This window comes from Cannabis sativa, chromosome X, assembly GCF_029168945.1.
Source record: "Cannabis sativa cultivar Pink pepper isolate KNU-18-1 chromosome X, ASM2916894v1, whole genome shotgun sequence".
NCBI lineage: Eukaryota > Viridiplantae > Streptophyta > Magnoliopsida > Rosales > Cannabaceae > Cannabis > Cannabis sativa.
In genome coordinates, this window is record NC_083610.1 from 34,019,378 (window position 1) to 34,091,466 (window position 72,089).

Here is a 72,089-nt window from a genome sequence, read left to right on the forward strand (position 1 = left end):
TTACTTTGCATTTGACTTCTAAATACCACCTAGGAATGTCAATGGGGCGGGTCGGATCTGATCCGACTATGATCTAACTTGATCCAGATTATGTACGGATCTGCCCCGCCCCGCCCCGCTAGATCAGATACTCGGATCGGATCAGATCCGACCCGCCTTATACAGATCGGATCTGATCCGACCCAACTTTTTTTAAAAAAAAAAATATATATTTTATATCTAAATTTATAATTATTTTTTTCAAAATTTATTTGTTTAAGAACTAATAATGCATCATTTTTTTGTTATATATTTTTATTTTATTTGTCAAAATCAATAAAAAAAACATCAAATTCTTATCACATAAAAATGTGATCATGTGTAACCTCAATTCTCGCATAACCTCTCTCTCCTTTACTCCCATATGTATACACTCATATTTCCCCATTCAATAACTACCCTCAATAACTAAAAAAAATAAGGAAAAAATGAATAATTATTGTAAAAAAAATTAGAACAACTACGAAATACAATGGTCCGAACCAAACTAATTCATTTTTGAGTGGTTTGATTTGGCTTGATCATTTTATTAGTCTGGTTTGGTTTTGAATTTTTAAAAAATCGTAATAGTGATTTGGTTTGAAAAAATTAAAAAACCCCGACCAAACCAATCCGTGAACACCACCTTAAATGTGAGGAATCCAAAATTATTATAATTAACATAAAGTAGTGTTCAGTATTATCTCCCAGAAATACAGTAAAAGAAACAAGTAAATAAATGAACAATTCAATATATAGGTATGTTTATTATATAATAAAAGCAATTATGTAGACATATTTTTTATCAGAAAAATATATATATACACATATTTGTATAAGCTATAAGCTCATTACTAGAAACCCAATATTTAATTAATTTAGATAAATAAATAACCGTACGTCTATTAAAAAATTCTTACAACAATAAAAATAGACTAATGTATATATGCGGTATTAATTATAAGATTTACCTTACAATTTATTTGTAAAATCATATAAGTAGCAAACATTTTTAAAACTTCAGAGTTTTTTTTTCTGTTGCCGTTAAAATTACTTTAACTAAAAACGGAGCCTGTAGCTATATATACGAATATATTAATTACATATAATCTTGTGTGAAACTATTAGTAAAAAAGAATAGTTTGATCCTATAGTATGGTAATAATAACAAAGAAAAATACTTTGATCCTAAATGTGATCATGAATGTTTAATGTGATGAATGTTTCCTTGTGCTTTAACTAATCTTTTTTTTTAAAAAAAAAAAAATATATTAAAAAGTAATTTCTTGTTTTAAAAAAAATATATATTTCAAACGGATCGGGTCAGATCCGATCCGTAAAAAAATTAAGCGGGGCGGGTCGGATTTGATCCAAGATCCAATAACTATCCGAATGTTTCAGATCAGTAATGATCCGTCGGATCGGATCACTGACCCGACCCGAATGAATGGATCTTTTTGCCATGCTTAATACCACCAAACATTGAACTCCCTTCGACTTTTGATATGTGTGTGCTTACTTCATCCCGAAGTAAGGCTTGGAGAAGTCTTCTCCCGAAGACCCTTCTCTTGTTCAATGAAGCTCTTCAACCTATTCTAAGAATAGTGTAAGAACAATAAACAAAGACTAAAACCAAGTAGAATACTCTAGGTTTTCACAAAATAAGCTCTCTCATCACAAAGATAAAAATAAAAAATTATATGACTAGAAGGGATGATAAGGTTTGGCTTCTCTCTAGGTTCTATTTATAACATATAGAAACTCTAGAGACAGTCAAAAATACGTTTTCACAGATGTACAAAAGTTTCCTAAAATAAGCCCTCATTTGCAACAACAAAATAGGACTCTGTAGTGGCAGATCAGGCTGAATCGAAAAACTTTCTAAATAAGTCCAAGATCACCAATAATTAGACTTTAATCCTACAATATAAAGATTATATGATCTGCTATTGCTATCCGTGTTTCCAGTAAGGGACACGTGGATTTGAAATAGAAGTTTAAAGCCCATCAGTGGGCCCAAAATAACGTAAAATGGGTCGAGCCCAATTATTATCTAGCCTTCTGAGAGAACAACTGCACGCCTCTCTAGATGAGCTTTCGTTAAGGCTATTTTGTATCCGGAAGGATCCTAACTCTGTGTATCTGGAAGAACCCTTTAGCATGTGCCTGGATGCTAGTTGTAGTTTCCCTTTTACTGTTTCGTGCATAATAAGGATATTACTTTCCTCGAATCTCAGACAGAGAAGAATATCAAGCTAAAATAGGAAACTACATAATTAAAGATCAAGTAATTAATGCATAATTAATTACCCCCAATTATAGGACATAGTAACAACAGGTATGACCGTGATCAACATGCCAGATCAACATACATTTACTGCTTAATACGCTGGGCTTCACCAGATAAGCCAAAATCTATGTATTATTTGTATACTCCCCATTAGCGAGAAAGAGTAACTAAGCATGACATCTATTACTCTATAAATACACACTAAATCTTTCATGCAAATGATTGGAAAATTCTTGACTGACTTCCTCAAGAAGATAATAGAATGCTCATACTCATTGTAATCCTTAGGCTTTTCTAGCTTATTTGATAATAATACTAACTCATGGACTAAGGCTTGTTAATGCCCCAACCACGTAAAAACTCCGAGTGCTTTTTTTTGTAATTGATTCTTTTAATTGTATTTTCTTTTTCTCGAATATTAAATAATTTGTTCTCCAAAAATCTCAGTAAATATTTAGTGCTTTCATTGAGAGATGAAGAAAGTAGTGATACTATTCAAGATAATGTTCAGTAGTTATGCTAAGTACTCAACTGAACCAAATCTGGTCTTCACTTCACCGATCCTAAAAAGGGTGATGTTGATTCCAATGCTAAGACAGGAGACATAGAAGATCAAACTAAGGTAACCAGTCGCCACAAGAAGGATCAAACTTACAAGGACTCCATTCTTGAAGATCCTATGAAAGAAGGCGATGAATCAGAAGAGACTAATTCTACTGAACCCGGAGATAATAATCAAGACATGCCTGTTGATGATGACGCTGAAAAGGAAGACGATCTAGATGAGTCAAATCCAATGGTCATTATGGCTAGAGAGTTGAAAGGAAATGGAAGATAAATTTTCGTTACAGGAACAATTCTTCTTGTTGATGCATGGAAAAATGGCGAGAATGGAAGTTATAATTAAAGCACTGACCACTGCCAGCAAAACTGATCATACTACTCCAAAAGATAATGCTACAGGGAAAGTTGATTTCTAAAATCCTAGAACCTAAAATTCTCATAAGGAAAAAGGTAAAGGAAAAGTAGGTAAAAGTTCAAACAAGGCTGCACCAACTGAACAGCAAAAGAAGTCTAAATCTGCCAGCCAACCTCAAAAGAAAAAGAAAGAAACACATGCCTCAGGGCAAAGAAATTAGACTAATTCTAGAGGTAGAGCTGCGCATAAAGACAAATCTAATGTTAAAGCTAAGAAGCCTACTACCCAAAAGGACACAAATCACAGTGGCAATTATGTTAGTGGAAGTGACAAAGTCAAAGAGGTGTATCCCCATCAGATGACAAAAGTAGAAGTGTTTCCACAAATGATCTTCGCACAAGACTGAACGCCAAAAGATAAAAGGTTAGAACTGAGAAATCATATCAATGAGCCTATTCACGGAAGGGAGTCGCTGGAGACACCACAACTCAACATCTAGAGCGTAAAATTGAAGAGTTAACAAAGCTCACAGAAATGATCTCTCGGAAGCAAAATGGAATTGTGTTCGACTCAGAAGAGGAGGACATGGAACCATGTGTTAAAAGGATTATAGATGCGCAGTTGTTGGAGAACTTTAAAATTCCTTACAGGGAATTGTATGAAGGAAGAAAAAATCATAGGGACCATCTATCCAAGTACAATAGAATGATGCAGGTAGCAAAAACTAGTGATGACATAAAGTGCCTCTACTTTTCTTTAACTCTGTCAAAATTCGCAGAAGAGTGGTGGAAAGGTTATCTCTCAAATCAATTCATAGCTAGAAGGATTTATAAAAAAAATTTCAAGAAACAATTCATAATAGTAAAGGATTTTAACCTTGATGTTAGTTCTTTGAGGAACATTAAGCAACAACAAAGAGAAAGCCTCAAGAAGTACATCCAGTGAATGATCGATATTACTGCAAAAATGAAGGTTATTGATGGTATGAAAATGGTGACTCTAACATCAGGAATAACCACTGGATCCTTGCTATGGGGAGAACTTTAAAGGAAGAGGACAGACTCTCTGTTTGACTTTTTATCTAGAGCCTAAGGATTCATAAACCTAGAAGATGCCTATGATCAGGCTTATGGAATACTTCTATCACCTACTGCTCAAACTTCATAGATGACTGCTCCGACTATCTTTCCTCTGGTTACCACGTTTACAACACCCATAGTTTATGGACCAAGTACATTCGCCCTATCAACTGCACAAACCAGTTTCTCCAGCTTTGGAACAACACAAATTGGATACAGTGCTATTCTCGAATAAACGAACCAACAAAAGGAAGTTTTGGAGTCGAACATGAGTCATTCCCGAAGCAAAAGAAGTTCCAAATCTCCAAGCCATAATGAGTCTACAAAGAAAGAAAAAACTCAAGAATCAAGATACTTTGAGTATACTAGATTGATTGACACTCGCGAGAATATTTATAAGGCCACGTGTAATATGGTCCATTACAAAAGACCTCCACCTATGTACAAAGGAGGAAAGCAAAAGAGGGACCCAAATAAAAGGTGTGAATACCACGGTGATATTGGGCATACAACAAATGAATGTGTCTACTTGAGCAATGAAATCGAAGGATGTCTGGAAAGGCCATTTATCCAATTGGGTGAGGATACCAGTTATCTATCCTGGATAAGCAGTAGCACCCAGACAACTCTTTATTCCTAGACAGCTTGGAGCCGTAAATCCTCCTTAGGGAGTAGTTCTCCTGCAAGCCCCTGGAATATAAGCTCCAGCTATACAGGTCCCTTACGGAGTACAAATGCCCTAGTGGGAAGACCTCTTGTTGTTCCTGAACCTAGAAACCCATACCTACTTGGAGTTGTTCCACCAACATTAGATGGCTACGTAGCAACCATATTTGGAGGCCTGTACATTGCAAGAAGCACTAGAAATGCACTAAAAAGATACTTGAATGAGCTGGAACCAGATGACACATGCAATCTTGTACAATCATTTGCACAACGTCCTCGGATGATGAATCTTCTAGTAACATTCATAGAAGATGATGTCAAGTATGTGTACTCTCCACACAATGATCCATTGGTGATAGAAACGTAGAGCGTCTTGAAAGCTTATGAGTAAATATTATCTAAGTCTTTATGAAGGATGACACGTGGCATTTAATGAGGGAAACTAATTTAATCCTTCCTTAATTAAGATCCTTGGATACCGCTCTACCACAAAAAGACTTCTTGGAAAGGAGGAATATCCAAGAAGGAAAGATACATGAAGGCCTATTCATGCTTGCCTCAACTTCCTAGATGGTAATGGCAGAATACCTCTCCCAAACGTAGAAGGGTCTAACAGAGAGGTTCGCACAGTTAATATCTAGATAGACATTCAAAAGGACCTAAAGCGGATGTCAAACCTCATGAAGTGTCGCGAACATTGACCTTTTTGTACATGCCGAATCACCAAGTGACAGTTACACTTTTATGACAAGATCAGACCCTGTCTCCGACATCCTAGCATAGAATGGTGCACACCTCCACCACCCTTTTACCAGGAAAATATCATGGACCACCACTTTTAAAGGTGAAAGCTTTACGCGACACGTGGCCTTTACTTTTAAAGGTTAAACCTTTGAAAGACACGTGTCCATTTCATGCGTATTGTCCGAAACTACCTAGCTGCAAGGCGCATGAGCGTGGTTTTTCCAAAAACTAAACAGTCAGTTCTAACATTTGCATGTAATTTACCCTAAAAGTGAAATTTGAGCAAAGACACCAGGCGGGTCATGGGTCTGTCCATACCCGCCACTTAGCCTATAAATATCCCACACTCCTCATAGGAAGGAGGATCGGATTCTACATAGCAAAAACTCTGTCGATATTGCTCTAGGTCTTCTTCTTCTTCTTCAAGTGAAACTTAGAGTACAGAGCTAGGATTTTCTGCAAAAATACTGTAAGCAAATCAATACCGCCCTTAGAGGCTAATAGACTCACTCGTGAACTAAGGTTTATTAACACTTGAACAACGTAAAAAATCTTCATCTCTGTATTTCTATAAATTATTATTTCTTTAGCTCCTAAATATTTATTTTTTTTTTAAAATCTCGGTAAACAATTTAACATTCTAGAGCCGATAATCTTCTTGCACAAATCGAGATTCCCAGGTATCTAAAGGGAAGCTCACTTCTAACAAACCATGAAGCTTCCACAATTCTTTGAACCTCCCTTTCTTTCCTACCACAACAATACAAAGTTTATTTTAATTCATTTGGTAATAATCCAGATGACTTTGAAAATAATTCAAGACCTTGTAAAAGATAATAAATAGATTTAAAATATCCATGACAGATGAGTAATACATTATCAATAAAGCATAGATGATTAGAGTTTCATTTTTGAGCACTTGTCATGAAATTGAAAATTTATTTTCCTCCCAACATTAGCTAGAATTCAAGATTGATAATCCATGCATAGAAAAAAAATTAAGGGGGGCATAGGGTCTCCTTGACAGAGACCCCTCTAAGCTTCAGAACAACCATGCATAGCTCCATTAAAAAGCAAAAAAAATTTTAGAGTTCAAATGCATACATTCTGAGGGAAAGTTCAAAGCAGCCAATATTTCTTCTACAAAGTCCCATTCTATAGAATCATAAGCCTTGCTGAGGTCCAACTTGATCATACAATTCAGTCTTGTATTTTTTCTACCATAATGTTTAACCAAGTCTTGGGAAACCATTATGTTATAGGCAATGAACCTTCCTTGAATGAACCCACTTTAATTTTGAGCAACAATCTCTGGTAGCACCTGACTTAATCTCATACAGATCATCTTATTGCCACCTTATATATAACTTTACAACAAGCTATTGGTTGAAAGTCAATGACATTTATTGGGCATTTCATTTTAGGAATGAGAGTTAGAGTCGTGGAGTTTAATTCTTTTAGAAACTTACCCGAGTGAAGAAAGGATAGGATTGTCTTAGTAACATCTTCCTTAACTAACTCCCAACTATCTTGAAAAAAATAACTACAAAAACCATCGGTCCCTAATGCTTTACAACTGGGAATGCTAAATACTGCCTTTTTAACTTTAGCTAGTGTGAAATTCTTTAACTGGAATTCCTATTTCTAGTTTGAAAGACAAGACCCCTATTTTACAACTTCCTGCTTAATCGACCTTCGATCAAGCATTGCAATCCCTAACAATTCATTATAGTAGTTTAAAAAAGCCCCACTGACCTGTTTTGGATCCTCCACCCATTCCCCCTCCATTGTGCAAATAGAGAAAATTATGTTTTCTACCCTTATTACTCTCAAACTAGCATGGAACACTGTCGTGTTATTGTCTCCTTCTTTCAACCATTGGACCTTTGCTTTCTGATGTAGAAAGGAAATGTAGGCTTTATGAGTGTTCATGTATTTTCTTATGTCTTCCATCTCTTCCCTGCACATTTTTTCATTTAACGATTGTGTTTGAGAGGCGAGCTGACTATCTAACATTGTTTGATTATCGGCTGTTGCTATGTCTCCCTCTCGCTTTTTATTCCATTCTCGAAGCTCTCTTTTCAAGACCTTTAGTTTACATACTAGTTGGTACAAAAGTGCCTTTATTCTTCTTTTTTAAACTCTTTTTAATCAGTTTTAAAAAACCTTCCATATGTTACCACATTTTGAAAAATCTAAACGGTCTATTCCCAATTTTAATCTCGGGATAGACGGTTAGCATGACAAGACAGTGATCAAAGAGATCTTCTGCCATAAAAACTACTTCTGTATTTTCAAACTTACCCAACCATTCTTGATCCGCCAAAACTCTATCAATTTTAGAGAAAATTCGAGAGGATACTCCTTATTTGTTATTCAATGTAAAAAATGAACATGAGTACTTAACATCTTCCCCTTTGCAGCTTTCCACACAATCCTTGAAGGTAGTAGATTTGCTCAATTTAACTTCTCCCTACTCTTTCTTCAGGATTCAATATATCATTGAAATCCTCTAAGATAAGCCACAAATCTTTTATATTTACTGGTAACAATTTTGAATCTTCCCATAAACAAGTTCTTCTTGCCTCCTCATTGAAAGCATAGATGAAAGTAACAACAAAAAATTCCTTATTACCTACCCTCTAAACTTTCAAATGCATGAGTTGACTCGAGCAATTCAGTATATCCACTGAATATATTGCTAGATTCTAGCTTATAATAATTCTACCTCCATGATGCCATGGATTATTCGAAGAGAAACACCATCCCGAAAACATCACCATAAAAACTTCTCCCAAATTTCGAGCCTTAACTTGAGTTTTTTGGAGCCCAACCAAACCCACTTAAAAATTAGAGATCATTTTCTTGACTTTTGATTGCTTATTGTGGTTGTTTAGCGCCCGTACATTCAAGCTCATAATTCTATCCATGACACCCAAGAGGTACTCCCCTTCCTCCTGTGTTGACCAGCTTTGAATCGTTTATCTCTTGTATTAGTACCATCGGCCATTGTTCTATTCCTTCCAAAATTTGAAAGGCATTAGATGTTGTCATTACAGCAGCCTCAAATACTTTAATTTTGACCTATTTCCCTTTGCTCAATACTTTTTGAAAGCTATCTTCATCCTGTACGTTTTTTGTCTTGTTTGCCTTGCCTTCATTCATCTTCATTGGAACCCAAATCGCTTTTTTCTCTTTTTTTTTTCTTGCAAATCGTTAAGGAGTGATTCTTGAGCAGTTGCTACAAATTATTGGTAACCATTTATATTTGACCTAAATCTCAATCACTTGTTGTAATTCATTCATATATGATACTTTCTCGAGAAAATCTTGAAACATTCCAACCTCAATCAAAACTCTTAGGAAGTTTAATCTCTCCTTATTCTTGGTAATCTCATCTAACATTATAGGTGTTTCAAGTTGTCCCGCTATCTTAAGGAGAGTCTTTTAACCCAATACCTTAATTCCAATTCATGAAGCTGAATCCAAATTGGAACCGAAGTAACATCCTCTTTATCGTAATCTGTATAAGGTTCCCATGGATTCATAATAATAGGTTTTTATCAAAAAATAGGTATCCCCCATCAAGGATTTCATCTCTTGTGTTGAGAGCCCGAAATTTAATAATAAAAACCCCGGGTTTAAGCATTCCAACCTTATCTACCCCTTTGTCCTTCCACATCTTTCTTACAAAGACTTCAAATGGTCCAATTGGGGGATTATCACCTAGTACATTATAGACCATTGCGAAATTCTAGTACAAAATTTCCTCCTCAACATCTTACATTTCAATTTGACCACTGAATTCTGTTTTGAACTCTCACCCTTCAAACTATTAAACTCCTCACAAATGCGAAATAGGAGGGGAAATGGAATTACCAATTTTGGCCTTAGCTTCACATCTTTTTTTTGCCCCCAAGAAGCTCACAAAATTGTTCTTAATATCTTGTTTGTCTGTTCCTTCTGCAGGTAAGAAATGGATGCTCTCGATGACAATACTTTAACAACTCCTTCAATGGTTATGGGAATCTTATGTTCTTGTAATTCTTCTTCCTCTGAGTCTGAAATATCCAGCTTGGAGACCCCAGGACCTCTGCTATTTATTTGGTCTTAATAACTAGATCTAAGGAGGTAGGTCCATGTTTCTTACCTTTGTTTCCAGCACTCGATCGATTTCCTCTAGTTATGGAATTCCCTCTATCTTTGTTACTCAACCCCAAAATAGCTCCATTCCTGGGTTGTCCTCGACCTGCCATGGCTTCGATGAGAATCAAAGTCAAAAAACTCTATCAGAGCTCAATTCGGTGTTCTGTTTTCCATTTCTTGTCGCCTTTAATTATCGTTAGGGACAAATTTGTGTGGTTTTAGGGGTTGTAGTGGTTCTACAGATAACCTCCATTTGTAAGGCTTTGTATTTATTATTCATAGCTTGCTATCTTCTCTTCCTCAAGCTACTACTAGTATTAGCTATGTTGCTTGAGAGGGCAACGCAACCACTCGTTAACTAGCTAAGTATGTTTTAGGCCTAGATCAAGAAGCTATTTGGATTGAGAATTTTAACTGCCACCTAGCTTGTATCCTAAACTCATGATGATGATTTTAATGGATACCTTTTTCTTTCAAAAAGAAAGTGCACAAATTATATTTGTGATAAACTGATCAAGATATAAGTTCAAAAAATAGGCATAGCATGTGTCCCATGTCTTTTCTCACGCCAGCAAATAAGAGGTTTTTCCTATTCCACCTTTGAAAACATCTTCTACCTACACACACTCATTAGTACATGCTACATGTCAACTTCCTATGTGAGGATTTCTACAAATTGCAAAAACTTTGTTGTTTGTTCAACTTTTATAGAGTTAGTTGTAAATTATAGTAAGGTTTTCAATTTGTGTTATTATGTCATGTTTGTATCGACATTAAGGTTGAACCGAGTTGGGTTTTTGGGTGGTTGAGTTCATAATTTTGGATTTGGAATTTTTAAATTAATGTACCGAACGCAATATTCAAATTTTAAATATAATCGTGTTTTAAATTTTGGTGAGCCAAATTCAAATTTTAATGGGCATTTTCGCAAGAATGCACTTTATTTTTATTAAATGTGATTTTTCGAACCAATCGAAAGAGAAATTTATTTATAATATGAACATATATAAATTTTATATATGTTTATCACTACATAAAAACTAAACAAATGTATAATCAATTCATAACCCTACAAAAAGCAAAGAGTACCCACCCATAGTAGGTTCACTTCTTCTTCTTCTTCTTCTTCTTAAGAGAAAACTATGGATGCAGTACTATTGTCGTCTAGTCCAAGGAGAATGAAGGAGAAAATATCGATGAATCCACTTCTTTGAGATGCTACCATTGTTATTTGGTTCGAAGAGAATGAACGAGAAGAGAGATATTTACAACTCTGCTTGGTTCAAACCTCTACCGCTGCCTGGTCCATCCACCTAGTTCATGGATAATATGAGAGAGAGAGAGAGAGAGAGAGAGAGAGAGAGAGAGAGAGAGAGAGAGAGAGAGAGAGAGAGAGAGAGAGATTTTATTTTTGTATCAGATCTGGTTTTAGTTTTAATTTTTTTTACTTTTTTTATTTTTGAAATTAGATCTAATTTTTAGTTTAAGTAATAAAGATTTCATTTATTTATTTTAATTTTGGGTTCTAGGTTCACACGGGATCCGAACAGGTTCAACATGTTCTACCAAACTCGATTCGATAGTGTATAGATCAAAAGACACCCGATTCGATGCTATACAAGTTCTCAAATTAAATAGGTTTTGGGGAACGAGTCAAGTTAGATGAGTGGATTTTTAAGATTTTTTTAGGTCTAAATGTTTAGCCCTAATCGACATGATTATAATATAATATGATTAAGATAAACACGAATATGATACATTTATTAAACCTATCGAAAATTTAATCACTAAAATGATACGATTAATTAGGGTCAAATTGACATGATTATCAAGATAAACACAAAAATTCTAAAGAAAATATAGAAACCTAGCTATGTTATTTAATTTATGCTATCGTGTCGATATGATTATTAGATAAACATAAACATGACATTATTATTAAAAATTAAATTCAAACACAGACATGATACCATTATAAAACATATCACCTAATTTTTTGTATTTTATGTTGAATCATGTCGTTATATCTTGACCTATATATATATATATATATATATATATAGCAAACAGCGACGTGCGAGACACGTATACTAAATTTTATGCTAGTTTTTTTTTATGTTATTTGAAAGTGATACAATTAAAAATTAAAGAAAAAATATTATTAGTTATTAGGTGAGATTATTATTATGTGTATAGGAAGAAATCACAAATTAATTAATCTTATAATCTTAACTTTAATCAAATAGGGTTCTAGATATATGAACAATAAATAATCACGTAAAAATCAAAAATAATTATTTGAATAAAGAATTCAATATACACGGTTATATATATATATGTATCCCATTAATCAAAAATAATTATTCAGTATATGAACAATAATTTGTCACGCTATATGTTTCCTAATAATAAAATCCACCTCCTCATAGTCAAAAATAAATAATACATGTAATACAGATTTTTGTAATAGAGTACCTAAAAGAAACAAAACTTCAGTTACTATAATCGGAAAAGGTTTAAGTGAACTAAATAATGACTAAGAAGATCTAAATTACAAAATGAAAATAACATGTCTATATGAGTATGATTTTTTTGCTATATGAGCATGATTGATCTAAGAGAAAATAGATAAACCTATAAACATATAAATATACTTAATATTAATTTTGACAAAGAAACAATTCAATTATAAACATTTCTAAATATCACCTTGACAATTTCAATACACTAATTACTCATTAAATAACCATAATGTATACATCATGATAATTTTATTTTATTTGATATCAAATGATAGAGATTATTGAGGTTTTCAGTCATAGAAAACACACTATGATCAAAACGTAATGCTCATTAATTGTATATTTCAAAGAAACTAAAATTTCCATGAATGTCCCTAATAAGATATAAACAATAAAGTTGTAAATTAAAAAAAAAGTAGCAAAATTTCAGTTAATATAAGAAATAGAACAAATTTCCTATTGATTGCAACTTTCTCCAGACCTTCGGGAAAAGCATGAAAATAAAGGCTCGAATGGTACGATCCCTCCGTCACCCCAGAATGAAAGGGGTGATCTCATAATTCTTGGTCTATGAAGATATGTTGTAAGGTACTCCGTTTTATTTTCCCATTGAAGTCGAACCTACACGAAAATATGAATAAATTAGCATCATCAACAAAAGGAAAATTAAAGGGAAAGACTTAATAATTACGTGACAAATAATTATTAATTGAATTAAAAAGTTAAGATTATAAGATTAATTTAAATTATTGTTCATATATTGATTAATCCCATTAATAAAAAATAATTCAATATATGAACCCTATTTGATTAAATCAAATAGGGTTAGAAATACGGTAATTAAAGAAAATCTAAAACCTTACTTTTTTTTTTTTTTTGGATTTAATGGAATTTATTTTATTTTTATTTTATTATATATAAATAAAAAGTGACCCATAAATTTCTCCTAAACTATTTTATTTTTAATAATAAATCATTTTATTTTTAATATAAATAAAAAGTCAACCATGAATTTCTCATAAATCAAGAATTCTGTTATATAGACACACTTTATATAGAATAGATATATATTTATATATATATATATATATACTAGATGAGAGTTACGTGACAAGCCACGTAAATATTAGTTTTACTTTAAGTTCTTGTGGTTTTTGTTTAAGAATTTAGTGACTAATTGTAAATAATGTTATAAACGATATGTTTTATAAAATTAATTGTTAAGAATGTCATAATTGTGTATATAAACCTATAATATACACATTGTTATTCAAATGTTTTATGTTATAAACGATTTTTTTTGTACAGAGTTTAAATTTTATATTGATGATTGTTATTTAGGGTGGGTATCGGTGTAGTTTTTTTTAATTTAAAAAAAAATTGTTTAATTTTTTGGGTTTAATTATTGGGTTTAAACGTTTAAATAAAGAGTGTTTAATTTTTTAGGTTTAAAAAAAAATCGTGTAAGCTAACAATATTAATATTAATATTTTTTGGATTTAATTATTGAGTTTAAACGTAAGATTGTTTAATTTTTTAGGTTTAATTTTTTATATATTTTTGAAAGTTAACGGTTATAAACTATTTTTCTTGTATAGAGTTTAAATTTTATATGATGATTGTTATTTAGGGTGGGTATAGGTGTAGTTTTTTTTTTTTTAATTTGAAAAAAAAAAGATTATTTAATTTTTTGGGTTTAATTATTGGGTTAAAACGTTTAAAAAAAGATTGTTTAATTTTTTGGGTTTAAAAAAAAAATTGTGTAAGTCTAATCTGTTAAGCTAATCGTGTAACAATATTAATATTAATATTTTTGGGGTTTAATTATTGGCTTTAAACGTTTAAAAAAAGATTATTTAATTTTTTGGGTTTAATTATTTATATATTTTTGAAAGTTAACGGGACGATCAAACCTACTAACATCGCTAAATTTAACAGAATATTCTTTTATTTTTAAAGTATATTCTGTTAAACCAAGAAATGCCGTTAGATAGGTACTTTTAATATATAAAGATATTACTACCATTTTAAATTAGTCCGACATATAAGATTAAGGGTAGTTTTATTTGTACAGCAAAAATTTATAAATACACCTTAAATTAATATTTTTTATTTTACATAAAATGTATATCTTGAATTATATTAATTTCTTTTTAATTTCTTTCATTCAATTCATATTTTTAGAAAGATACCTATCAAATAAAAATACATTTTTCTTAAATATTATAACAAAAAAAATTAAAATAAAAAATTATGTAAAATTTTATTAGAAAAAAATTATACATGATTTAAAAGAAAAATTTTAAAAATAAAATTAAAATAGGTATTAAAATTAATACAAATTAATGTGAGAGAAAAAAAAAATTAGAAAATATTAAAACTAATTTTTAAAAATTATTGTAAGTTTAATAATTTTAAATATTGGGGTATACTTATAAATTTTTTGGGTGCAAATAAAATTTTCTAAGATTAATTTTGTTAATATTTGCACACATAACAATTAAAAAAATGATAAAAAAGAATTCATGCTTTCATTTTCATCAATTTGTTCATGAAGTGACAATTTTTTAAAAAAATAAAAATGAGTAGTGTAATTATAACATTTTATTAAAATTTATTTCTCAACTTTTACGTTCGAAACACATGTCGAAAGATTTTTTTTTTTTCGTGACAGTACTTATTATAATTACAAAATCATCTTAATAAAATTTTAAAAAATTCTGAACTGTGTACAATATCGAAAATAAATTAAATTTTTTTGAATACGCGTAGTAAACTAAGATGGTAAGAACTCTGTTGTTGATATTATACACTATTCAAAATCTTTTATTTTTATTTTGAAAATTTAGAGATTTGATATTATAACTATATAAGAAACATTATCATGAAAAAAAAAAAAAAACAGAAAAAGAAACACTGAGGCGTAGCACTAAAATATAAGGAGGTTAATTGGGAAAGAAATAGAATAGGAAATTAGGAATTTAATGGTAGCACTAAAGAAGAATTTAGTAGTTAATTAAACAGAGGCTAGAAAATTATTTACCACTCTGATTTTTTAATTCCACACATGATTATATAAATTCTGTCAAACTTGTTCCAATTTATCACAATCCCCAAAGTACTAATAAGTTGAGTAATACAAGTACAAGTAATTGAAACATCAAAATAATAGCAAAAAAACCAAAAAGCAAAATTGAAAGGGAAATAAATTACACCAATTATATATATATATCTTTATATATTTATCCATATAGTCATTTTTGTATTTCTTTTTTTTTTTTAATCTTTTTGAAAGTTGAAAACTGTATGATCTTACAATAAAAATAACATGTATATTTAATTTATATATGTGTGTGACACATTTAAATTTCGAACATCAAAAAATTTTGTGGGAATGAAATAAAATGGACACTATTGTATATGATGATTGTTATCATTAGTATTAACAAGTAAGCCCAAATATTGATTGTAGTGAGTGGAGAAACAAGGGTAACGTTTCCATGAATTGGCATGCAACTTAAACATCTTCACAACCTTATCTTTGGTTGAGCTTCTCCCATCAATATGAAGCAGAGCCACAAGTTTCTTTACCGCTCCACACATAACCATCTCCTCCAAAACCTTCTCATTCCCATGAAAACTACACACCAAGCTCAGCACCTTCACACCCACCTTCGTTGCCGTCCTTGAAGCCTCCAACATCTTCTTCGACACTGCTGCTATTCCCATACCGTGCTCAACCAGTTCCGTCCTTCCCTCCGCGCATTCGCACAGTAGCTTTGTCAAGTAAAGCATTTTCTCGCATCTTGATCTGTTCGATTCGGGGAGAAGCTCGATGAGCACGCACACCGCGCCTGCTTCGATGGCTCGGAGCCTGCTCTTCTTTGATTTGCTTAGAATCTCTATCAAAACCTCTAAAGCTGATGAGCTAGCCTTGGTGCTGATTTGATCAGAGACTAACTCCAACAACGACTTGAAGAAATCTGTTCCTTGTGATGCGTGATCTGAGTTCCAATCGTAATTTGTCTTCTTTGCTATGTTTCTGAGAATTGAAAGAGTGTGGAGCCTCGTATCTGCGCTGGCTTTTTGAAGCATCGTTACCATAGATCTCATTGTGTCTGGTTGAGACAATAAATCAAACACTTGATGTTCTTCTTCTTTTTCTGATAACAAAACAACTACGGAAACCAACTGGTATAAAACTGCTATAGCTTCTTCACAAGCTCGAAACGTAACGAAATCAGATCCGTCCGAAAAGAGAATCTGTGTAAGAATTTTACAGAGGATTTGTACGCCGTTGGATTTGATAAAATCCGATTTGGCAGCTTCATCGCCGTCGATTTGAAGAAGAGAACGCATTTCTTTCAACGATCGGACCTTAAACGGAGAGGAATCGATTGCCTTTAGAAGCTCCACCATGTGTTCGTGTTTATAATTACTACTATTCGAAGAAGAAGGAGATGACGTCGTTGTGGTGGTATTGGGAGATTGCCAAGAGAGAATGAGGCGATTGAGAGTGTGATTTGGGGTTAAGGTGAAATCGGAGGCTTTTTGCATGGTGGTCGGACATGTCTTCTTCTTGTATGTAAAGAACCATTTTTCGATGCTTGTTCGATCGTAGGTGACGCCACTGAAAATGGTGACGGGTTCTTTCATTACCTCTCTTGAGATTGGGCACAAGAAATGGTGCGGTGGATACTCTTCCATGGCCGTTGATGTAATTATTATTATTAAGCAATTTGTTTTGTTTTGGGAGGAAGTTGAGAGTAACACATTCATGGAGTTTTTATATAGAAACGTAAATATAGTAGTTGAATAAACAACAAGATGGAAAGTCCAAAGTTTGAAGTTATTTATTTATTTTTTATTTGAAAAGAAAAACATTAAAATTAAAGTCAAATCATCAATTGGAATTGATGATCTACTAGTATATATATTCCTAGCTGTTAATTAAATACATGCAATCCATACATACAAGAAAGCTGGTGATCATGATATAATCTTAGTTGAACTCTTTTTAAATCTGACTCTATCTATTTGGATATATTCATATATCTGACCCCAACTATTTTATTTATTTAACATTTTAGTTAGATGGATTAGGTAGTATTGCAAGCATGTAAATATACCACGCCCATTCACTGGGTCCATACCCGACCAATCCACTGGGTCCATAAGGATTGACTTACCCGACCCATCCACCAAAAGATAGGTAAAATCAGACGTGTTGTCCGGTTTCCATTAACACTTAGCAGGTGAAATGGCGTGAACTTAAGGAATGTGTCCTCTTCATGTAATCACCCTATATTTAGACATAAAAAATTAACAGTTTATTAATAATTGTTATCAAATATTATTTATAGACGTCTAAATCACCATATTAATTATTACCATTATTTTTTGTATTTTTTTTTTACTACATATTAATTTAATTTCTCGTTCTCTTAATCAATACTTTTATATAAATAAGAGTTTATCCCATTAGAATAAACAACTGAGAAATTCTTATTCACTTTCTGTTGCTCTCTTCATCTTCTTCTTCTTTTTTCTCATCTATTTTATGTTATTTTATAATATTTGTTTATATGGGTTTAGACAAATATTGATTCATTGTGATATATTGAAATCCCTACAAGTGTATTAATATTATTACATATCACAATTTTTTAAAATTCTCTCGATCAAGGGGAGAGAAGCAGTTGGGATCGATGATAATTTTTAAAAAATGATCATTGCACAAAGTATATAACAACGATATAGTTCAAAATGATATATACCAACTGCGAATCAATATTATTCAAAGTTGAGTTAGAATTAGTTGAAAACGCCTAAAGCGTAAATGAACAATGTAAAAGTTATTAATAAATGTTCATTTGATTTATCCTGAAATTGTTAAATCTAGAGGTACTCAGGGAGATACCTTAATATTATAAAGTATTGATGATTCAAAAATGATAACCGTGATGAAAACGGTACTCTAAAAGAGACTCCCAAGAGAGTTAGACATAACATATTTGATCATAATTGAATCCCTGAAGTGATTCTATATAGGTACCGATATATGATAAACATATTTGAAAAATATATTATTTAAAGAGATTTCTTTAAGTTATGTCAATATGGGAGGAAATTATCATATAATGAAATTTTTGTCGACAATATAGAAGTTGAATACTTGCATATGCAATAAATTAACATGAGATAGCAAGGATCATGGTATTAGATTTATCGAGAATCATCGACATACATTCTGTTTTTGGCCAAAATATTATGATGCAGTCCAGGCAAGTTTACTCGCATAAAGTGAAGTAAGACATGTAGGGTGTGCAAATAAATATTTCTAATGAGAAATTTGCATATATGTATTTGTACATAATGAATTGTTGTACAAAGTTTGCATAGACATGAGATTGATTGAAATAAGGCTTTAATATTGAGAAAATATAATCATGGTTTGATTATAGTCTGGAATATATTTTATGAGGATTTATAAGTGTCACATAAATATTACAGTAAAAGGTTATTTATTTGGAGCTCCTAATATAGTGAGAATTTGAAATATGCCTTATTTAAAAATTCTAAAAGAATTTAATACATGTCTTAAGTGATATAAATTTAAAGTCGCGCGTACTATATGCCAAAGATCTTTCTATGAAATAATGACATGTAAGTAAATTATTATTTGAAAAACACGTATTGTCTATGCAATATAAATTCGTAAATTATACGTTGTGATAGACTCTTGAAGAGTTTTTAAATATATTATAAATGATTGAAGAGCAAACTTTTATTTCTTTTATATATATCGAGAAATATTAAATGTATAAAGTTTGTTCATTAGTAGAGAAGTCCTGAAGTCCTTCATATGCATCCAGAATTATAGATATATGATCATTTGATATAGAAATTAAGATCATACAACAATATAAAATAAATATATTGTCTTGGAGTACCATCATTGTCACAAATGAAAATTTATATTATCATTAATGTGTTATGTTCATATCTACTTAAAATTTTAAATTTTAGTATGAACAAAGTTGTGTACACACATGAATGATACAATTAGTTGAATAAATATGGATGTTGCAGAAACCCCTCATCTATTATTTAGAAGTCAATATATACTCTACAAGAGTTATAGAGAATATATGATCATATATACTATACGATGATATTTTAAAAGTGATAACAATAATCTTATGAGATATATTATCACCAAAATGATTGTTGATCATATGTACATGAGGGGGAGACATATTCATGTTGCACTCTTTTTCCCTTAGCTCAGGTTTTGTCCCACTGGGTTTTCCTGACAAGGTTTTTAACGAGGCAACTTGCAAATAGTTATGAATATTAAATATATATTGTGCTCTTTTCTTTAGCTCATGTTTTGTCCCACTGGGTTTTCCTAACGAGGTTTTTAACGAGGCAACTTTAAATCATGTTAACATATTTGCATTTTATGAAGCAAGTAGAGAATGTGTGGGAGTGAGATCATTGACATAGCATATTCGGAAAACTTATGGATTGCACTATACAAAGAAGTATCAACACAAGCAATTCTCTATGAAGATAATACTGCTTGCATCGCTCAACTAAAAGGAGGGTACATTTAAGGAGATAAAATTATAACACATTTCACAAAATTCTTCTTTATACATTTCAAGAAAATGCATATTGGTGTTCAAAAAATTCAATCAAGTGTCAATCTTGCGAACCTATTCACAAAGTTATCACCAACATCAACATTTGAGAAGACGGCAGACAAGATCAAAATTCGTTGATTAGAAGATCTCCACGAATGCCTAAATATAGGGGAGTTAGTTTACACTATACTCTTTTTTTTTTTGACCAAGTTTTTCAACAAGGTTTTTAATGAGATAGTTTTTATGGACATCCAAAGGGGAGTGTTATGAAATATTATTTATAGATGTCCAAATCACCATATTAATTATCACCATTAATGCTTGCTTGTATTTTCCTTTATTACATATTAATTTAGCTTCTCATTCCTTTAGTCAATACTTTTGTATAAATAGGTGTTCACCCCATTGGAATAAACAACTGAGAAATTCTCATTCACTTTCTCTTTCTCTCTTCATCTTCTTCTTCTTTCTTCTCATTTATTTTATATTATTTTATAATAGTAATTTAATTATTATTTTTAATTCTATGTATATTAGTAGAAATAAGACCTAGTGTTAGAAGTAGGCAATAGAAAAATAAATAACTTAATTACAGAAATTTTATTGAATTCTAGGTGTGTCATGCATGTTATATGTGTATTTTAATATTTTTATGTGTTGTGCTCGGTAATAATAGCACTCGACAATCTAACTATTAGAGTCACTTAAATATGGTTTAGTATCTTTAATTAGTGGGGCAAGATCTCTTTTAGAATGTTTGGGTAATTGTTTATGTCCATTTTTCCCATAGGATTTAAGGTTACTGAAAAGTGAAGAAAGAGAATTTTGGATATTTTGCCACAAGTTTGATATTTATTTCCATTTACTGAAATTTCTAGAATTAATTTACTTTTGTAAAGTCTTTAGTTGGCATATTTGGTATAGATGACAAAATTAATTATGTGTAAGTATGTTCAAAATAAGGTTGAGATCTTATTTTGCTATGAAAAGTTTTATAAAATGAGATTGTGTTATATTGGTTAAATAAATATAGAGTTTCCTTATTTAAATTATCATGATTGACTTTTTATGTTTAATGAAAGTAATTATATTTATTACTTTTTAAAAACGTTGATTTTTTATTCAGGAAATCGTGTAATGTTGTGTCTTTAATGTATCTTTCCTTATGTATATAAGGAAATTTTGCTAAAAAATCTATTCATGTTCCGTGAATCTGTTTGAATGGATTGACAGTATGTTTGAACAAATTTTTACATTCCATTTTAGGAATATTTTTCATTTATTGTTTGATTGTTTTTTTGCTTGTAAAGCATGACCTATGTTGTATTAATTGAGAATATATTGTTACTCATGTTGTGTTTTTATATGTTAAGAATAAAATACTTTATTATGTAATAAATACTATATCTATATATGATATTTCTTTGTAATTGATTTATTTTATTCCTTTTCTGATATGATCTCATTAATCTCTTCAGCTAGGTTGTGTAATGTCCAAGAAAAATTTCATGGGGATGAACTTGACTTTAATGGAATCTAGATTCACAATGTTGACTAGACAGATAAGGATTTCGTTTGTGCACTTTCTATTTCTGTTCAGACTGAATTTTGTCATTTAGTGAGTTTTTATAAGGAAACTAATTAATATTTTCTCTTTGTATTCAGACCTTTTGAGCTCGGTTTTGTGTGCCATTTATCATTATAAATATGACCTAGACCAATAGCAAAAGGTTTTAACTCTTCCACTTCTTAATTTCTTATATTTTTAGAAGAGAGTGTTTCTTTTGTAAGAGATAGTTGTTTTGCTATTCCTTGGCGAGTTTGTGTATCTTTGTGATTACTTTTATGTAAAGTAAATTTCAAAGTGAAGAACATAAAGAACAACCTTTGGGAGAAGGTTCATCCAAGTCTTGCTTCGAGAGAAAGTAAGCACCATTATCTTTGAGAGAAGATTTCTACAAGTCTTAATTCAGGAGGAAGCAAGCACTGTTGTCTTTGAGAGAAGATTTCTACAAGTCTTTCTTTGAGAGAAAGCAAGCACAGCTATCTTCGGGAGAAGATTTGTACAAGTCTTGCATCGGGAGGAAACAAGCACCACTATCTTCAGAAGAAGATTTCTACAAGTATTGCATCAGGAGGAAGCAAGCATTCATCAAGTAATTTGAACGGAGTTCAAACCTTTGTGTCTTAAGGAGATTCATTCAACAAATAGGAGTCAAGCTTGCAGTAAAATCATTAGAGGGAGTCTATGTTTTGTTTAAGTCTATTACTTTGTACTTGTTGAAATTTGACTAATATGAATCTTATCTCTGGGCGTGACCCCGTAGATTGGTAGCAATGTGTAAGGATTGCTGATACCACGTACAAAATATCGTGTGTCATTTTAATTTATGCAATTTTACTTTCTATAATATAATTTTGATCTATCGGGTTCATTTTCTAATATAACATGTTTCAATTTTGTTCAAATAATTTTATAACAGTTCCATATTAATTAAATTGTTTGTTAATTTTACTTGGTAATTATAAAAATAGAATTTCAATTAGTATCAAAAGAATTCACTATACTTTTAGTGTGATCTTGTAGTTATTTTTTGTTTAATTTCTTGTGTGAAATGTTTCCTTTTGCGAAAGGTAATTTGGAGTATCATCCTCCGCTTTTAAATGACTCAAAGTATCCCTATTAGAAAGTTAGGATGAGAGCTTTCATCAAAACTCAAGATGAGAAAGTATGTTAAGCGATTTTGTCTGGATGGTCACCTCCTACTTAAAAAGGTGAAAATGGAAACATGAAGTTAATATCTAATTTTTTTTTTTTTTTATACAGAAGAGAAAAACTTTCTAGCTCTAATAATAAAACTCCTCACACCATTTTTAATGGTGTTAGGGAAAGCTTCATTGAACTAGTTTCTACTTGTGTTTTTGCTAAAGATGCTGGATAATTCTTCAAACTCAATTTGAAGGAACTGCAGATGTTAAACGTTCACGATTCATTATGTTACAAATAAAATTTAATGATCTTAGGATGTATGATAATGAAACTTTATATGAATTTAATGAAAGGTTATCTAATATTTCTAATGAATATTTTACTCTTGGTGAGAAACTTGATGATTCTATTCTTGTTAGAAAAAGTATTCGAGTGCTTCCTAACAGGTTCAATATTAAGCTCACCGCTATGGAGGAGGTAAAGGATTTTAGCTCTATGAAAGTAGAAAAATTGATGGGGTCTCTTCGTACATTTGTATTGAATCAAAAGATTCATCAAAAAGGTAAATCGAGTGCTTCCAATGAAAAAACAGACCATAACTTTCAAAAGTATTGAAAATGAAGCAACAAATGATGAAGATGATGATGATAAAATGGCAACAGTTGTAATGAACTTTGAAAAATACATGAAGAAGATTGGAAGTAAAATATTCAATGGAAAGTCATCAAAAGGTAATTCTTCTCCTCTTAAATCTTTTCAATCTAATAAAGAAAGTATTCAGTGTAGGGACACTACTACAATTTGACCTTTTAGTGATACTATTTAGTGAACCGCACAAAAAGTGGAGGTCAATAAATAGTGAAGAGTGGTTTTTAGTGACATGTATAATTAGTCTCTAAACGTTCGATGTTAGTCTCCTATAATGTGTGTCACTAAAAATAAAGAGGATCACTAAAGAGTAAAACTCAAAATTTTCTAATTTTTATTATTTGAACAATACTCACTTATAGTGACGTGCCAAGTGTGACTGAGTAAAAATATCCCGACTCACCTGGCGCGTCACTATATCATAACTCTAATTCTTTTTAGAAAAATACAACTATAATAATATACATTTAATAAGTAAATAAAAAAAAATATCAAAGTTTAATATTTGTACACTTATCTAAGAGGCGCCTAAATCCATTTCAAAAGAATTAAAAAGATAAAAAGGAAAAGAAACATGCACCTAAACTTTCAACCAAAAAAAAAAAAAGATATGCCTAACAAAATTTTTCATTTTAAAATAAATAAATAAAATGGGCTTTTTCATTTTTACACTTCAAAACATTTTTTTTTTGTATTTTTACGAAATTCTATGTAGAAACTCCTATTGCAACTAGCGCTGCAACCTAAATTGCAACAAAAAATCGTATAGAAACTCCTATTGCAACTAGCGGTGCAACCACTTTAGAAACCCAAACCGTAAATTTGAAAAAAAAGTTCAAAAAAATAGTATATGGGATAATTCCCCTAAATAAAAAAGGAGCACCTAATTTATATAGCTGTAAATATAATTGTAACCCTAATACATTTTTTCCTTCTTCTTCTCTCCCCTTTATTTCTTCCCAGAGGTGTCGCACACATCTAAGAGACCGACGACTTCAACGGTGCAGGCGAGGGATGGTGGACGATGTAAACATTGGTATGGGGGAGCGACCGTCCTAGGTGAGGGCATGTTGTCAGCGATTGAAGACTTCACCGAAGCATGCATTTATTTTTGGCGACCGAAGCTTTAGGTACCCGCCTCTTCTTCTTCTGATAATAGCTGAGGAAGTTAAATGATAACAGTTGAAACTTATATCCAAATAGGTAACTTTGGAGAGATCCAAAGAATCATTTTCTATGGTTGAGTTCCTTATAGTGCTAAATGGCATCTTCAACGTCAGAAGAAATTGTGCCTGATAAAAAATTAAAAAACCATCATCAAAATTAAAAGAATAGCTTCGAATATCATAGTTGTACTGAACACTGCTTCTTCCAAAGCTCATTTTTGACTTTACCCTGAAAATCAGTTGGCTCAATCTAGCAGGAGCAGCATAAGATGGTCTTCTTTATTTTTTAAACTTTTAAATAAAAAAAAATAATTAAGTGTAATAATTTTAAATTATAAGATTATATGTGTAACAAAATTTTAATTGAAAAATTATGTGTTATAATTTTAAATTATAAAAAATTTTGTTATAAATATTTTAATAATTTAATAGCAAAAAATAACATTATTAAAATATCTTTGTTCAGTAATAAATTACAAAATAATTTATATATAATATATATTTATTATTTATTTTATTTAATTTTTAAATTAATTATCATAATTAAATAATAATCTAATGGTTAAAAAAATATAACCATAATGCTACATATTTGACATTTAAACTTCTTTCGTATATATGTATATATATATCACAACGAAAAATAGTGACAACCTTTTATCATAATTTTTTTTTTTGATTAAATATGACTTTTAATCACAATAAAAAATTATTTGTGACTAAAACATAGTATTTAGATTTACAAATTGTCACTAATTTAATTTTAGTCACAAGTATTGTAATTAAAAGTACATTTAGTCATAACAAAGTAAAATTTTGTGACTAATACATTTAGCCACGAACTTTTTAGTCACAACATAAGAATGATAATTTATAATTAATCACAACTTTTTTTACTTTTAGTGATAAGTTTTTTTCTGACTAAAAATAATTTTTTTTTTGTAGTGTGTAATTTAGGGGTGTGCAGAAAGTCATCCAATCCAATTCCAACCGACCGATCCAATCCCAACCGATTCAATAGAATCGGATATCCAATCATATAATTGGATTGGATCGGATGCAAATTTTAAAAATCCAATTGGATCGGATCGGATATTGGATGAGACATCCGATCCAATAGATAACCGATCCAATCCAATCCAATATCATCCAATGTCCATCCAATCATATTTAATATTTATAATTTTATATATTTAATTATTTTATTTAATATTTTATATATTATTTTATTATTTATTAAGTTTTAAATTATGTTTTTTCATATATATTTTTTTTAATGAAATTAGCCTAAATAGTGGTTAAAATGGATTGGATTCATCTATGGGATTCATTGGATGGATCCAATCCAATCTAATAAAAAACTAGTTAAAGCATCCAATGGATGGAACCGATCCAATCCAATATATCCATTGGATCGGATCGGATCGGATGACTCAATTTAATTGGATTGGATCGGATGAAAAAAATCCAATATCCAATAAATAATTGGATTGGATCGGATGGGTCCAAATTCATTGGATGTGATCCAATGAACACCCCTAGACTGTGTATATATAAAGAATTTATCAGATTTGCCTCTCTCATGGAAACATTTTTTTTTTATTACTGTACCAATTTATAATATCCCAATTTCTTGTATATAAAGTTGAAGGATGTTTGCATATATATCATATATATGTCTACAATTAATTAAAATGATAACTATTTAGTAAACTAAAATAATTGCTTTTTTATAATTTGTTTTTGTATAATAAATTAAGAGAGTAATTAATTGAAAGAGGGCAGTTTAAAATATGTCTAAAATAAAGGGGTAATTTTGCAAAATGGTATAAAATATGATGTAGTAATAGAGCCGACCATCTGAGGAGTTGACATTAAAAGAGGTTGATACTTGATTGTACTGTTGAAACTTCTAAAATAGATAGTTGAGATCTTAAGTTGCGCAACGCAGTTTATCCCATTTATTATTAGTTAATAAATTTCAACTAATTATTATAAATAACATATAATTCATATTTTATATATTCAACCATAAAAACCATTCACACTACGCACGGCGTAGACTTCGAGCTAGCTTAGTTTTAATAATAAGCTCTTTACATGTTCTCCATACATAAATAAACTAGAAATTAAATACTTAATTAATTTAATATATATCTAAATATATATATATATAAATATATATATATCTAGCTAGCTTATTCTGCGATCTGTTGAGCGGCTTTTTCCTGACTAGATCTATATCTCAGGTGAGTATTAATTTTTGATTAATTCAGCGATAATGACAGTATTATATGTCTGACTAATAATAATAATAATAATAATTATTTAACTTATTCTTTGTTCAAACCAAATTTAATTAACTATATATTGACCAAGGACCACATACTCATTCTTATGGTAAGTACTACCGCACACAATGCAAGAATGTGACAAACTACAACTTAAGTATCGTAATATAATTAATATATTTTTTTGAATACCAAGCATATATTTTTTCAAAATATTCTACAACTACACATATATTTACACATATATCTCTCTTATATCATCGTATAAATGTCTTCTCCCTCACAAATTATATTTATATTAATAAATATATAAAGCAAGACTATAGCGTATATATATAACAATATATATAGTAATTATATATATTGTTATTATTGGTATACAAGTAAGGTCTTGCTTTCAAATAAATTGAGAAACTGAGTTGCAAAATTTGACCTACATTTTTTCTTCTCATTGCCTAAAAGCGTAATGCATTCATACACACTAACATTTGTGTGTATATATATATATATATATATTATATATACATGCATACTCAGCCATATATATGTGTATTAATTATATTATTGTGTTCTATTATTTGTTTTATAATTAATATTATATTATTACACCAGTCACAGTCAGATGGAATCGCCCCATTAACAGCAATTAACCAATCAACTACTGTAATAATTTGTAGGGGATCAGTAACTGTAAAATTAAATAATACTATACTATATATTTATATATATATGAATTGAGATCAGTTATGCGTCCTTATCGAAACTTTGTAAAAACATATATATAAATGTAAAGTATATAATATATACAAATGAGGCATAGTAGGAAAAATGATATATAGTATTTTAGTTGATGAATGACGTTTAGGACATATGGATGATTGGTAGTAATTAATCATGATAATAATAAAAAAGGAATTAGTTAGAAATGTGCTGATGAGAAAATTCATTGGCTCGCAAATTGAGAACTAGACAAAAAGAAAATGTATGTAGGTTTTCGTTGATCATTTCATTATTAAGTAAATAGTATGTATGCCATCATGATAATCAGGATAAAGTTAATTAATTAGTTTAATTGCATCGAAATCAAATATATAGTAAATGGTCATCAAAATGATAGTTTATCCATTTATCTAATTCGAAATCTAGATTAGTGTAGTGTAATAATATTTGTATTAATTAATAAAGGAGTAATTCATCATCCATGTGAGAGAAAAGAGCAAGGTCAAATATAGAAGGAAATAGAATATACATATACATATAGTATATATAGCGATATATAGTTAATTTGGATTGGTGTGATGAATTATTTAAGTAACAAAAAGATATCTATATACATTGATTTTTTCATCCATAAACGTATATATATGCTGCCTATTTTTATCAAAAAGCATCCCTTTGAATATTTATTTGATCGTGCATTAATTTTATTTGTCTTTCTTGTTTGTTTATGGATTATAGCATGATTTGATCATGTTATTTAATTTAGCTATTATACATATACATTGTTTTGCTTTTGTGATAGAGAAAGAAATGTTTGCCATCATAATTAACCTGTGGCTCCCATATTCCTTCATGCAGCCAACTACTACTCATAAGAGTTAGACATAAACTTGTTATCATATGTCTTGGAATATATCAAAAAGGTAAAATAAAATTCTAATAATGATTTAAATTTCATCATCCATAATAGTGTCATTGATGTAATTAATTTGACTAAATTATTTTAAGGGTTCAGTAGAGAGATGTTCCATCATTCTTTAAGTATAGTCAACTCTTTCATACTTTATATGTTGTCTTGTTCTTCATTTAATTGAAGCTTTTTTTTCTTTTAATTTGACTCTGGAAAATGAGTTCTATGTTAATATATAAATAATAAAAATATTATTGGATGAGTTCCTAATTATAGGTTAGACGGAGGTGAAGTTATAAAGAGTAGGTGGCCTTTCACATGGGTTGTTTGAGTTGTGAGTTGTGACTACAAATTATATTGGTTACCAATAACATGCAACAAAAGTAAAACTAAATTCCTACTTAATAAAAAGGGAAAAAAACAGAAAAATATAAAAAAGAAAAAAAAATTACAAAAATACTATGGGTCGGCCCATTAAACATTTATACAGTCCACATACAAATATTTACAAAAATACCACATGCACTAAGCCTTCAGCTGTACAGAGCGAACGTTGAAGATGAACATACCTCGATCGTTTCAAAACCGCAAAACAACCAAAATGAAACCAAAACGAGAAAAATACAACCATTAATTCTGGCGAAATCAACTGGAAAAGAAGACCTGCAATGATCTAAACAGAAAATGACGAAAAAAAATCAAAAAAACTGTGAAGAAACTGAAATTACACATTTGTTTTCTGTTTTATTCGATCAAAACAACTCCCCCTAATATCGAAATCCAGATTCATGAAATGTAGATCTGTAACAAACAGATCTGGAGCTCCCACCAAATCCAAAACAATGTATGATGTGAAAATTTTTTAAAAAAAACTTCATGAATAATACATCTACGTTATATACAGTTGCATTTTGATTGATTACTGGTTTCCAATATAAATATATTTTTTTAAAAACACAATAAGAAGAGTAAAATCGAATTAAGGTACAACCAGTTACGTATAAGTCTGTTTATTTTTTGTTTTGGTTGCCTTATAGTTGCATTATTGTTTTATGATAGTTTATATTTTATGCATGAATTTAATTAATTTGACGGGGACTAAGAAATAGTAGTTATACATAGTAAGTTTTGTGCAAATAGTTGCATATTAGTTTTATAATGAAATAACATATGCAAGTAGCAAAACTATAATAAAACTACAAAACAACTGTATACAAACTAAAATACAGGAAAAACTCTTTGAACATCAACATCCATGATAAATCTCATTGTTACCCATTGATGATATAAAAATGGACAAGAAACAACTAGATAAAAAAATATATTAAAAAAAAATACATACAGAAGGTGTTTACACTATTAAAAAACTATGAAAAAACTATTAGAAAATGAAAAATCAATAAACACAAAACCCACAAAAGTTGAATATGAAAAAATTTCAAAAATTGGGGAAAACCAAAAAGAAACCGAAAACAAACCTCGGTTCGAACATCAGCGCCAACATTAGTTTTTTTTTCCAAAAACGTCTTCAGCCATTTTTTCTTGCACACCGAGCTTTGTTTTCTTCTTAGGATGAGGTCTCCCACGCTTCGTTAATGGAGGAGCAAAATCATAATCTTTGTTAAATAGAGATTGAAAACAAAAGGAAAGAGGGAAAACAGTTATAGGATTGGTTTAGTGGGAGTTGAAAAAATTTTGAAGAACAAAAATGAGAGGGAAAAAATTGTTGAGGAATCGTGGGGTGTTACGGTTCAACAATGAAGGTTATTTGATCTAATTAAAAAAAATGAATAGAAATAAAAAATCAAATGAAAAAGAAAAAAGAAAAAAAAAAAGGAAGTGATTGAGAGTTGATTGATGGTTGATAGGTGCATAGATTTAATTTACTTGATTCAAAAAAAAAATGAATAGAAATAAAAAATCAAATAAAAAAAAGAAAAAAAAAAAAGGAAGTGATTGAGAGTTGATTGATGTTGATAGGTGCATGGATTTGATGTGCAAGTGGTATATGTGTAATAAAATTAAGAGAGAAGGTGAAAATGTTGATGTGACCTGTGTTGTTGTATATATGTAATAAAATTGGTATTTTGTATTTTTTGTGTGAAAATTTCTAATAAAAACTAGAAGGCTCCCTTAGTATGAACATTATAACAAAAGTGCACTGAATGATGAGAGAGTATTAAGATTTTTGCAATAATTTTATATATAGAATATCCATATGGGGTGACTTTATAATAGTGGTTACATTCAATTTTCACAATAACTTTTGTTATATATATTTGAACTAAACGTGGTTACATTGAATTTCCATAAGAATATTTGTCATATATTTGAACTAAACTTAATTATTTTTTACTCTTTTTTTTTTTTTTGTTAAAAGAGAGTGTAAGAACTAGTATTTTATGAGTGACAAATTATGTCCACTTACGTCTGGTATTTGAGGTGTTTTGTCTGGAGTTTATATTGTTAGTGTTACTTTATGCCTGTAAAGATATTTTGACTTTTAATTATTCAGATGGTAACAACGCCTATTTCGGAATTCATGGTTTAGCAGGGTATAAATACAATTTTTTGGTATTATGTTGACAAACTTTTTTTTTATCGGACATTAGGGATTACGTTTTTTTCTTCTTATTTTGTCTTTATATTCCATGGCAGGTCCGAATCTTGAGCTTGGTGGTATTAATCCAAAGATGCAGATGAGAGCTTGATGATGTTGGGTTCAAACTGAAGGGATTTCAGTATCGTCTTCATCACCAGATTTGAAGGGAGTTCAGATTGAAGAAAAGTGTTGAAGAGAACTCATCATTCGCACAAGGGGATCTTGTGTCTCCAATCAAGGGTCTTGGTTGGTTTGGGTATAGATTCACTGTATTTTGTAAATGAGTGTATTGTTTACAATAGTGTTTATAGTTGGTATTTGTAAGATACATCTTTGAATATAGTGAAAGTTACTATCCTGGTTCGGGGCCTAGAATGAGTTTCTAGGGCAGGTAATGTTTGTAAATTTCTAGTGTTGAATCTTTGATTTATTTTTCACATTCAAGCATAAATCAATAAAATCAATACGAATATGAAAAAGATAAGTTAGACAAAAATTTGGGTTTACATTTTGTATCAGAGCGGTCTATTTCTGTTAGAAATATTGATCCTTAGGGTTCTTTCAAGATGTGTTATACTGAAATTCATTGTGTTGGAATTATTTTACCAGGATCTTAGATCTACTCACAAGTATGTTGATTAACACCCTAAATATGAACTTTCTAAAACGATGAAATAAACACATATAAAGTTTAGGAAATCTTACATTAGGTGCAGCGGAATTAAATGACTCATTCCGTTCAAATATCTAGCCCTTGATTCCTTTCTGTAGCAGAGCATTATCAATATCTGAACCTGGATCTCTTTCTCTGAATCCTTGATGCTGAAACCTCTTTCTTGCTGATGATCTTTCTTCACGATCTTCCTCACTATGATTGAGGTATTGCTTGCTGTGTGTGGGCACTACTCTCACACTAAGGATTTCAAAATATGAAGGAAGAAGAGAGAGAGAGGGTGGCGGCCAAGGTAGAGAGAGAAAGGCTTAGGTTTTCTGATTCAGAAGTGTAATTCTTCTGAAGCCTTCACTATCTATTTATAGCATTCCACTAGGGTTAGATTTGAATTATTTGGCATTAAAATAATGAAAATATCAGTTTAAATTCCCTACAAAAGTGGCCGGCCATGCTTAGTGGACTTGGGCCTCACTTTTTGCAATTTTGCAGTTTTATCTTTTCTGCATCTGATTTTCTCAAAAACGCCAATTTTCTAATTCAACCATTTAAATGCCAATTCTAACTATTTAATAACTATAAATAATTATTAAATAATATTGTCATTTATCATATTTATTAATTGAACCATACAAAGTATCATAATTAACAAATATGCCCCTAAAACTCTTTCTTTACAATTTCGCCCTTACTTAGTGAAAAATTCACAAATAGACATAGTCTAATTTGAGAATTATAATTGATTAATCAAAACCAATTATATGAGTCTTACAAGCAATATTATCTCAACTAGTGCGGGGACCATGGGTCTATATAACCGAGCTTCCAATAAGTAGATCAAGAATTTAGCACTAAAATTCACTAACTTATTAATTCTTCGTTGAATCCACGCATAGAACTTAGAATTACACTCTCAGTATACAGAATGCTCTATATGTTCCACCATATAGACGCATCATTAGTTATCCATTGTTATAATCCTAATTTGATCAATGATCCTCTATATGAATGATCTACACTGTAAAGGGATTAGATTACCGTAACACCCTACTATGTATTTTATCCTTAAAACACTTGACCCCGTATAAATGATATTTCAGCTTATGTGAAATGAGTACTCCACCATTTATGTTCGTTTGGTCAAGCTCGAAGGAGATCATCCTTTGCTTACTATTCGCCAGATAGAAGCTATAGGTTCCATGTTTATGTTAGCGCTCCCACTCAATTGCACTACCGTGTTCCCACAATGTACGTATCACCCTGACCTAAAAGTAGGCTTAACTAACAAATCAAAGAACACGAATAGCCTCTTGAGATTGAGCCTAATCATAACAGGATTAAGATCATTTGATCTAGGAGCAACTAGGCTATATTGACTTGAATAGATATTACGGTAAGTTTAATAAATCTAAGTCAAAGTTCAATATCGGTCCCTTCCGATGCATACTCCATGCATCCAACCTGAGCTTTACTTTAACCAATGCTCTGGAAAGAACATACCACTTCTCCAAATGCAAGTAAACTCTGTTGTAGATTATCATATCAGTAAAACCCTGTGTCTGATAAATCTAGGAAACTTTATTCACATAGTCATGTTTACTTTCCAATGTGTTGACGACACAATAAACAGGATCAAGTATGTGAAAAGGGTTTTAGATGAATTCATACATTATATACATATAATCATGAAATAAATCATGTGAACCATGCAACATTAAATGTTATTTCTGATCTATATTAATAAGTAAATCTGATTATATTGAAATGAGTTTTATTTAGGGCATAAAACCCAACACATTGTTACTGCAATTCTTGATTATTCTGCATTTTCTTTCCTTTTTACAACACCCAGTTGGAACTAACCCCCTCTCTAGACACGACTCTGGGAGTATACTGCTCTCTATCTTAGTTTTGTTTTTTTTTTGTTCGTCTAGGAATGGAGATGTTTAGAGAAGGAGGGTCCACATAACGAACCCCTGCGTTGGAAGGTGTCAATTACCCATAATGGAAAACCAATATGCGAGCATTTTTTAGGGCGGTGAATGAAAGAGTTTGGATGGCCATAGAAGATGATTTAACATGCCCAACGGTGATGGATAATGATGTCACCAAACCAAAACCTATGAGCTTATGGACTCTAGATGAGATGGAGAGGGCCAATTTTAATTCAAAGGTCATGCATGCTCTGTTCAATGCAGTGTCCACAAATCAATTGAAGGTCATTGCGAACTGTGAGATGGCTAAAGAGGCTTGGGAAAAACTGCGAAGTAAAAATGAAGGAACGAATGCAGTAAAGAAATCCTGTCTTCGTGCTTTGGCAAAAGCATTTGAGGATTTATCAATGGAGGAAGAAGAAACGGTGGTTGAGTTCCATGCTAAATTGTGTGACATATCAAATGAGTCTTATGCTTTGGGAAAGACTTACTCAAATGCAAAACTAAGATTTATGTCTAAAGTAACCTCAATTGAAGAAATGAAAAACATGGAGGAACTAGATATTGATGAACTGATTGGATCCTTGCAGAATTATGAAATGTCCTTAACAAGGTGGAAGAAAGAAAAAAAGAAGAAGGGTGTGGACAAAGAAAAAGGGGACAACTGACTTGTGTTCATTCAGAAAGATGAAAAGAAGTCTATCCTAGAGGTGTCTGTTGGCTTCTCAGATGAAACTGTAGATCTGCTAACCAGAAACTATGCAAAATTCTTGAAAAAGAAGTACAAGAAATTTTTTTTCTGGGGGTAAGGAAAATGTTCCCAAATGAAATCCTGTTGGAAACTTTAGGCATAGTCAGCAACCCAGTGATAATTAGAGCATGGGCATTCAGTGTAGAGAATGTGATGGTTTCAGACACATTCAAGTCGAGTGTGCCAACACTCTTAAAAAGAAGAAAGCCCTTATTGCCACCTGGAGAGATAGTGACGAAAAAAAAAGATTCTATTGCAAGCAAAAGTTCTGATGAGGATAAACAGGTAGCGGCTTTCATGGCTCAAAGTCATTATTCTGTTGAATCTGAGGATGATGGGGTTTCCACTTCTTCTAAAGCTGACTGTAATGGAAGAAAAAATACATATGAAGAGATGTTTGCTTAGTGGGAATATATGACCAAGCAGATTAGAGGTCTGAATAATGCCAAGAAGTAGATAAAGTCTGAAAAAGTCAAGCTAGAGGACACTATTAAGAATCTCAACACTACTACAAAAATAGTTTTTCTCGACGTTTTTAAACAGTCGTTTAAAGTACTCTCGTCAATTTCTATAACTGTCGCCTATACGATCGTCGTAAAATGGGCAAAATAGGCAACTGTTAAAAACTGTCGCTAATGTGGACTTCCTGACGGTTTAAAACCGCCGAGAATGTAAAAAAAAGAGAAAAAAATCTGTATTTTCTTCCATTTTTTTCCTACATTAGTTTTATAATTTTACCTAAATTAAACTAAAATACCTAATTAATTTTATTACAATAACAACTAACTTTAAAATACATTAAATTTATACAATAACAAAATAAATATATATAATAAATAAAAATGTATATACATAAATATATTTATACCGAGCTCAGAGAGAGAGAAAGAGAGAGAGGGAGACGGACGGGAGGTGGTTGTGGTCCGACTTATGAGATGGAGATGAGAGGGACACCGACGGAAGGTGGTAGTAGTCCGACGTATGCGACGGAGAGTAGAAGGAGACCGACAAGAGAAGGGGTGGGTGGAGATCAATGGATGAGAGCGACGAGAAGAAAGGGAGATCGAGAGAGGTAGGAAGACGACGAGAGAGGAGGGCGATGGTGCAGAGGCGTGGGTGGGGTTTTGGAGAGTTAAGATTTTTGTTTTAGGGTGTGGAAATGGAGAAGAAATAGGTGGGCATGTGGAAAATAGAAAAAAATGTAGGTGGGCACGTGAGAAATGTTGCGAGAAGTAGGTGACGATTTTTTAATGGACCCTTATAGGCGATGTTTTAAAACCCTCGCCTATATACTATAGGCGATGGCTTTAAACCATCGCCTATACTATACCCGACTATTTTAAATCGTCGCGTATAAGGGTCCATTAAAAAATTGCATTTTATTAAAAAACTTCACCTATTTTTTTTACTACGATTTTAAACCATCGGAAATACTAAATTTTTCCCGACGGTTTTAAATAGTCGCTTAATTTTTTTAGCGACGGTTCCCGAAAAAAATCTTTTTAGGACCATTGCAAATTCTAATATTTGTAGCAGTGCAGCAAACTTCTTGATGAGAAGGACAATGAGATCTACAAGCTTTCAGCTGAACTCATAAGAGCTAAACAGGCTTTAGAGTTTATCCCTCCAGGAACGGCTGCCATCAATCAAACTCTTCAACTTCAAAAATCTTATGGTAATTGAACCTCTATCGGATAAAAGATGTTATATAAGCGAGGAGATAACTTTGGGGTAGAAGAGTCCACTACACCAGTGATCAACCTGGACAAAAAGGCTTACAAGTAATCATCACTTCCCTTGACATTTGAGTCCTCGTATCCAATTGGAAGATTCCATGTTCCATCTAAACCTACCAAGGTGAAGTTAGAAAGACGAAGAATTGCCCCGGAAGATATATCTCAAATGGAGAGATTCATCCTAGCGTGTCACTTCTGTAACAGGAGGGGTCATATATGACCCAGATGCAATAAGCTACAAAACTACTTGAAAGATATGATTAATTGACTTAATAGTTTTTAAAAACCCAATAGAACACAAGGGGAGGATCTCGATCAAAGTGAGTGGAGATCGAGGTCTAATTGTGAATCGAATTTGGTTGGTGACTCAAGTTTCACTGTCTACATTTCTAGAAGGATAATGGTACTTTGATTGTAGTTGCTCTCGACACATGACTAGCAACAAGAAATTGTTAATCAATTACAAAGAAGAAAAGGAGGGAGTTGTCACTTTTGGTGATGAAAACAAGGACTGGATTATTGAGAAAGGAGACTTGGTGATGAGTAGAGTTACACCTCTTACAGAAATCCAGTATGTATAAGGGCTCAAGAAAAACCTTATAAGCATCAGTTAACTTTGTGATGCAAATTACATTTAATTTTCAAACTTTCTTACAGCCCATGAATATTACGAGTCGAGACATACATATATATTTATATATATATGTCTTCTAGTATGAAAATAGAATTCTAACGTTGGTATTGATTATTGGTAACACCCCTATTGATTTGGGGAACGTAACCAATGGTTCACAAGTTATTTTACAAAAAACCTACAGGCGACATGTCGTCTTGTCACGTGGTACTCTTTCAGCATACTAAAAAAATAAAGTTTTGTAAATCTTCTCACAATTAATTCATACGTACCCCAACCACGTCCCAATAGTTATTTTTTTTATATATAAATAAGCTTAATATTAGTTTCTAATTACTAGAAACATAACTCTTTGAATCCATAACTCATTTGTGTAATAACTCATTTATTTAATTACATAAATTAATCCAATGTGGTTCATGAACTACAAATTATTTTTAAATTTCTAACCTCTTTATGTATTAAAGTTTGTTGTATATATATTTAAACTATATGACATAATTTAATCACCAAATATTTTTTATATATATATTAATCCTACATTAATACATATATATATTTGTCACACTTTAATATTTTTATTTATATTATATTATACCAAATAGTATAAAAAATTAATCCATCTCATTAGAAATGCTGATTTGTCAATTTTATTGTAAACAAATATCACTCCACATTTTTCTCACACATAAAATGATAATAAAACATATATTATTTATGAAATAAATGATATATATAATTCTAAGAAGATCGATGCGCAAAAATATAGAGAGATACTTGAATATTTTACAACACACCACTACATTAATAATATTTTAAGCTCACAAACAATGATAAAATTAAGCAGAAAATATTATTATTATTGGACATATTAAATATTAGGTGATCTATATATATATATATATATATATATATTTATATATAAATATATTTAAGTTTTTAATTCAACTTAGAATTTTAGATGAGAGATTGGCAGTGGGTGAAATCCATGACGAAGAGTGGCTTCCCAAACTTTGTGAATATCAGTAATGGTATGGAAGCCACACTCATGCTCATTCCAACCTTCTAACCCATGTACTATTCCCGCTATACGCCATGCACTCATCACTCTTCTTGGCAACCAATTCTGTCCATAACATATATATATATAATTAAAGTACTATATATCTTGCATGCATGATCATATATACTTAATTATTTAATAGATTATTATTATTATTATTATTATTATTACCTCACATGAATGAAGATTCTGGAGAGTTGAAGGAGTGTGCATTGCTGGTGTGTAATGGTAAAAGCAGTCTTTGCGAAATGGTTTAGGTGGGAATTGAGAGAAAGGAATGAAGATTGTTCCCTTTCGAGCTTTTACTTGTTCTTCTTTACTCAATCCATCTCCCACTAACCAAATCTGCATTATTACGTAAATCATGTTATTATGACTATTATTATTATTGATCATACTATTAGATATATCATTATACCTTTTCAGAATAACTTTGGGAGAACACCAAACATTCATTAGTGGTAGAATTATTGGACATATTGATTGATGATTTCTTCAGTTTCTTGTACTCCTCCTCCTTAGAAGAAGCTACCTACAGCACAAAGAAAAAAGGGTTTCTAATTCTCTTATATAAATACTTATTTTTATGTTATTTTCACATTATTACTATTTTTACTTTTTTTTTTATCACACTTGTTTTCAAATCCATTTTGGTATTAGTGTGTATGCTCATCATAATGAATTTATGTCAACATAAAATATATATATATATTCTTTTGAAAAAAAGTAAAATTTAATTACCTGAATACCCTTCTGGCAGAGAGTCAAAGCAACAGCATAAGCAACCTTTGTAAGATTTCCAGTAAGCAAGACTTGAGTTGTTCCTTTTGGTATGGAGTTTAGTACAACACTCACTGCTAGGCTACTGCCATCTACAACTTTCACCTTCAACTCAGGGTATCTTTTCACGTAAATCTCACCATGTGCATTCAAATCTTCTTTCTGCATCCACATACATCACATTTTATTAATTTAATTAATGAAAAGTGATCAGTTAGAGGGTAACATATATATATATATATATATATATATATATTATATACATGCCTGATTCAAGAGACCTAGACTCAATACTTTTACACCCTTTATCTCAGCGTCAAGTATGGCTTTCTCAATCAAATTGTTAACGGATGATTTTGGCCATGGTAGAAAATACTGAAATATAAAAATATAGGCATTATTATACTAATTTAATAGTATAGATCATGATTAAATTATATATTAAAGTAAAGTTTGCGTACTTGTATCTTGTACTTGGGTATAGCCCAAGTTTGCAGTGTGAGTTTATGAAAACGGTGGCTCTCAACCACAAAAGTACGACCATAGATCCCAATCATTAGTGTTGACAATGTAGTGAGAGGCCACATCAGCCAAAGGTACCATTTTGAATTTGAGGAAGAGTGAGGCTTAGATGCCAACCCTGCAAACCCTATTTGCATATAATATATGGAGTCGGGTGTAGTCATATGTGTTAGATACACCACATTTGGTAATTCTTCTTTTCTTTTCAGTGATACTTGATACAAATCCTCCAACGATTTGTCAACTGTTCCATAGATGTAGTCGTACATTGGCATGAACAAGCTATAATTGGTTCGAAACTGAGTGTGGTGCAACGAATGAAACCTGCACATACAATATGTACAATATATAATATCATTCAAATATAGGAATTTTTTATTTCAAAAAAAAAAAAATAAAAATAGGAACTTTGTTTGGTAGGGGGCATCACTTTTTCAGCTCTACTGTAGAAGTATTTCTCAAATTATATCATATTTATTTGATATGACTAAGGAGAAGTGTGTATAGATTGCATATAGGGAAATTATAGCAAGATCTCAAATCATAGTACTATATATATAAGTAAATGTCGTTTATTTTAAAGAAATACTTTTTTTTTACACTACCTATTATTTATATTATGTTTTAGTACATAAAAGAATTAATAATTTTTTTTCTCATATATTTTTTTAGAATTATAAGTAAACTACTTAAAATAAGATTATGATATATCTATATTAGTTTTGTTAATTTTTTTTTTATTTTCATCTTATGTCGATTTTTTTAATTATTTTATGGATTGTTAGTATATAGATTTTATTTATTGTACAGTATATTTCTGTTTTGTTGTATCGTATATTATTGTTTATAGATGATATTTATTTTTTTATTTTACTTTGTATAATAGTGGTTGAAAATTTTGTTAGTATAATACAAACATTTAATGTATGTATATAATTTTATTAACATGATATATATATTTAATTATTATTTTTATGTATTTTAATTGTATGACATACTATTTATTTTAAATAATATTTTATTAGATTCTATTTTATTATATATAATGGTGGTATATATACAATTTTGTTGTCATGGCATATATTTTTAATTATGGTATATAATTTGGTTAGTATAGTATACATATATATATTAGTAATATATATATTTTATTATTATTGTTAGTATATATGTTTTGATGAGTATATGTATTTTTTGTTATACTTATATCATTTTTTTTAAATAATATTTAAGTCCTATTTCTTATTATACTTTTATTGACATGACATAATTTTATTAGCTCTATATTTTTATTTTTATTTATTGTTATTATATATATTTGTATTGTAAAGTATAAATTTTTTGTTATAAGGTATATATATATAAGTTTTATTCTATAGTATATCATTTTATTTATTTTATTTTAGATACATGTTTAGTTTTCATTTTATTATATATAAAAGTGATTTATAATTTTGTAAGTATGATATAACTATTTTATGGTTGTATATAATTTTGTTAATATGCATGTATATATAATTTTTTAAATAATATTATTTTATTTTTATAGTAGGTATATATATTTTATTGTATGATATATGATTTTTGCTATGCATAGTGTATTATTTATTTTCTATTTTATTATATATAAATTTTTTGGTATGTATACATATTTTAATAGTGGTATGTATAATTTTGTCAGCATAATATCTATATTTTTGAGTATTAATTTAGTATTGTTATAAATTATTTGTAGTATATAATTTTATTACTACGGTATATTAACTTTTAGTGATACGATATATTAAATACTGTTGTAGAAATTCAATGATCTAATATATTTATTCGTTTTTGTTACAAGATAATATTATGCAATATTAAAATAATGATATAACTTAATTTACTTATTATATATATATATTTTTAAAAAATTAATATGTCCTAAATCTATTTTAATAATTTTTATTAGCTAATTTATTACATTTGGTCATTTTGTTATTTTTTTTTTAAAATAAAATTTGCTAACTTAATTTTCAAATTTAGAATCATTTTACATCTCAACCCTTACACAAATTGACCCAATCCAATTATAATCTATCAATCATGTCAAAAATTGAGCAAGATTGGATCAGATTTGATGGCATGGTATTTTTTAAAATCTAATACTTGATCGGTGGGTTGCAGAGCTGGCCCTAGCTAGGCTAAGGCGAACCCATACTTAGGGTCCATCCATCTTATACGCCCAAATAAAAAAAATATTTTAAAATATTTTTAATGATTTTTAAAAATATCATTTATTCTTATATTAAGGGCCCAATTTCTTTTTCTAAGATCATTTTGACTCAAGAGAGGCCTTGGTGGGTTGTTAGATGAGATATATTCAATGAATCCAATTCCTTCAATATACAATAATCATCCAATTATATTTAAGGATTATTTCATAAATACACAAAAATTACAAAAATACAGTTTCATAGAATTTTAAATATTTTTACAATTTTTTTGATTTTATTTACAGAAAATACGGTCTTTTTTCGTTGTACATTTGTTAATTTATTGTTGATTTCATGTTATCTGTATGTTATTTTTTATTGTTGTTTTGATGTTATTTAGATGTTATTTTCATGATACTTTTATGTAGTTTTTTTTGTTATTTTCGTGTTGTGTCTATGGAAAACCGTAAAAATGTAAAAAAAATTCCGTAAACGTAAAAATATAATTTTTTTTTTTAAATAATGGTGTCTTATGTAATTATTTCTTCTATTTATATGATTTCAAATATATATTTTTTATTTTACTATCATTAATATTTTGGACAACCATACACATGGAAATATTAAGAATTCCTAAATCAAATAAGATACTAATTATTTGACTTTTTTTGTGACAACGACTTATCTCTTTCTACATCTCTATTGTGTCTAGTTTGGATTTTGTGTTATATTGAAATATTTTGAAATAATTGGTATTTTCATTTTGGACAGTAATTAATATTTTTATAATTGAAATATACATATAATGAAAATAATGTTTGATTTTTTTTATAAGGAATGGATTGAATTTAAAATATTAAATAGATCTCATCCAATGAAAAACATTACGAGAGAAGAATACTAGAAATTTTTTCTATTGTGTGTCCTTACAATGAAAAGGATGACTCTATATATAGCCATTTACAGTTGGCAAAATCCAACCTCCAATGTATAATTAGATTAAAAAAAAAATTTGATAGATAATTGGATTAGATTTGAATAGCCTCATGATTTTAAAATAGTTACAAATAATTATGATATCTTTATCCCAACAATATCAGAAATAAAACTTAAAATAATAAGTTCCACGCCTATAAAAAAAAACAGTTAGAATATTATTTTTAATAGTGTATGTGATGCCTTTAGAATTTTTGTTTATATATATACTCTATAACAAATAAAATATTTGTAAATTAATGCATATAGTTTATACGTACGAGGGCGTATACATCAGATACTTGAGAGGAGGGAAGACTGAGAAGAACCATTTGGGAATGAACTCAAAGTTGCAGTGCCCCAAATTGTTCATGAAGTCAATATAAATCATGTAACCAAATATCGCTGCTTGGGAGCCAATTCCAGTGACTGTAGTTGTAGCCGGTGGGATTGAAAATAGAAAGATATATGCCAAAAGCTCTGCAAATGGGTGAGTTACAGCTGCAATAATATAGAACCAAAATTAATTTATATATGCTCTGCTTGTTTAACAAGAGATTTTCTCCTAATCCCAAGTGCTTACAAGTAATGGGCTCGGTGACAATGGAGGAATGGTGATGAGAGTGATAACGAGAGTAGAGGTAATGGTGGTGTAGAGCTCTGTGAAGCCAATAGTATAAGAATTCCACAACAAAAGCATGAAGCACAATTGTTATAATTACTCCATCTGTCCTCCATATAGCTATGTTTCTACCATTTGGAAGTATATAGGCCGCCAAATAATGCAGTATTGCAGTGAACAATATTTGGTCATCCCTTAAAAAAAAAATTAAATGTTAAATTAAAAAAATAGACAATTATATCCCAAATAAATAAGGTATATGTATAAACCAATTTGTTTCTCTATCGACTTGATCAAAGTCAAGGCTCTTGTCAACGATTCGGTTGTTTCCTTTGGCTGTTCGATAACGAGAGAGAGAGAGATACAAATCTGATTGTGAGCCATTCTTAACAGCAAAAATGGGAAAATGAGAAACGTTGAAAAGTCTCTCTCCATTGGATCCTTCTTTGTTACAAACATGTACGTGCTCTTCATCGCCCATGGTGCCAATAATAAATACTGCAAAAAGAAAATGAAGAAAAGAAACGTACAGTTAAATTATTACGCTCTAGTACAAAAATATGCATACATTCATATTATAACAAGTGATTCCATTTTATAATAAGAAGATAAATATTACTTATTTAATTTGTCATAAGATGTATATATACATATAATATGCTACGATAGTATTTAATTAACCTTGAAGTTCCCAAGTGGCTTCCAAGGCCAATCTGAAAGTATCCCAACCCCAGAAGCCATACATATAGCACGGCAATAATAAATGTTTTTTTTTCTTTATTCGTTAAAAACTAAGAAGTATAAAATTTGATGAAAACAGAGGAGAGCTCGTGCACTATATATAGGTACATTTTCACCACAATTTAATTCAAATCGCATTCAATAATTAAACTACCCTAAAGTAATTGTTCGGACTCTTGAATTTGTTTTTGCCAACTTTCCAAAAGATGTCGTAACAATGGAGATATTTTTCATACATATGGAGTAGACAGAGTTGGTCTTGAGTTGAAATGGGTTATAGGCAAAAAAAAAAAAAAAAAAAAAAAAAATTTAAGCCTTTATTATAAAGATAAATGATATTTTTAAAAATTATTAAAAAAATATGTATATTTTTTAAAATGTATTTTTTTTATTTGGGCCCCTAAAATGAGTGGGCCCTAGGCGCGGGCTCCATGCCTAGGGCCGACGCTGAAAGTAGAACCTCTGTTTAAGAATACTCTATTTAAGAATAACTTTTAATTTGTTTTAAAAAATTAAGTTCCAAATTACAATACATCTATAAATATTATATTGTAATTAGTTATACATTTTTTAAGTCTCGTATTGACAAAATATACCTCTATATAAGAATAATTACATCTTGATAAAATATATACATATATCTTATAAATTTATTTACAAAAAATTAATAATTTTATTCCAAATTACAATACATCTATAAATATTATATTTACTCTAAAACAATTCTATTATGATATAGTATTAATGATTGTTTATTCTTATTATTGTTACATTGATATTTTTTGGTTTTTTTAATTTTTTTTCTAGTATAACTCTATTTAGTTATAACATTTCAATTAGAATATAATTTGTCTGTCCCGAGTATATTCTTAAATAGAGGTTCTATCCCATTTCCTATCCCATTTATGTCCCCAATTTCCTATCCCATTTATGTCCCTCCAATAATTAACTGCCACCTATTTTTTTTTCACATCATTTGCTTACTTTTTTTCTAAACGTTTGCTCTGTTAGTTAGTTCTGTTTATTTCTTAATTTTCCCACTCACAACCTTTTCTACATTAATTACAATATTTCTTGGTTTTAAAAAAAATATTTACAATATATCTCCACAAAATTCAAAATCGTTTCAACTTCCTTTATTTATATCCTACACTATTAAGAAACCATCAATACATAACAACTAATATTAAACACATAATTATATAATTATGCAAAACTAAGTTGTTTGAGCTACCTAGATTAATATGCAACATTCTTAAAAAAAAAAAAAACTATCAACATAATTATATAAGAACTAATATTAAAAATATTAATAATTTTGTATCTAAAGTTAAATATATATATATATATATATATATATATATATTATGTTTTGGTTTTATTTTAAAACATACCAGGAGTATACATAAATTTTTGTAAACCGCATAACCCAAATAAAACTACAAAACAAAAAACCCGACAAAAATGTAACCTGCCCAATCTTTATATTGGGTTAGTTAAAAATAATAACAACCTGTCGAATCAACCCGAACTAACCTGAACAACCCGATTAAGAGGGTTCTTATATATTTATATATCATATAAGTTATATGACTATTTAAAAAATATAAAGCTCAAACTAATATGTTTTTTTTTATGGTAGTTGATTTGAACTTTGAATTCAATCTATATATATATATATATATATATATATTTGTTTCATTATTACAATTAACTAAAATATAACAATTCATGAATGTAAAAATTTACAAAAAAATTAAAAAGAAAATATTAATGGTCGGTTTAAACGAGTTAATCCGACCAAACCACTAATTTCATTAGGCGGGTTAGTACTATTTTCTTTTTTCTTAATTGGATGGGTTGCATATAAATTTTTGTAACCCGATCTTTACATTTGGTTGAATGAAATATAACATAAACTGATCAAACCAACTAACGTACACCCCTACATATAAATTATTCAAAATAATAAAAATAAAAATTTTGATTTGAGAAGTAATACTTTTTTTAAAACGAAAAAATAATTAACATAATGGCAAATTAATTATTGTTGGATTATATTATTCAAGAAATATAGAAAACTATAGCACACATTTTTATGTAAGCCATTTTCATTTAATTTTTTTTTAGTACAATCATTTTCATTTAATCGAATGAGAATAAATTTAAGGAGCTTTTTAATTTTTACACTTCATAACAGTTTTTTTTTGTATTTTTACGAAATTCTACATAGAAACCCCCATTGCAACTAGCGTTGCAACCTAAATTGTAACAAAAAATCGTATAGAAACCCTTATTGCAACTAGCGCTGCAACCACTTTAGAAACTCAAACCGTAAATTTGAAAAAAAAAAGTTAAAAAAATAGTATATGGGGTAATTTCCCTAAATTTAATGAGGTAAAAGTCTTTATTTTTTTATTTATTTATTTATTTGATGTAAAGGTGAAAGTATTAATAGTGGGAAGTGATTTTGGGGAATAAAGATAGGTAAAGAACGTGACGGAGAGTTTAAAAAGTTAACAAATGAGTGAGAGAGCAGAAAGTTAACATCTGACATCTATTTATTGGAGGGACAGGGAAGGGACAGGAAAAATTGGGACAGACGGTTTCTTTTTCATATATATATATATATATAGGTGCATTAAGAAGTGTTTCATTTTAATTAATCATTAATGAAAATTTACTTGATTAAAGTTGATCTAAAATTAATTAAAATATTTAATTTCTAACTTTAATGTATTTTTTAAAATTTCAAAATATCTGCATTTAAATAATGCATTTCAAAACTTAATGGGAAATTATTAATAAAATAAAATAAAAACATATTTTGAAAATTATTCAAATTTAAGTTGTCCTCAAAATAGAATTTCCAACTTAAATATAATTTTCTATCTAAATAAATTTTTTGAAAACAACTAATATTTAAGTGTCTTGAATAAAATTATTAACTTAAATATTTAATTTTCTATTTAATTAAATGTATACGAATTAGAAAGAAATAATTAAGTATCTTGAATAAAATCAACTTAATTATTAATTCTATTTTAATATCTAAGAAAAATATTATAATTTAAGTTGATCTAAAATTAAATATATTTTTCTAATTAATTAAATATTAGAAAATAAAATTTATTTACTAGAAATAACTTTCTAAAATATATTTTATTAAACAAGTGTATTTTTTTTTTTAAATTGGTTTTAAAATAATCCAATGAAAAATTAATTTCATTTATTTTAAAGTTAATTATATGTTGCTAATCAATTTAATTAGGGTAAACTAATATAATTACCGTAATACAATTATTTAAATAAGGTAAATGGATCTCCACAATTGGGGTGATTCATGTAAGGGAGGGCTGAGTTCAGTATGTCGTACCCACTACTATGGCTCCCTAACTCTCACACAAGGCCCAAATGAGAGGAATTTAACCTTGAATTAATTATAATTATTCATTGAGTAAGCCCAATACTAATTGGGCCTAAATAAAACTATCAAGGTGATATTTTTATTTTAGCAACCTAGTCCATTTAAATATTAAACTTAAATGGGCTTCCTATGTGCATTTAAGCCCAAAAGTGAATATATAGGCTCACACAAGTCAAATAATTTGTACGAGCCCTATCATGTTACTAGGTTTATCACAGATGAAAGAAATTATAAAATTTACCTGTTACAAATTATTTATAAGATCTATTGACAATTGGACTATGATTAAAATCAGATTATTGGATTTGTCAACAAGTTAATCATAGCAATTTAGATCAAATAAATAACAGGTTTGAAAAAAATAAATTGAATAAATAAATAATTAATCAAACATTCAAACATATAACAAATATCTGGAAAGTAGATTAAGATATTTCTATTTTAAAATAAAATATTTAAAAATATCTTAACTAGAATTTAAATTTTAGTTGTTAGAAAATATTTAAAAAATATTTAAAATCTAACAAATCCTATAATATCTTAAATTCAAATATCCAATTAATTTTCAAATATTCTAATAAGATAATATAATATAATATCTTAAATTCAAATATCCAATTAATTTTCAAATATTCTAATAAGATAATATAATATAATATCTTAATTTTAAAAATTGAGATATTTCTAATACTATATTTCAAATCTTATAATTTAATAAATTAAATTTAACAAAATAAATAAATTTGAAAATAGGAGATTTGATGGTTAGGATATTATCAATTTTATTTAAAATAAAAAATATCCTAAGTTTGAAAATTTTATGTTTAGAAAACCCTAAAACATCTATTCAAACTAAAATTAACAACTTTTAAAAATTTCATGTTATTTTAATAAAAAAATATAAATTTTTAATTAAGATAAATATTTAATTGTTATCCCATTTTTCGATCTATGATGTGGCAACACATACTCGTGACACGTGACTCCTATTTCCTACATCTGGCTAAAGAGATATTTCGAACAGAGCTTAGTATACATCTGCACGGAAAGAGTCTGTCTGACCGAGCAAGGCAAGTGTAGATAATCCGAACAATGTATCAAGACTTAGCAGTTCCAAGACTCACATCGTGAAGCATAAAAGGAATCCCTACAATTCAGAGACCGTATCAAAGGGATCTGGCAAGCTGTCCGAATCCCTCAATCTATGTATTCTGAATATGTAATGTGTGTTCTTACCAACTGTAGATATTGTAAGCAAAAGGGAAACCTTCCCTCATGCATTTAGCCCTATAAATAGTGATCCATCCTCACTGTAAAAAGGGTCGAGAGAATTACTTCAGAGAGATCTAAGTGTAAACATTCAGAGATTTCATTGTGAGAGCTTCAAGAGAGGAAATACTGTATTTTCTTTGTTCTTGAGTTAATACAATCTAAGGGGAGTAGGCTATTACCGAACTAAAGGGGCCGAACTTCTTTAAAATCTTGTGTTCTTTACTGTTTATTGGTTCTTACCTTATCTTAATTACATTTCTTATCGCTTATTAATTGACTCATTATCATTGGCTAAAAGCGAGGTCAACACTAATAAGATAAAAATGTCAAAACTAACATTTATCTAATCTTATAATTTAAATTAATAAAATATATTTTAAAAATAACAAATTTTGAAAATTTGATATAGTTAGGTATTTGAAATTCTATCTAGATTATCTTTAAGTTTTATTAATATTTTAATGTCAAAATAAGATCATTTCAAATTTTATTAATAAAATAAGTAAATATCTAATCTTATAATTAAAATTAATAAAACAAACAAAAAATAATCAAATTTCAGAAATAACCATAAAGGCAAGTTTGTAGAAAAATTAAATTTTCAAATTCAAAGGCTACTAATATCTAAAATTAATTTTAATTAATTAAAAAATTAATACAAATTAATTTTATTTTGATAATTATATTTTTATTTGAAAATTTAAATTCTACACAAAATTTTAACAAAATTTGAATTTTGTTTCATTGAAAAATAATTTTTGAAACTCAAAATATCACAAAATGAAATTTGGCACAGGGGAGTATGCAATGCATACTACCCGCACGCGCATAAGGCTGAAAATGGCGGAAGAGGCTGCATTACAGCCTGTTGGGCCGAGCTAGCTTGGCATGAGCTTCCTTCGGACAATTAGCTGTTTGAGAAACCTCGGTCAAGAGGTTGTCTTAACCTCGATCATGACCGAGGTGTTCCCAGGCTCCGCGCACGCACATGTAGTGCATTAGGTTGAGATATTTTCATTCAAAATTCAAAAAACCATAACTAATTCAATAAAAATTCAAATTAAGTTCTGTAAAAGCCTAAATTCATTAATTTTTTGTCTACTTTCCAAAAAAAATACTTTCAAGACGAAAGTAAAAATATTTTTCATCAAAAGTTTATAATTCGCATACATTCATCAAATAAGCACATAAACCAACATGAATGCATCCAAATCATCACAATCATTGTTTTAAATCCATATTTCATGAAAGTAAATCATTACCATGGCTCTGAAGCCAGTTGTTGGGGATTATTTTACCAGGATCTATATTTACTACCATGTATGTGCTTAACATCCTAAATATGAACAATATAAAACAATGGAATTGAAATACATATAAAGTTAAAAAACTTTACATTGATTGCAGCAGAATAATATGTCTCATTTCACTCAAATCTCTAACCCTTGTTCCTTTCTGTCGTAAAGTATTATCAAGACCTGAGCCCGATTCTCTTTCAAGTGTTGGATTCTTCAGTCTTACACACTATGATTGAGTACTTGACTTGCTATGGGTGGGCATGTACTCTTTCACTATAAGGCTCAAAATTTATCAAGAAGAAGAGGAGGAGATATGAATTCTATAGAAGGAGGTTCTCAAGTCTCTAGTTGTCTGACAAAAAATGAAAACTAGAATTACTTAGGTTGGATAGAATGAAAACCATCTTATTCCTTTTATAGGATTTCTCCTAGGGTTAGATTTAAATTATATGACATTAAAAAATGATAAAAAAAAATTGGCTAAAATTACCCTTGTTGACCGAGGTTTTCGGCAACTAATAAAATAGGATTATACTATTGAGCTGTAAGAAAGTGAGAGAAGGATTTTTACGTGGTTGGGGCGTTAATGAGCCTTAGTCCACGAGTCTTTGTTATTTATGGATGCATTTAATACAGATTCTATACTTGGGAGAATGTCACCCTTATAAATACAGAGAATGTTCTTGGTGAGTATTTACTCTTCTTGCTCATATGCAGCCCAAGATTCTCGATCCCATTTAATGAGCTTTGAGGGCGTATTTATAGTGTTTTGGTGGGGTAATCCCTAGAATTGTTCTTACAAGTGTATCTGTAAGTATCCATAAAGTTGGGTATTCCCAATGAATATACCATGAGTAATGCATGGTCAAATCCCTAGGTGCTGTAGGGTTTTTATGAAGAATGTCCTTTTTGCCTTGTGATTGATGTGACTCTTCGCAGTGTAGCCGTCGCTAGACTTAAATGATCATTACTGTTGCGCTGCTGGTTGGAGGTTGTGCCGTCATACTTTATTGCGTGTTGCAGTCCCAACACGCTTCCTCCCATGCAGCATTAAATGCGACTTGATGGCTCAGGAGAAGCCTGACACCTCACGGAGAGGCTTTATGCTATGCGAGCTTCCGGGAGCACCTTGCACTCCGGGTGCCTCCTCCGGGACCTATGCCCAGGATGTTTCCTAGCGGCATACAAAGACTTAGCGAATATTTATAAATTATCTGATCCACGTGTCCCTGTCCAGTTGGTCCACGTATATTGGGCGAAATCAGGGGCAACATTTACCCCCCAAGCCTTGTTTACTTGAAAAATAAACCAAGGCTTGCTCAGGTGCCTCCGGTTGACTCCTCGGTTTCTCGGCACGAGCTTAGAGCACGTGAGGGTGTATTTAATGATGGCATTAAATGCAGCGATTTGCTTTTTGCAGAGGTCGATTCGTTTCATGCCCATTGATTGATGCGGCGCATTAATGGTGTCAGACGGATACTCAAATGTTTCCACCGCCTTTATTGCAAATCAATCTGGCCCGTTAATCTTTGGGTATTCGAATCGTGCATTTTCCCCACCGTTTGATTGGTAGGTGGTGACGCCTGTTCCTCATGCACTTTTGCCTATAAAAGCCACCATCTTTCCTTCATTTCGGTTACTTCCCATTTCTAGCCAACTTTGTTCGAATTTCCTAGAGAGAAAGTTCTCAAACCCAGCACGAAACCTTTGAACACTTTGCAATTTTCCCAGTTCTCCCTTGCTTGCTGCTACCAGTCCTTCTCGTCTTTACTCGACTCACATCAGGACCCCCAGTTCAACACTTCATTGTAAGTTTCTTGCATCCTTTGGTAGTGACATGCTTTTACTCGTTCTGTTTGTTCTTTTCTGGGTTCGCATTTGAGATTTCTGGGCATGCAAGTGTTTAAGTCCTTCATGTATTTTGTTTTGCATTTACTGCTTTAGTTGTAGGATTGCCATTATCATGCCTCTGTTATTATTGTGCATTTTCATTGTAGAAGACCATACGCTCTTCGTTCAATGGTTGTTTAGGGCATAGAATAGGGTCTTTTCTTTCTGTTCCTCTTATTGTGTAAAACCACCTTCTGCGATTTTACTGCACCCGACACTTGTTTAGGGAATCTTTCTAGGGTTTCCCGTATGACACGTGTCCAGAGGGGGCCTCTTTCCAGCGGTTAGGGGACCCCCATTCCCTTTTTCTTGACTTAGGGTTTGGTACGGGGCCTAACTGCTGGAATTTTCTCTTTCTTCTTTTTTTTTTCACAGAATAGAAAATGTCTGCCTCTGGTTCGAAGTCTTCGAAGAAAAGCGGGAAACGCATGGCTACTTTAGAGGACGTCTCCCTGGGACCCGTTGCCCAGGAGGGGTATAAGTCCCGAGCAACCGGATGGGAAGCGGCCGACCTCCATTCCACCTTAACCTGTCCCCATCAACTGGAGAATATTGTGGAAGTTGCTGGGATCAAGCCTTCCACATCAGGGACCTACCATCGGCCACCTCGCGATGTGGAGACGCCCAACCATAATTATGGCGGCTTCGGAGCCTGGAGCCAGACGCACCTGATGGCCGGTGCCATGCTTCCTCTTCAGGACTACTTTGTTAATTTTCTTATTTTTGTCGGCCTTGCGCCATACCAACTCATTCCCCAAGCTTATCGCCTGCTCTCAGGCTTATTTATTTTTTATGCCGCCCGCGGATGGGGATCTCCCCGCGCGGCGGAAATTTTGTATTTTTATGAACTTGTATCCGTCCCCAAGAAGGCGGACAAACTTAAGGACGGTTTTTATGGGTTCCGGATCCATCCTGCTAACGAAGGGGTGGTTCCGTATAATAGGCAGACTCACGTCAAGGAGTATCGCCATCGCTTTTTCTTTTCCTCCGGGTTCAGGGCAATGGACCACCCGGAGCTCCTTACCGAGTGGGTGAGGATCCCTCCCTATCAGCGGACGGCCCCTACACAGACCTTCCTCCGGAGGGCCCAGGCCTTTGCCTCCTATGACCGAGCGGACCTTGACGTCGGGGGTTTGGTCACTACGGAAAACTGCAGGAAGGCCAAACTTATCCTTCCACATCAATCCGTGGAGGACTCTAACCTCTCCCAGGTCATCTTTCCCAATGTAAGGGCGCCGGTCTCGGAGAAGACCTTCCGGGACGAGATTATCGCCACGGCGAAGAAGAAATACCAGGACTATCTCTACCGGAAGGCCCAGGAGAAGGCATACTCTCAGGCCCAGGCGGCCTCCGGGAGGGGACTTCGTGTGGGGAGTCCGGTGGTAAGAAGAAGCCAGGTGATTGCCGGGAAGTCCGAGGCTAAATTTTTTGACAAGATTCTTCAAGAAGAGATTGGAGATCGTCCCGCCGGGAGGCCCCTTCGCATTGAGGATTCTTCGGAGAGAAGGGCTCCCAGGCCACAGCCTTCGGTTCCAGAGCCAAACTCAGGGGCTCCTGGTGCCAGCACTTCCGGTGCCGGCGGTAAGTCTCCTTTGATAATTCATTATGTTCCTTCCGTGGGCGAATATGCCAGTCGTAGGCCCGTAGGGTTCGACGAGCGTCTATATAGGTTTAGGATGCCCTCGACCCGGTGGGGGGATCGTTTGAAGGAGTTTTACTTTTCAAACTTAGGAGATTTTCTAGGTCGGTCCCGGATGGGTTCTGGCCCTCCGGAACCTGTTCCCTTAGGTCCTTCAGCTTACATTACATCCAGCTGGTTCCGGCCTTCGGACAGCTATCTCGGAGATGATGCTGCCAGCATTAAAGTTCAGGACTTTGCTAGGGCCGAATTAGGAAGTCCGGGTAGGAGTAGCTTATTTGCCATATCTTGTGTAAGTGGTTTCCACGGATGTCTAACACTTGCCTATTTTTGTTAAACAGGTACCTCCATGGACGCCATCTTGGACCAGCTTGCCGGAGTTCATACTCCTGAGGCTCCTCCGGCCTTTACTTCTTGCCCAATAGCCCCTGCCCTAAAGGCCTCTTCCAGCGCTCCCCCTGACACTATTGACTTAGTGGATGACGAGGAGGTGCTGCCGGGAGAAGGTCAAGAAAAGCAATGGGGCTTTTCTGAGGAAGTCGCAGAAGGTGCGGGAGAGCTCCGGGCTCTTCCTGAGGAAGCTGAAGAAGGTGAAGAAGAGCCTGAGATTGCTCTAATTCGCAAGCGCAAGGGCAAGATGGTTGCCAAGGACGAGCCCAAGCGGCCTCGGAGAGCTGACACTCCTGCCCATGGTCTCGACGGTGGGGTCTCCCCCATGGAAGAACATCCTGCTCCTCCCAACATTGTGCTGACTCCAGTTCCTGGGGATGAGGTGGGGCAAGAGCTCCGGATAGCCAAGCATAACTATGCCATGGACGAATACTCCCCGGGGTTTGCCGAGGTGGAAGCCCTTAGGAGGGTTCTGCGGGTTGAGATGCACGAAACCATCAACAACCCGGAGTACCAGGATCCGTGGGACCTAAACTTGGACCCTCTGTCGGACTGGTTCCGTCGCTTCCTTGGGCCCACCTTGGCTCCCTTCGCCGCGGAGATGACTGGTGAGTTTGCTTCTCAGCTTACCCGGTGCGCGCCCAAGCGGTTTGCAACTTGTGCCTCCCTGAACTCTATCTTCCAGGTCCAGGACCTCTGCCACTCCCTCACTGTGGTAAGTGCTTTGTAATTTTGCTTTTCCCTTTATTTTTCTTTTTCGGGGATTCTTTCTTACACTTGTATTGTTTTTCAGCTTGCTGCTGAGGCTGGCCGCCTCTCCAAGAACATCATTAATCATGGCTTCGTTCTGTCTGATTTTGGGGACATGAACGACGTCAGGAAGGTCCTTCAGGACCTCACTGCGGAGAGGCAGCTCTACCAGGAGGCTGCTGAGCGCCGGGAGGCGGCTGCCAAGGCCAATGAGGAGGAGGCCAAACGGAGGGAGGCCCAAGCGGAGGCCATGATCCGGGACGAGGCCCAGCGGAGGGACAGGCTGGAGGCCCAGCATCAGGAGGAGCTGAGGGCACAAAGCGACGCTGCTGATAAGGCCAAGCGGGAGCTCCGGGAGGCCAGGGAAGCTTTGGACGAAATGGTTGCCAAGGTGAGATCCTTAGAGGAAACTCACCAGGCGAACTTAGAGTCCAAGGCCGCTCTAGCCGTGGAGTTGAAGGAGCTGAGGGACTTCAAGGAGCAAACCATCAAGAAGGCAAAAAGAGCCGAGCTCCTTTCTCCTGTTTCCTGCGGCTGGTGCCCAAAGCGCTTCGACGATGGAGTCTACATGGCTTGGTCTACCAACGACCAAAATATCAAGCTTACCTTCTATCCCAAACCTGAGGAAATGATTGCCAAATTTCGGGAGAAGAAGAAGAAGCTTGATGCCATGGTAGAGGCGCGTATTGGACCTCGCCTTCCTCCGCGCATTGACTGAGCTGCTTTGAGATTGACCCAGTACAACCAAGATTCCACCCGCTTCTTTTATTATTATTATCTCTTTTTTTTTTCTTTGTACATATTTGCTGCTGCCTTGGAACAATATATTTAGGTAGCAGTTTTTATTCGAAGGGGAGACAATTTTTTAAGGCCTATCCCCGGGCCGTTTGTATGTATATGACCTGCCCTTTGGGTCAGGATATTTATATGTGATCTTTCTTTTGCCACATATTTCTCTTTTTAACCTGTCCTTTGGATCAGGATTTTTATACTTATGCTTTTTATTTTTGTGCACACTTTTTGACCTGCCCTTTGGGTCAGGATATTTTACTTAGTTTGTTTTTCTGTCTGTCCGTGCGGTATACCCTAGTACCCCCCTGAGTGGCATAGAAACTTTGTTTTTAAGGCACTCAGTTTTATTCAACATGTAGAGGAGGTATACATTTGGACGGTACAAACTCTTTGAACAAAATCTAAGTTATATTTTTGCTATTGGTAATATTTTCTGAGGTGATCGGCATTCCAGGCTCTTGGCACAATGGTTCCATCCATTCTTTTTAGCTTGTAAGTGCCGGAGCCGATTTCGTCCTCAATTTCATATGGTCCTTCCCAATTTGGCCCAAGTACCCCTACTCCAGATTCCTGGGTGGCTGGGAAGACTCTTCTTAGGACCATATCCCCAATAGCAAATTTTCTGTTTTTAACCTTAGAGTTAAAATACTTGGTCACCTTCTTTTGATAAGCAGCCATCCGTATTTGAGACTCATCCCGGAGTTCTTCGACTTGATCCAAAGCCTCTTGAAGCAGAGCTTGATTCGTGGCAGGATCGTAAGTCATCCTCCTGTGGGATGGGAATAATGTTTCTACCGGGACCATCGCTTCACAACCGTACGCCATTGAAAAAGGCGAGTGGCCGGTCGTGGTTCTGGGGGTCGTCCGGTAGGCCCATAATACCCTTGGCAATTCTTCAGGCCAGTTGTTTTTGCAGGCCAGCAGCTTCTTCTTCAAGGTGACCTTCAGGATTTTATTGACTGCTTCCGCCTGGCCGTTTGTTTGAGGCCTGGCTACCGCGGAGAAGCTTTTCACTACTCCGTGTTGGTTACAGAAGTCAGTAAATTCCTCGCAATCAAATTGCTTTCCATTGTCAGAGACTATTTTGTGAGGCAAGCCATATCGACACACTATGTTTTTGATAACAAAGTCCAATGCTTTCTTGGCAATTATTGTCTCCATAGGCTCAGCCTCTGTCCATTTGGTGAAGTAGTCTACTGCTACTATTGCATACTTTACCCCTCCTTTTCCTGATGGCAGGGACCTGATAAGATCTATTCCCCAAACCGCAAAGGGCCAGGGACTGGTCATCAGGGTGATCTCATTTGGAGGGGCTCTCGGTATGTTCGCGTACCTTTGGCACGAGTCACACTTTTGGACATAGTCTATACAATCTTTTTTCATTGTTGGCCAGAAGTACCCTTGCCTCAATATTTTCTTTGAGAGACTGGGTCTTCCCGTATGATCTCCATAGAACCCTTCGTGGACCTCTAGCATGATTTGTCTAGCTTCAGGGTCCGATACACACCTTAAATAAGGCATGTTGAGTCCTCTCCGGTAGAGAATTTGATCCATCATCACATAACGATGAGCCTGATACTGAATCTTCCGAGACAGTGCCCTTTCTTGGGGCAACTCACCTGTTGTTATGTATTTTATGATGGGGACCATCCAGCTGGGTTCTTGCCCAACCGTTAATGTGGTCTCTTTTATTTTGATGCTTGGTTCTGCCAAGCGTTCCACTGGTACTACCCCCAGCTCTTCGATTTCGCTATCCGAGGCTAACTTAGCCAGACAGTCCGCGTGAGCGTTCTTTTCTCGGGGGATTCTTTCTATTTTGTAGTCCGCGAACTCGTGGAGCAGTTCTCGGACTATTGTTACGTATGCGGCCATCCGCTCACCGCGGGTTTGGTATTCTCCGGATACCTAGTTTACGACCAGTTGGGAGTCACTGTAGACTTCCACTCTTTTGGCTCCTACAGCTTTAGCCCTGCTATCAGGGCTTCATATTCGGCCTCATTGTTTGAAGCCGCGAAGTCAAATCGGAGGGCCGCCTGGAGTCGCAGTCCAGTTGGTGATATCATAGCCACTTCAGCTCCAGAACCGTTCTCATTAGAAGCTCCATCCACAAATACCCTCCACGTGGGGATTGGCGGTACCGGCGTATTTGTTGTTGCCTCGGCTTCGTTGCATTCAGTAATGAAGTCTGCCAAGGCTTGGCCTTTTATAGAAATCCGGGGGACGTAGTGCAAGTCGAATTGACTTAGTTCCATTGCCCACTTGATGAGCCTTCCAGACGCTTCAGGCTTTTGGAGAACTTGTCGGAGCAGGTGATTGGTCAGAATCTTGATCGGATGGGCTTGGAAGTATGGCCTTAACTTCCTTGACGCCATCAGGAGGCAAAATACTAGTTTTTCAATGACCTGGTATCTCGTTTCGGCCCCTATCATGCGCTTACTGACATAGTACACGGGATGCTGAGTTTTTTCTTCTTCCCGGACCAGGACAGCGCTGACCGCGTGTTCGGAGACGGCCAAATAAAGAAATAAGTCTTCTTCGAGGACGGGTTTTGATAGGATAGGAGGCTTGGCCATGTGGTCTTATAGCTTTCTGAATGCCTCCTCGCACTCGTCCGACCATTCGAACTTTTGGCATTTCTTTAGCACGTTGAAGAAGGGTATGCACTTGTCCGTGGACCGTGAGATAAAACGGCTCAATGCAGCTACCTTTCCGGTCAAGCTCTGCACATCTTTATGCTTCTTGGGGGATGGCATATTCATGAGGGCCTGGATTTTTTCCGGATTTGCTTCAATCCCCCTTTGGCTGACTATGAAACCCAGGAACTTTCCTGATTTGACCCCGAAGGTGCATTTCTTTGGGTTGAGTTTTATGCCGTATCTCCGGACAACTTCAAAGCATTCTTCTAAGTCGCTTGCATGGCTGCTGCATGCTTTGGATTTGACGAGCATGTCGTCCACGTACACCTCCATGTTTCGCCCCAGGAGGCCTTTAAACATCCGGTTAACCATTCTTTGATAGGTTGCTCCGGCGTTTTTCAGTCCGAAAGGCATGACTAGGTAGCAGTATACCCCCTTGTCGGTCCTGAAGCTAGTGCACTGTCCGCCGTATGCATTTTTATTTGATTGTACCCAGCATAGGCGTCCATGAAGGATAACAGCTTGAATCCGGAAGTGGCATCTACCATTTGGTCGATCCTGGGCAGCGGGAAACAGTCCTTTGGACAAGCTTTGTTTAGATCGGTGAAGTCTATACAAACTCGCCAAGTTCCATTTGGCTTGGGCATTAGGACCGGATTGGCCAGCCACTCCGGATAGTACACGTCGTGGATCATGCCGTTAGTCAAAAGTTTGTCCACCTCTTCTCTAGAGCTTCGGCTTTCACCGAGTCGAGCGGGCGTCTCTTTTGCTGGACAAGAGGCATGTCCGGGTTGACATTGAGTACATGTGTGATGACATGAGGGCTTATGCCAGTCATGTCTTCTTGGCGCCATGCAAAGATGTCGATGGCGCCCTTCAGTGTTTTTATTATTTTGTCTTTTTCCTCCTGGTCAAGGTTTTTCCCTAATCGGAGTACTTTGGTGGAGTCGACGTCGCACACTGATATTTCTTCGACGTCCTCCATTGGTTCCACGATTCTTTCGGACCCTACACGAGGGTCCAACTCGTCCTCTTCAGCCATCTCTGGCTCAGCGGACTCCCGGACCATAAGTACGGGCAGGTGGGTTGCAACATTATAACATTGCCTTGCTTCCCCCTGATTTCCCCTTACAGTCCCGACTCCAGCCTCCTGGGTAGGGAACTTTAGGCACAGATGTCGGATTGAAGTGACTGCGCCAAAGTCTACTAGGGCCGGTCGGCCGAGGATCGCGTTGTAGGCTGTCGGACAGTCCACCACCACGAAGGTGCAGTATTTGAATGTGCTCTGGGGAGTGTCCGGGCACAGGGTGACCGGGAGCCTCACTTTTCCCATTGGGATAAGTGTCGTCCCGTTAAACCCTGTGAGTTGGGATCCACTAGGCGAGAGGTCACGATCTGTCAAGCCTATCGCGGTGAAGGCTTCTTTGAAGAGCAAGTTCACGGAACTCCCATTGTCAATTAATACTCTGGCCACCACCTTATTCGCGATGGGGGTCTTTATGACCAACGGGTCGTGATGAGGGAAGCGCACTGTTTTGGCGTCTTCTTCCGTGAATGTGATGGGTTGGTCCATCAGCCGAGGCCTTGAAGCTGGGAGTTGAGTAACTTCCCATATCTCATTGTGTTTTGCCGCCCCGGCGTATCGCTTTCGCTCCTTGTGAGTATTCCCTCCGATATGGGGCTCCGGAGATCATGGCTACCCGTCCATTAGGTCGGGGCGGCAGTCTGGGGATATGCTGGGCGTCACCTGCGGGAGCAGCTGGAGCCAATACTCCTGCTGTACCCCCTGGTGTTCCCGGAGGCATACCCCCAACCACCTGACCCGGATTGAGGTGGGGCAACCTATTCTTGATCCACTCATAGAGGTGGCCCAATCGGATTAGATTTTCGATCTCGTCCTTGAGATTCTTACATTCATTGGTGCTGTGACCAATGTCGTTGTGGTACTCGCATCTTTTGCTCGGATCTCTCCGGGAGCTGTCTTTGTACAACGGCTGTGGTCTCTGGTAGTGTGTATTTTGCCTAGTGGCGAAGTACACACGCTCTTGGGAGTCCGCTAGCTCCGTGTATTGAGTATATTGGGGGGTGTACCCCTTTTTCTGGCGCTTCTCTCCCGTCCGGGTGCTACCTTTGGAGGACCTTTTACTCCTTGATCCCTGGGAAGGGCCTGTTAAGCTAGCAGTTGGAGCAGAATGTGAAGGAGCTTGCCCATTTACTCCGGACGGGTTGCCAAAATGAGAAGATGCTGGTGCCAAAGCTTGGCCCTGGCTATATCCGGGGGTAGCAGAGAACTGTATACCACTTGTTTGTGGGGTCGCGGTCGGGGCAGTACCCGAGGGCGATGCTCCGGGCATAAACCCTGCTATTTCGGTGGGGTAGTAGCCCCCATAAGCCACGATTTGGGCTTCTTCGAGGTTGATATATTTTTGGACTCTCTTCTGGAAGTCCTGGAGGCTAGCAGCCCCTTCTTGTTGTAACTCATTCCAGAAAGGAGTCCTAGTACGGATTCCTGGTTGGAGAAGTGCAAGCTGTTGTCCGTCATCAACCTTCTTGGTTTTCGAGGCTTCCTCTCGGAACCTCTTGATGTAATTTTTCAAGGTCTCGGTGGGCAGTTGCTTGATATTAGTCAAGGCACTGACCTCCAGATTGAACTTTCTTGCGGCGACAAACTGTGTCCGGAAGTTGGTCTGTAGCTTGTTCCAACAGCCCACGGACCCTGGTTCCAGTTTTTTGAACCATTCCTTCGCGGACCCACTTAGAGTGAGTGGGAAGCACAGACACTTGGCGTCATTGCTGACCCTCATGACCGTCATGACACGGTTGAACCGTGACAGGTGGTCGCTGGGATCGGAGTTCCCGGTATATGCTGCCATTTCGGGCATCTTGAAGTTTTTAGGGAGCTCCGCCTCCAGGATGTGCTTGGCACATGGCTCTCGATCCTCGCTGTCTGAATCGGAGTCGTCTCCTTTCTGCCTCCGGGAGACTCGAGCAATGTCTTTTCGGAGTATGGCGAGTTCCGCCATAATTCCTTCGTTCAACGTACCCGAGGAAACCACAGGTCCGTATCTTTTTTGGTCAAGGTGATCCCGAAGGTCACCTTGGTTCCCGTTGATTTGATTTCTCAGATCAACGGGAGGACATCTCTGTCCTCTTCTCCCTCTACCCCCGGGTTCCTGGTGTACAGAAACGCTTTTTCGGTCCCCTCGATCCTGAGGGCCAAGACTCCCTTTTTGGGGCTTGCCCCTCTGCGGACCTTTCCCTTTAGGGAAATCTGAGTGGACCTTTCGCGGATCCTGCATCTTTTTCTTTCGCCTAGGGGTAGAAGTAGGGTTTTTTGTTTGATTCCCCTCAGCAGGATATCTTATAGGGCTAGGCTCCCTAGATTTCTGCTACTGGGAATTAGGCGAAGATGTCGCTGGCTCCTTGTTGAGTCCAGCGGTCATTGCCTTGGGGTGCACGTGAATGCTAGCTGCTTCCATGGCTTTTTGCATGGCCAGCATCACTTCCTGCATTTTCTGGTTTTGCGCTTTCTGAGCTTCGATCTCGGCTTCGTGATCGATAGCTTTTTGTCTAAGAAGCACCAGTTCTGAGTAACTACCTTCGTCATAAGCATACTCGTCGAGGTTTCCCTCGTAGTCATCGTCGGGGACTATTTCTTCTTCCTCGGACTCCTCTGCTGCTCTTGAGGCTACATCTTCCTCGTTCGGGTCTTGAGCGTCTTCCAGAGGGCGAGGCTAACGAGTACTTCTTGTCTCCACCATATTTGTGAAGTCAAATGCTTGTTTTGTAGCAGCTTTCTTCAGCTCTCAATGAAAGCACCAAAATGTTGACCGAGGTTTTCGGCAACTAATAAAATAGGATTATACTATTGAGCTGTAAGAAAGTGAGAGAAGGATTTTTACGTGGTTGGGGCGTTAATGAGCCTTAGTCCACGAGTCTTTGTTATTTATGGATGCATTTAATACAGATTCTATACTTGGGAGAATGTCACCCTTATAAATACAGAGAATGTTCTTGGTGAGTATTTACTCTTCTTGCTCATATGCAGCCCAAGATTCTCGATCCCATTTAATGAGCTTTGAGGGCGTATTTATAGTGTTTTGGTGGGGTAATCCCTAGAATTGTTCTTACAAGTGTATCTCTAAGTATCCATAAAGTTGGGTATTCCCAATGAATATACCATGAGTAATGCATGGTCAAATCCCTAGGTGCTGTAGGGTTTTTATGAAGAATGTCCTTTTTGCCTTGTGATTGATGTGACTCTTCGCAGTGTAGCCGTCGCTAGACTTAAATGATCATTACTGTTGCGCTGCTGGTTGGAGGTTGTGCCGTCATACTTTATTGCGTGTTGCAGTCCCAACACGCTTCCTCCCATGCAGCATTAAATGCGACTTGATGGCTCAGGAGAAGCCTGACACCTCACGGAGAGGCTTTATGCTATGCGAGCTTCCGGGAGCACCTTGCACTCCGGGTGCCTCCTCCGGGACCTATGCCCAGGATGTTTCCTAGCGGCATACAAAGACTTAGCGAATATTTATAAATTATCTGATCCACGTGTCCCTATCCGGTTGGTCCACGTATATTGGGCGAAATCAGGGGCAACAACCCTTAACCTCCTCTACATCCTCCATTTGTTTGATCATTCTCTCTACCCCGACTCAGGGATCTAATTCATCTTCAAAATCCTCCTAGATGGCTTTAACTTTCACTTGAACTTCAGTTCCAAGAGCAATTGTTGCTTCCTCTCGGACCATGAACACAGTTTGGACTGAAACATTGTAACAACTCCTTGCACTTCTTTGATCACCTCTGACTACTCCAACACTTCATGCACAAATGTCTTCTTAGAGTCACTGCTCCAAAGTCAACCAGGATTGGTCGTCCTAGTATGGCGTTGTATGTCTTGGAATAATCCACCACCATGAAGGTACAGTGATTGAAGGCACAAGCATTGTTTTCTATTTTAAGTGTGATTGGTAGTTGGATCTTTCCCATAGACATAGAGCATCACCATTATGGCCATGCAACTGAATAGGGCAAGGTGATAAGTCTACTTTCATGAGGCCAATCACTTGGAACGTAAATTTAAACAGGATGTTTACTGAGCTTTCATTATCCACCAAGACTCTAGATACTCTCTTGCTTGCGATTTGGGATTCAATGACTAAAGGGTCCTTGCGGGGGAAGTGCACATGTTTGGCATCATCCTCCGTGAATGTAATGGGTAGGTTCATGGTTTGGGGATGTTAGGCTGGTGACTGCACAAGTGCACACATCTCCCCCTCTCAGTCTAACTCTTTCAAATATCTTATTTAGGAATTCCTGGTACTTCTCTCAATGTGTATTCCTCCAGAGAATGTGGCTACATGTCCATCCACTAGTGGCGGAGCTAAATTGGGGGGGATGGGTTTCTCGGTCCCAAAAGCTAATAATGCTACTATAGCCAAAGCTTGTGGAGCAGGAGTGTTAGAAGTTATGATTTGGGAGCTTGAGGGTGACCTACCCCATGTAGAGGATATATGGTACCCTGCTGTCCTGGAATGATTAACTGTTTGTGAGTGACCCCCTGTCCAAGATAGATAATAGGAATCCAGACTCATTGCCCCAAATGTTCGGCTCTTACCAGCGTCTTAATTTCATCTTTCAAGTAGCCACATTCATTGGTGGAGTGTCATACCTCTCCGTGATACTCGCACCTCTTACTTGGATCTCTTTTGAACTTCCCCCCTTCAGGCATTCTCGGGGGCTTTCGATAGTGGACCATATTGCATGTTGCTCTGTACACAACTCTCAAGTATCTAACAGGCTAGAGTACTCAATGTACTTGGGTTTATGCTCTTTCTTTGACCTCTTCGAAGCTTCATGTTACGAATTTTATGAACACTACGCAATATACGCAGTCAAGTGAGCTCACGCAAGTGAGGTCGAACCACAGGGAATTGGATTAATTACCACTAAATTATACTTATGATTCTATTTGGCAAATCAATACTTTTTATGAATTCAGTAAAATAATTCAGAAACTTAAAATAACAAGTGAGTATTAATCAAGATGAGAGAATAGGGAGGAGAATCCTGTTGTTAGTTTACCCAATCGTTAATGCCTACTTGCTATCCTTTTCTTGAAGTGAATGACAAATTATGAATTAACCTAACTCTTTTCAGATCTTTTAGGTTCTAAATCACATGTTCTCTAATTAATCTCTTAATTAAACTAACATGAAATCATCATTAAGCAATAATCTAAATATCACAAAGGCTATGCAAATACTTTCGTTTCACATCAAAACCGAGATTATCCAATTTTAGCATTCTCAACTCTCACTTTTCAGATTTCGAATTGAGATCATAAAACATGTAGAAGGTGATCAATCTTACACATGAAATTAAACACAAATATAGATAATTTCACAATCAAGATGGAGGAATGACAATTATTCATTAGCTAGGCAAAAACTTTAAACCACATTCATCATCCTCCCTATATGGGAAATTTAGCTCATAACAATAATAAAAACATCCATGATTCATTTTGAAGCAAAACTAGACATAAAAGATAGATAGAGGGTAAAAGAAAGAAACTAGATGGTGATATCGCTCCAGGTCTTCAAGATCGCTTCCTCTCCTCTTTCATTCACTTTTCACGTCTATTCTTCCTTACTTTGACCTTCTGAATCGTGTTCCTTATATAAGAATGAAAGGTGTGCCTCCAATTTGAGAAAAAAATCTGAATTAGGTCAAAAACTGCGTTTTCCGTACCTGGTCGCGACCACCTTAAAGGCTGGTCGCGACTACAGGCAAACTTCAAAAATCATAGGTTCTGCCAAAATCTCCCAGTCGCGACCATGGTCGCGACCAAAGAAAAGGGTCGCGACCAGAGTCTATGGTAGTCCCGACTACTGACACCAGAAGAGCAGATTTTTCTGATTTTTCACCAGTTTGTCCTGTCTTTTCATCAATTGACTGAATTTGAACTTTGATACCCCGGGAACCTAAAACAAGGAAAATCAAGCGTAAAACCGCTCCAAAAGACACCAATAACTGAGAAAATGCTTACTTATTAGACACGTAACATAGGCTAATTATAACCTAACAAAATTCCCCCAAACTAGATTCTTACTCGCCCTCGAGTGAGATAAAGACAATAAAAAAAAACTAACTACGCTATCAGATAATCACTATACTGCTGCCTCATGCTCTGCTTTCTTCCTTGCGCACACTAGAATTTCAATCCCACCAACTCTAACAATTAATTTAGATGCTCAATTTACAACACTATGCATAAACACAAGATGTAGACACAATGAAACAATGTCATTGTTATCCCAAAATTGGCACTCTGACGTGGCATCACAAGAATGGTGACACGTGGCATCTACTAAGAGCACCTGGTCGGATCAACATGCCAAGCAGGATGCCTTGTTGGCATGTCCATAATGGAATACTCAACGAGCCGTGCAGAATGAGCAACACTTAGCGAATTAAGCCAAGCACTTCGTGAGTCACCAGCTCAATCCCTATAACTCAGAGATCAACTTGCGTGGATGTGACATACACACGATCCCACTATCGGTGTATTCAGCCTCAATCCCACGATCCAAGCATTCAGCAATGATCGCACGATCTTTCTGTTTATGCGCATTATAACGAGAGAGGAAACTCTTCCTCCTCAAGTTTCCTGCCCAATAAATAGTGAGGAATGTTCACTGGGCAAGGGACCAGATGGAAAAACTGTAAACAGAGATTATACGCCGAAACGCTATAAGCTAAGGCTATCTAAGAATTATATATTCAGAGATATTATTGTAAGAGCTATAAGAAAAGGAATCTTCTTCCTTATTCTTAAGTCAATACAACTAACGAGGATTAGGCTATTACCGAACTGCTCGGGGCTGAACCTCTATAAAATTTCTGTGTCTTCTTATTATTGCTTTATTTACATATTCTTATTACGACATATCATTTATCGCTTATCCAAAAGACTCATTTTCGTTGGCGAAAAGCGAAGTCAACCAGGATCTGATGCCTCCAACAATAGATGGACACTTGCAAGTCATCATTGGAGGCCCGCACATCGCTGGAGACACGGGCAAAGCTCGGGAGCGATATGCCCGCACAGCTCAATACGAGCAAGAAGAAGTCATCCTGGCCATGGAAGAAAGGAAGCCCAAAGTTCCACGGACAGGAGAGCCAACCATAACATTCAACGACGAAGATGCTGTCCAAATAAGATTTCCGCACAACGACCCGCTAGTCGTGGAAGTCCAGATAGCAAACAAAATGGTGTCCAGAACCATGATCGATAATGGGGCTTCTTCAAATATTTTGTTTAAGACTGCTTACGAGAAGATGGGGCTCCAGCTCAAGGATCTAACTCCATGCCTTCAACCCGTCTATGGTTTCTTGAAGAGCCTAGCATCACTGGCCCGTTTGGCGAGCAGCAATATAAGTGACAAGGCGAACCTGGTCCCAATCCAGTTTCTTGAAGAGCCTAGCATCACTGGCACGGAAGAAATACAAATGATAGACACGTCTCTGAACTGGATGAGGCCAATAGCAGCCTATCTCAACTCTGGGGAACTCCCAGATAACCGAAATGAAGCCTAGAAAATGAGAAGAAAGGCAACACGGTACATCATCGTAGATGGGATAATGTACAGAAGAGGATTCTCAATGCCATTACTCAGGTGCGTCACACCAAATGAAGCTGCACGGCTTCTATACGAAGTTCACGACAGATTTTACGGAAATCATACAGCCCGACAGAGCTTATCAAAGAAAATTCTAAGGCAAGGCTACTTCTGGCCGACAATGATTGAAGATTCGAAAGCCTACGTAAAGAAGTGCGACAAATGCCAGAGATTTTCAAAGATACCAAGAGCTCCGCCCAATGAGCTGACACAAATGCAAAGTCCATGGCCCTTTGCCATCTGGGGAATCGACCTAATCGGACAATTACCTAAAGGTAAAGGCGGAGTGCAGTACGCGGTGGTAGCAGTCGACTACTTTACAAAGTGGACTGAAGCCGAACCACTCGCAACTATCACATCAAAGAAGGTTCAAGACTTTATAGTAAAGAACATCATATGCCGGTTCGGACTGAAGCAGTTCGACAGTCAATCTTTCATTGATTTCTGCGCGAACCATGGCATCATCAAAAGCTTCTCCGCAGTGGCACATCCACAAGCAAATGGTCAAGTTCACGCAGTCAACAAGACCCTGAAGGACACACTAAAGAAGAAGCTCAAAGATGCCAAAGGAAATTGGCCGGAAGAACTCCCCGAAGTTCTATGGTCATACCGTACAACGGAAAAAACAACAACCGGTCAGACACCATTCTCAATAGCGTACGGTTATGAAGCTATGCTGCCCGTCGAACTCAAACCACCATCCCACAGAAGGTTGACGTACGATCAAGGTACCAATCACATACTCCTTGTAGAATCACTTGATGAAATCGAAGAAAAACGAGCAACTACAAACTTAAAGTTGGTAGCTCATCAACAAAAAGCAGCTCGGTATTTCAACAAACAAGTGAAAGCTCAAAAATTCTTTGTGGGAGATATGGTCCTAAGAAGGGTATTCCTAAACACCAAAGACAGCACGTCAGGGGTACTAGGACCCAACTAGGAAGGACCCTATCAGGTGGTCGAAGTTCTCGACTCCGGAGCATATAAACTTGGTAAGTATGACAAAAAAATGGAACTCATTTTAGTACCACGATACTGGAATGGAGAACATTTAAGGAAATACTACCAATGAGTACTCAGGTCGGGTAGACCACTTCAAAGTACTCAGGTCAAATAGACCATTTCAAAGTACTCAGGTCGGGTAGACCACTTCAAAGTACTCAGGTCAAATAGACCATTTCAAAGTACTCAGGTCGGGTAGACCACATTAAAGTACTATTGAACATTCGCTTATAAGTGAATGGCCTCTTGGGCGGACTCCGCGCAAAGGCTTCAGAAACAAAAGTACTCAGGTTGGGTAGACCACTTTAAAGTACAGTTTCTTATTTGTTTTATGTCATGTTAAGCTAAAAAGATCCACTGGATCACTAGCTCTGATGTAAGTTACTACGGTAACAAATACATTTTCGATCAATAAAAGAATAAAGATAGTATTTCCAATTCTATTGAGTCGAAAAAATCAGCATGATTATAATTTACCTAAAGTGCGTACAAAAGGTTCAGTCGAACCCAAAACACCGAACAAAAAAGCAATACATTTGCAAAAGACAAGTGACCAAGAGTCATACGTCTGCTCGGTCACTTGGGGGGCACCTATACATGTACAAAGCATTTGGTAAATATAAAATAATCACAATTGCACTGCAATTATAAATAGAGAATGAAAGTCATTAAGGATAACAAGAGCATAAAGTACCGGGATTAAAAGCTGCCCGGTCAGCCCGTTGTCAGAAAAATGAAAAATAATTCCAAGTTTAAAGACCGCTTGGCCGGTCATGATGTCTTAAAGGCCTTAAGGCCATATATAATATATATATAAAAAGGAGAGATAAAAAGATCAATGTTCAAACAGCTGGAGTACCAGGCTCTGGATTTGGTTCTTCTGAGCCGACTGGAGCAGGAGGATCTGTTGTTCGAGCAAGAGACGCTTCAACAGCCTTGTCAGAAGCTTGGCCGGAAGTTGAAGCAGCCACCTCTTTCCCACCATAGGCAACTTGGGCTGCGCAGTACTCGAGGTACATGTCCTTGGCTTCGCCCAAGTAGTCGAAGTTGGCCTTGGGATTAGCCTTCCAAAAATCAAAGAAGAGCTCGAGGCCAACAGTCTCCAAAGCATTGACGTTCTCCTTCAAGTGGTCCGCCTCGGCCGCCTGAGCATCCTTATCTTCCTTCAACCGAAGATAGACTTGCCGCTGAGAAGTCCTCTCATCCTGAAGACGATCAACCTCAGCAGATAATGTCTCAATGGTTTCCTCAAAGAGATCAACAGCCTCGAGATCCTTGGTCAGCATGGTGATCTTCTTCTCGGCAGCAAACAACTTCTTGTTGGCCTAACGCAACTCATGGCAAACAGCTGCAGTCTCTGCCCTGGCCTCCTCAGCTTCCTTCTTGGCCAAGTCCGCCTCCGCCCTTAACGTATCGGATAGAGCCGTACTCTTGGAAGTAGCAGATTTAGCCCGGGAGTAGGTATAAGCCAACTTCAAACCGGCCTGCATAAAGGAAAAGGTCAGGATATGAAGCTAAGTATGAAAAGCTAAAAGGGAAGTGTCGAAAAGAAAAGACTAACCCTGGTAAGCTCCTGCAAGACTCCGCCCACCAACACATCCAGAGATGAGTCATCAGCACCAGCCAGTTGCTCACCGACCTCAGGAACCAGCCGGTTCATGTGATGAGCCATCACCTCCCTGCCCTTCTTGACCTCAGGCAGCACGGGCATGGGTGGAGTTGGTGCCTGCATCCGCTCAGGAATCCTCCTGACCAGTTCGGACCCAGATGTTGGTGGCCCAGACTCCTTAGACTTGGCAGACTTGGGAGTGGAAGGATTTGCAGTAGCCAGCTCCTCAGAAAGGTCAATGACCTCTCCAGAAGTCCTCTTCTCTGAAGACCCCTTTCTGCCCTTAGACTTCTTGGCCGGAGGGGAGGTGCTAGAGCTTACGCTCATCCTCTTCCTTAAGGCGTCCATCATCTGCCGAGACATGTCTGCACAAGAGCAAAAACAGCGTGGTTAGCAAAAACCAGCAAAAAATACAAAGTATAAAAGTCAAGAAGCTGAAAAAGAAGTAAAGCGCAGAGTGACTGCCCGCCCAGAAAGTCAGAAGTCCATCATCACCTGACATCGACTTTATCTCAGCCATAACGGCCTTCCCTTTTCCAGCATAAGGATGAGATGGCCGAACAGGTGAAATGGGCTCCCTTATGCGAATGGCATGTTCAACGGGCCTGGGCGTGGCCGGGAGTTTCTTCTTCCTCCTCAAAGGAGCCACCTACTCAGCCTCAGCCTCAACCTCGGCCTCATCTTCAGGATTCATAGACTCTTGAGCATACTGCTTCGCCCGGGCACCTCCCTTCAACTTAGCCTCTCGCTTAAGTTGAATCAGCTCACCCTCCTTATGAGCTCGTTCAGGCCGAATAGCAGTAGATCTCCCCTTCTTCTCCGCCACGGACTTAGAAGAAAAGTTCTCTGGGTAAAGCCCGTACTGCACTAGATTTGCATTGGAGGTCAACTGGATGATATCCCTGTCTTTTGCCGGCAACCGGGCAAGCTTTTGAGCCCTATCCCTAAGAGTAAGGGTGAGGGGAGGATGATGATATGTCGGAATCTGCTGAAACTGAGTCCAGGTGATGTTCGGATCCTTCACCATGAAGTACTCATCAACAAAACGCCCTATTTTGATGATGGCCTTGTGGTCCGTCCCGCTCAACCACTTGAAGCCAGGCTGAGAGAAGTAAAAATACCCCGACCTTTCTTGGTTGGGGGTAGACTTCAGGTCAAAGAACCAAGCGACCTCGTGGGGAGAAGGAGCGCCCCATCCCTGGGAAGCGTAAAGGACGAAGAGAGCAGACAAATACTTAATGCCCTTGGGAGTGATCTGAGCCGGGCAGAGGCCGAAGAAGTCCGCCACATCCCGGAAGTACTTGTGCAAGGGCATCAGCGCCCCTTGCTGGCCGTGAGCCCCCAACCAGGCGCACATCCCTTTATCTGGGTTTGTAGCGCGATTGTCGTGGGCGGGAATGTAGCAGTCCAGCTCGCCCAGGTATCCGCCCTGGTCGAGAGTGCGAAATGCGTGCCTCCAAAATCTTGGACGGAGGACTCACCCATCTGGCACCCAAGGCACCCTGCCTCCTATGAGGAACCGCCTCAGCAAGCTCCTCAGTGACGTAATCAACACCCGAAACTAGGACGTCCCCATCAGCATCAACTGGTTGCCCAACCTCATTGTACTCCCCATAGTTAGGGGGTTCAATCTCTTCCTCTCCCTGAGTAGCGGGAGGGCTGCCCGGACGCGCCTCGTCCAGCTCCTCAACTTCTTGGACGTCAGCGTCCCCCTCACGGTCCTCCTCCAATGGGACCGCCAAATCCTGTTCGGCATCGGGCAGAGTGGCCAGCCGAGCCACCTGGGGGTCAGAAGCGTCAGCCAGACGCGTAGTCTGCTTAGTACGAGCCATCATTCTATGGCTGGGTACAGAATTAGAAGAATATCCTTCTTCTGAAGAAGGACTAGCACGAAGACGAGGATGGACTTCGTGCAGAAGTTGAAGCAGCTCCTGGTCTATTTGATGCTCGGGCTCCCAAGACTCACCTGGGTTCATCTACAAAAGACAACACGCAAGATGAGTGTTGGACGGAGTATCAAGTGAAGAAACAAGCAAATGTCCCAACCAGGAGTACCCAACAGATTAAAGAACGATCATGTTCAGAGAAAAGTCTAAGCTCAAGAAGCCAGAAAGTTTTTCTTGAGGTAGGGCAAAAAAGTTCATGAAGCTTGAAAAAAGCAGAATGGAAAATAGATGCAATGCAGTTCTAAAACAAGCCTTACGGCTGAAAGGTAACACAAGGACATGGAAAAGAAGAGTCGCAGAAGTGTCAAACCCTAGGGTTTCCTACAGTGTTCTTTCTACAGGAAAGTTACATTCAAAGCACAAGCATGCAAAGGAAAAACATAAAGGGAATCAGAAACTTACTCAAAGATTCAAGTGTCCAGGTTCAAGCAATCCAGAAATCGTCTGTAAACTCTTCAGCAACTTTGAAGCCTGAAAGCTTTCTCTTTTTGCTCTGAAGTTCGCTTAACAACGAAGGGTAATGAAATGGGGTAATATGTCAGTACTCCAAGTATTTATAGGCAAAAGGGTAACTGTACGTAAAGGAACCTTAGATGCCTCGACTTCCCGCCTTGAAAGCAAATATGGGAAATCAAAATAATCGAGTGCAACCGTCAACCGTGGAGAGAGAAATTCGAATTTTCAAAATATTAATTGTCAGAGCATTAATTAGCCGAAAACCGAAGGGACGCCCAATCAGCTTCACATCGAGTCTCGAACGGTCATGCTCGACATGTGTCCCCTTTTAAAGGAGCCAGCTCGGAATAAGTCTATATGCAACCTCGGAGGTCCCGCACAGACTTGGGGGGCAAATGTTATCTCAAAATTGGCACTCTGACGTGGCATCACAAGAATGGTGACACGTGGCATCTACTAAGAGCACCTGGTCGGATCAACATGCCGAGCAGGATGCCTCCCTGGCATGTCCATAATGGAATACTCAACGAGCCGTGCAGAATGAGCAACACTTAGCGAATTCAGCCAAGCACTTCGTGAGTCACCAGCTCAA

General features: G+C 35.1%; 1 protein-coding gene and 1 pseudogene across 1 annotated transcript; both read right to left on the minus strand.

Annotated features, from left to right (window-relative positions):
* Nucleotides 1-15,644: 15,644 nt before the first annotated feature.
* LOC115713340 (E3 ubiquitin-protein ligase PUB23) lies at nt 15,645-17,220 on the minus strand. Its single transcript, XM_030641823.2, has one exon. The coding sequence runs from the start codon at nt 17,161-17,163 to the stop codon at nt 15,796-15,798; it is 1,368 nt and encodes a 455-aa protein (XP_030497683.1). The 5' UTR covers nt 17,164-17,220; the 3' UTR covers nt 15,645-15,795.
* Nucleotides 17,221-37,499: 20,279 nt separating this feature from the next.
* On the minus strand, nt 37,500-43,715 carry LOC115713336 (very-long-chain aldehyde decarbonylase CER1-like; annotated as a pseudogene).
* Between the last annotated feature and the right edge of the window lie 28,374 nt (nt 43,716-72,089).

Bases quoted from the DNA above. Each gene is read 5' to 3' on its own strand.
- LOC115713340 (XM_030641823.2), bottom strand. From the start codon at position 17,163: ATGAATGTGTTACTCTCAACTTCCTCCCAAAACAAAACAAATTGCTTA.